General features: G+C 38.4%; 1 protein-coding gene across 1 annotated transcript; it reads right to left on the bottom strand.

Annotated features, from left to right (window-relative positions):
* Window positions 1-1676: 1676 nt before the first annotated feature.
* CPE (carboxypeptidase E) lies at window positions 1677-58544 on the bottom strand. The gene is made up of 9 exons (XM_068187148.1): window positions 58210-58544; window positions 21422-21618; window positions 19444-19611; window positions 18398-18515; window positions 17192-17374; window positions 10311-10450; window positions 8202-8301; window positions 5763-5881; window positions 1677-4383 (listed from the first exon to the last, which is right to left on the bottom strand). Exons 1-9 carry the CDS (start codon window positions 58493-58495, stop codon window positions 4285-4287), a joined length of 1410 nt encoding a protein of 469 aa, XP_068043249.1. The 5' UTR covers window positions 58496-58544; the 3' UTR covers window positions 1677-4284.
* Window positions 58545-60948: the final 2404 nt, after the last annotated feature.

A 60948-nucleotide genomic window follows, 5' to 3' on the forward strand; every position in this document is an offset into this window, starting at 1 on the left:
ACAGGGATGTCTGATTAAAAAAATCTGTAGTGACTTAACTGAATATGAAAGGAGAACCAAGATAAAATAACATGGATTATTAACCATTAATTCAGGGAAAATGTAGCACTGTGATAAATGATGCCTAATCATGGATGTGTTTAAGTCATTGCTGAAATGACTTAAACAGAGCAGAGAGGTAAAATAAGGAGGGATGAAGAAAGATCAGCTTTGCAAGGCTAATTTAACTCAATTAATATACTCCCATTATCACAGTCAATAAAAACAAACAGCAGTTGTTTCTAAGTATCTCATTTTTATGCTGCTGATTCCAGTACTTGTTATACTGCTGAAAGCTTTGGTCTCTGGATGCATAGGATTACATCAACTTCTCAGGTGTCATCCACTTCTCTTGCTAAAGCAGGCTTTAGAAACAAAAATTTGAAGCAAGCTCACTTGAAACCCTCAAAGCCAACAGGCAACACACACACTGTTTTGGGGTTTTTAATGCCATGAATTTCAGAAAATCTCCTGAGTGTTTTCATTTTCTGGGTATAATTATCTAAGTCAGAAATAATGGAAGAGAGGCTGTGTCAATGACCAAACCTATGAGCCAGTTTAACAAGCAGTAAATTATTCATAACAGACATGGCTCTACACAAACAGAAACATACACAGGGAATAAAATACTAGCAAGGAGATGATCAGAACAAGTATTTTGCAAGATTCAGGAAGGTAGAAAGCAAGCACTGCAGTGGCATTTCTCAGTCCTGCATTTCCAGAGCTAACCACAAGCAGGAAACAAGGCACCCCGACAGTGGAGCAGGTTTACTGGGAAGCTCTAGAGAGCTGCTCTAACTCAGAGACGCTGTCATTAAACTGCTGCTGTTCTACAGCCTCCACAAACATGAGTCAAACTAAACACAGATACAGGAGAACATCAGCTCATTGGAACGGCACCTTTTAACATTAAATTCCAGCTCCTCTAAATCTGTCTTCTCTGAAACCTCTTACTTTCATGGCCTAGTATTAAGCATTCCTAAGACACCTGTTATAGTTGGTAAAAAAAAACCTCAGAAAAATCTGGTAGCAATTCTTTCTAACCCATCATCTCAGTTTTAATTTACACTTTAATTATGTTATTAGCAGCTCAGGACTAACTAAGGCTGTATGTGAATTTACACATATGGATGTGAACACCACAACCTAGCTGGAAAACACAATTCAGATGCAGTGATTTTTACTGACTTCTGTTTTTCTATAATCCCGACCCCTGCAGTTATAAGGAATGTGTAGTACCACAGATTTGCAAACACGCTGCACAATGTGCTTTCTAATCCTAAGAATCAACACAGAAAAAGATTTGTAAACACTGTAAGACAGACACACGGAAGTGTATGCCCTGTCTGCACCAACCCTGCACGGAGGCAGAGCATCTTATTAATGTCCCTTATTTGACTTGAAAGTCTCCATGGGAGAAGTGCTCAGAAGGATGTATACTCCAAAAGGAGTAGCTTCTGGCACAAAGTTAAGGAGCTGTGGATGGCTCTCGAGATATCAGCAGTAATTCTGTCCTCCTTTCTCTGTTCAAACAGCGAATTAATTGTCATACACACTCACTAAGGAGGTTTATGGCATACTTTGCAGACATGCACAACCAAAGAGGTCACATTTTGAACCTGCAAATTATTCACACATTTTACATTTTAAATAAAACTGTAGATTTATTGTACAATAGTACAGCATGTGCCTTTTTAACCAAAAGCTCAGCATCACTTAACACTTTAATCTTCCATTAAACATACACAGTCCTACAACACAGCTCAGCTCAGCAAGCTACATAATGAATTAATTTATTGAGAGTCCTGGCTATGCTTTTCTTAAAGATGTTTACCTAGAGCAAGAACAGTGGCAGTGGTTCTGGTGCTGTAACATTTAATCACTTTAATCTTTTCTCAACACAATAATAGCAAGCAGTCATCTAGAGCACAACAAACAGATCACTTAAGGGACACCACATTTAATTGCAAATGCATGAAACAGTAGACCAGAGGATCTCACACACATCACACAGGTGTGGATTAGAAACCTGTTATGAGCTCACCTTGATGTAATGTCTGCACTAACTATGCCACAAGAAGACTGGATGCATGACAGGCATCGTACCATGAAGAAGTGTCATTTGGATTGAAATTCTTAGGATTGAAAGAGGCAGACCAGGTTGTTCTGTACAAATATACACTTGCCTTATTACATTAGTTTACATTCCTGTAGCCATTTGCCATTTGACAGCAACATCTTGTTATAATTAATTTTTATACCATTTACTTCAACTTCACCCGGTTCAATTTAAAAAAAGGATCATTACTCACAGACACAGAATGTGTTCTGTGCCACATCTTGGCCTTTCAAATTGTCATAGACACCCAATTTGGTGTAACCAGGCATCCTTTATGCATGTTCTTGTGCACAGCTAGCCACAAGGTGTTATTAAGACACATTCAGATAAGATTCTTTATTTGCCACTGGGGTTTTTCATTGCAATAGAGATTCAAAGCTCATCACTATATAATGATTTATATTACGTAAATTTCCTCTGAAATTTGGAGTCAAACATCTACAACCCCAATGAGCTGCAGGTTACATCACAAACTCTTCATCAGAGAGAGAAAGTTTATGCTTTTTTATTGCTGTTCAGTTTACCATTGTATGTCAAACCTTAAGCCTGTTCCTTAAAAGGATCAAGTGCTATTTTTATTAAAGAATTTAAAATTCTCAGAAAACAGTATTTGCAGTAAATTTTTAAATACCCAAAGGAGGTAAATTTGGATCCTACCCCTGAATATGTGATTTTTCACTTACAGCAGGAGTGTGATAGTCTGCTCTTGATTGGTTCAGAACGAGCATCAGCTAAAATAATATGCTAATCAAAACACAGAGACTGGTATTAAAGAAACAGAGGAAGGAAATCTATATCAAATATCTGATCTTGAATTAAAATAGACTAGCAATATATGTAAGCTTTCAAACAGATGAAATGCTTAGCTTATCTCAAATAGCATACCAGGAGTCACTTCCGAAGAATTATACCAAACTTGCACCTACTGTGGTCCATGTGTATTCTCTGGCTCTGCAAATTTCACTCATCTTGGCCAAAATACTATAGCATGCTAATCAAAGTATAAAAAACTAAAAAGGGACCAAAAAGAATTGTTTTAAATCAAAATTGCTTTTGTATCACCGTCAACAATTTTCTGAAAATTTCACCACACTGAAAAAAGTTTCACTTATCTGTCTTGTTTCTAGTTTTAGATAACACTAGCCAGCAGCAGAAACAGAGCTTGAAACAAATCCATTCTTGACTTGCAACACTAAAAATACAATCTCAGTAGAATTCCAGTTGTCTAAATGGTAATATTTTGATAGCCTTCAGTGAAAAGATGAACTTTTAGCTGATTATCTAGACATCAATGTTACAAGTAAAGATTGAAAAGGTAATTATTTAATTAAAACAGACTTCACCTGAAATGATTCTTTTCTTGCCGTAAAACAAACACAAGCAGCATATAAATGAGATGCACTAGCTCTTCTTCCACTCAGAATTTCTAATTTGTTTAACAAGTGATGAGAAATAATTAAAACTTGATCTTCAAACATTATCACCTGTTTAAGGAATAAAGCTCGGCTTTTTCCTGAATTCATGCTATGCCATCTTTTATTAAAGAATTTAAGCAGATTCTTTCTTGTTACTAAAATGAAGTCAGTTTGTGTTTCTTACATATTTAAATAGCTCCAACACCAGAGACATACAAAGTATTATACTGAATTTTAATCCTTGTAAAACATTATTTCACCACACACTGTTATTATAAATCTTTTCAATAACATCCATTATAGAACTCAGTAAAGAGCACTGTCTACCACTATGCACTGTCAAATATTTCTGGCAATATCAGTAATCGACTAGAGCATATTTCTTTTTTAAAATCAAGTGTTAACCTACATATTCTGAACTTGCAAATAATACACAACAGATTTTACTGTCATATAGGCTGCATATTCATTCATTTCTTCTGATTTTATAGAAGAGTAAATTTTCTATAATAATATGAAAGAAAATTAATAACTTATTTATCTACCTAGGAGGCTAGTAGTTATTTGTAATCATATTAATCAAAAGATGACTGAAAAATTCAAAGTTAATTATTGTGAAGTGCACAAAATCTAGAATATAGGGAGTTTCCACAGTACATTATACTAAGTCAACATATAATAGATTAAAAGCTGTAAAGCCAGAATCCTTATTTAAAAATTTAGTGTTTCTGACATCATCTTCCACCACTCCATCAACTCTTCTTTTTCCTCTTCTTTTCTTTCAGACAATGACTCCAGTTCAAAATCAACCTGATTAAGAGAAACAATCAAAAACATCAATAAGACTTACAGATAGAGAATAGTTAGGCTTTTAAGAGTCATTTAATGAAAGAAGATGCTTAACACAAACATAGAGCTTAGAGAGGTACCTTCTGGTTCAGGCTGGGTTTATTCGTAAGTGTCTCAAAGCCGATTTAAGTATGTGCAATACTAGTATATCAGCACAATAACTTATCTAAAAATACACACAGGTGAACAAAATTTCCTAAAGAACCAGACATCTGTCCACTTGTATTTGACTTGACTAAAAATTTCAGAAAATATGGGCCAATGAAATTAAAACTGAGTAATAGCCAGCCACATAAATCATAGAGCATATTATAAAAAGTATCAACAGCATATTGCCAACACAAATCACAGAGTATTCTGAGTTGGAAGGGACCCACAAGGGTCATCAAGTCCAACTCTTAAGTGCTCCATTCTCTAACAAGCTAAGCTAATCTCACCTAGCACCTAGAACTGCAGACCCCAGCATATCAAAACATGCATTCCATTTTATGTCATCAAAAAGATCTAGAGAGCTTTTCCTAACACATGGCTCATTAATGTAGATACAATGTGCTAGTTTCACAGAATTCACAGAATTCACAGAATGACTAGGTTGGAAGAGACCTAAAGATCATTGAGTCCAACCCATGCCCTAGGACCTCAACTAAACCATGGCACCAAGTGCCACATCCAGGGATGGTGACTCCAACACCTCCCCGGGCAGACCATTCCAGAACTTTACGACCCCTTCTGTAAAAAACTTCTTCCTTTAATATATCTTAACATGTGATTCACACTAGTGAAATAGCATTTATTTTAAATTCCTCCACATCTGTTCAGAGAGTGAATTAAAAATGCTTCTGAAACCTTAGATGCAGTGTAGGTCTTATTAACCTCACATACTGGATATCTATGCAAAGCAGTGGCCCATTGCTACCCTTGTGCACAAAGCTGGCCACTGGTTTTAACCTGAGCAGGTACTCATTTGACAAATTAAATATAAATATGTCTCAATCAAAACCTCAACAACCCTTAGTTTTTATGTTGTGCTATTAAAAGATATTCTATAATATTCTGATTGGCTATTCAGACATGTACTAATAACATGTTATCTCAATATTACCCTTCTCCGTGTCTTTTTATTATAAATAAGAATGCTAAGAGATTAAATGAGTTTACAGGGACATTACTCTCACTGGCTGGTATATCAAGTGCTGGAAGAGTAATTTCCAGACTTTCTAAATTAACATGTTCTGGAATATTCTGAAAAATCACCTCCTGCTTACATTTACACTGCAAAGGAAAAGGGGACTTTTAAATGTATAATAGGTGATAAACAAACACAAGTGGTGAGCACTTACCACAACAGCAGGGCTGAAGGGCACAGCCACTTTTTTAGTTATTGCTAGATAGCCTGGTGCTGAGGCCGTAACTTTGTAATTTCCAGGCACAAGCAATCTCCAGTAATCACCATCCTTGGCTGAAAAGAAGAAGAAAAGGACCCAAATAAATATGTATAAGATTAATTACACAGCTAAGAAGAAAGGCTCATATGTCAGTCTTTTATATTCCTGTCAGTGCTTTCTTTTTGACTGCCTGAAAGTAGTCTTCCTTCTTTCTTCCTTCTTCTTTCCTTCAGTAAAAGCTGTATATATATATATATATATATATATGTGTGTATTATATATGCTTCCTTTCATGTAATCAAAAAAAATTTAAGTTTTGAAGTTGTGCTGGAGCCCCCATGAAAGATTATGCCTGCTGAGGCTGAAGGCTCTCCATTACACTGAAGAAAAGGACAATATGGGACATTATTCCACTTTAGAAGCACCCCCCAGCCAATGTAAAGTCCCTGCTAAGTGTCAGAGATTCTGTTTGAAATGTGATACAGATTTTTAATGTTCCTCGGTATTCTGATAATCCAAGTGTAAATAAATTTTATTCTCATCAAATTTAAATAAGTGGGACTACCTTTCTCATCTTTCAGAAAAAGCTATAAATCATAATTTCCTAGAATATTGCATGTTTATCACCCTTGAAGCACCATTACCTACATGTTTCAGTATCCAGTCATTGTCAAGGGTTTTTTCTTTGGTTCAGAGAAATAAAGAAATGGAAGCTTGATCCACTCCAGTCAAAGATAGGCTCTTACTACACTGTTACTACAGATTATCTTTTCCAGTCACAGAATCAAAATTCATCATCATCTTCTCTAGAAATGACCCTATTGCATTTTCACAAAGACTCAGATCTTCCCTGCACCAGCAGTAGGCAATTATCTAATCTGTCACAGGCTAATAATTTTATTTGCTCTACCTCCAGAAAACATTGCAGAGCTATTCTCAAGTTCAGCTAGCAGTGCCATTTAGAAGATTTGGCCATGGTCTTTGTACTAGTCCCTTAAATGCTTTTTCACCACATCTGCAGCTACATAGTGTACAAAGGAAAAAATTACTTAAATATCTGCTATTTGCAAGGTCAAAAAAATGTCAGTAGTCAGTCCAGTTGTTCCCAGATTTTTCTCTTCATAAAACAGAATGGGAAAAAAATGCTGTAGAACTACAGTAATGATCTATTCTAATTTCTGTCACTGGAACAAAGCAGAATTTCAACTCTTGAATAAAGAAGCAGGAGAAAAGCCAAAGAATATTTCTCCCTCATTTTGACTGTGCTAATATTCAAGTACTTGTTTTCATCCCTGTTTTGACAATACATGACTTTTAGTCTTATACACACAATGATGTAAAAAGATTTATGATTAGATGCAATTTTTGTATCATAGAAGCATGAGCTCCTCTCTCTCAAATACCTCTTTGCACAGTTTATTCCTTTTTTATTATGCCTAACAATTTATTTCCAATCTCTATACATTTTGCCTCCTTGTTTACAATGACAGAAGGTAACTAATGTTTTCACAGACTGCTGTCCTGCTTGGCAGAAGTGCTGGTGGTCTCTTTGCAGGTGATGTGCAAATGCAAATCAGAGGTGACTGAATATTTTCCCAGTCCTGTTCCATAATATTCTGCATTTCTGTGACAGTATGGTGAGACATATCATCAAGAAAATGACTTATGCATAAAGCAGTGACATTTACTTATTGTTTTTCTAATTGCTATCTTTTGCAAATCAAAAAATGTCATTCAGGATAGGAGAGCGTAGGTGTATAGGGAAGGCTGAAAGTTGGCACACTGTGCAAGCTACCTTCTGAACTCATTCCTAGAACAAAGCATATGATCACTGAAGACGTGACACGTCATTTTCTGTCAACACCAACCAACATAATGCTTTCATCTTTTAGAATCACCCTTCTGAAAAAACATCACGTAATTGTAAACAGCAGAGAGAATTTATCTTTGCTGAAGGAAGTTATGTAAATTGGAAATCTGTCAAGAATTTATGTACCAAAAGGTATGATTGCATTGTAAAAAATATAACACTTTTGGACTAAAATTTAGCCTTCAAACTGAAAGCAGCACTGTTGACAGGGCTTTAAATCCTGTCAGAGCTGTGAAACACTATTTGCTTCACAAATCAGAAGACAGACCTAGAGCATTAATAACCAAGAGCCACCCGAACCAATTTACATCAGAGATCCATGAAGTAAAAAAACCAGTCTCAGCTACTCTGAGAGCAAAACACAAGTGAAAGATTTGTGAAATCCTCAACGCAACAAACTTCTTGAGGTACAAAGTACCGTCCTGTTTTCAAACTTCTGCTCCCTTAAAACTGCAGTTAAAAAGATGTGAAATGGCTGCAGGTTGCCAAGCCAAGGAGAAGCACTGCTGAGGTACCCCACTCACCTGATGTAACATCATGGCTTATTCCCTCCACAGAAATTGTAGCATTTGCTATTGGATTGCCCTGAAGATCTTTAACAAACCCCTTCACTCCTCGATGAATCTAAAATAAATAAGGTCACCAACAAATGGTAAATAAAAACTTCTTAAGAAAAGATGGTGGACTTTGGCAATGGAACACCTATTGATATATCTAACAAAGCATGCTATGAACCCCACAGTCTACAGGCTGACCACTATCAATGATAAATACTAAATATCATAATGGAACAGGGAATGAAGAGGAAAAATAATTCACCAGGTAGTTATAATAATATATCTGTTCAATGCAAGTAATTCTCAGAAATACACAGCAAGTCATAATACCTGTAAACATTCACTTGCAAATCTTTGTCATATTGGGGATTAATGAATGCACAGAAAAGCTCTGAAAGAACGGCCTACAGAAACCTTTTCTTTAAAGTTTTACCAACTGTAAGAATGTAGAGCTAATGAGATAATTCCTTTAAGGTGAAGCATTAGCAAAGTAAATGCAGTCACTTGGACTTCAGTGGGCAATCCCTCTGTGAGATGCTTGAGCTTTCTCTTGTGCACCTCAAACATCCAGTTCTGTGAGCTGGGACCACCGAGAGTCAGAATACTCCCTCCTGGCCTGTGGGAGAAGGGCAGTAGTGGGTCATGTCCTTGCTCCGTCATGCTCCAGGTAACAGTCCCAGCACCTTAACTGTCTGCTCCCAGTATATATGAAATTAAAAGACTGATATGATCTCAGCGTGCGGAGAGACCAGTCCTGGCATTGTATCTTAAGCACAGTCCGAAAGCAAACTCTTCAGAAGAGATAGGATCAACTGCCTTTTCATGTCCAGAAATGGGGAATTCTTGGTGCTGGGGATGAGGGGATGTTGGGAACCTCTGTGGAAATGCACCTCTCTGTGAGCTTGGAAACAAAGCAGCAAAGTACTGTAAAAGTTCAGGCTTCTCCCAGATTCCCTGTCCTTTGAAAAGGCTTGTGGATCCTGAGTTTTATTTTGAGATATTGGCGTTCCCTTTTATGAACCTATATGGTGCATTCGGCTGCTGAATTTTAGTTCAGATTCCTCTAATATACACTGTGGGAGAAGCCTCAGAAAAGCAGAAATTACATATTTGCTCTGTCCTCAGCACTCCCAGGGGAGCTGGAGGATAGACCTGGTCATCTTATCCTGCAAGAAGATGAAAACCAATGCCAAACAGACCATCTGAACTTCAAGGATAAAGCCAGTAGCTCTGCAGGAGCAGAGGAAGTTGGCAAAATAGTATCTTATACATGAGCAATTTTGAAAACGCAGTGACAACATAGCTTTCCATGAGCCAGAGAAAATTAACCCCTGTGCAGAGGAGCTGAAAAATTTGAGGTGGATTCCATAAAGAATGGGTAAAAACCTGCAGGACACGTACAGCTTTTTCCTCAGCCTACAGATAATGTTTTAATGCAACAGGATAACACTTCAAATATTCAAATATTTCAGATTTCTGGGTAACTGAAGCATTTCTGCATAATTAAGTCCTTAAATAAATGAATGTATTAATTGATGGGCTCTGCTAACAAAGTGTGTTTCTCATTTCACAATCTCAGGTGTGCAACCACTAATGATATCAGATTTATTTGTAACTTTTAACTACAATATTCAGATTTCAGAAATTCTCTATGGTCTAATCCAGCTGCCCAGGTCCCTGTACCTCCACAGAATGGTCCATCCCACGTCTGCACACACACTGGAATATCTGCAGAGGGCAATCCATCTCTCTGAGCACACACACCAGCACTGGGGGAGTCAGTCATAGACTATGGAGATTTGTATTTTTTTTCACTGAGGAACTCAACACAAATAATTTAAATTAAATGTCTGTAACAGCTTAAGTAGGCTGAGAAGGATTCTATACTGCAAATGCATCTTTTTCCACTCTTCTTCCACTTATTTAAAAATACCACACAGGAATTACCACCACAGAGACAAATAGAATTAAAGCAACATCTAGATTAATATGATATTTTGAATTAGATGTTCACAAAGCACAAAGTTTAGAAGCTTTATGCACAATAACTGGTTTTGCCATCCTCTTCTCTGTTACCTGCTCAATGTAATTTATAAGAGAGTTCTTGTTGTCCTCCCAGTAGCCCTTCAGAGTTTCTTCAGGTGGGAATTTTTCACAGCTAAGCTCCACTGTGATTTCAAAGCAGTTGCTGCTGAGGTAATTGAAATCCTGCATTCCTGCAATGCCAGAAAAGAGGCAGTGATGCATTTGGCATATTCTGAAGTAAATAAGGGGGGACACATGAAATGCTGGGACTATTAAGAAAAGAACAGTTATAAATACAATTGGTGCAACTCCACTCCATCTGCTTAATTTTGAATTCAGAAGCTTTAAATCAGAGAAACCAATAAGACAAATAATTCCAAAATACATTTTCTTCCCAGGGAAAGTTTAGAAAAGCCTTGATAAACAGGCTGTATACTTCTACTTGGTGCTGCATGTGGCCTGTATACTTTTAGCTCATGCATTTTTGGATAGCTGATATATAAATTATATTTTTCCTCTTTGGAAAATAAAATTATTTTAGATCATGGCTAAAATATTTCCATATTAAAAGGACAACCAAAAAAGATGCTTACCTTGTAAGCCAAGAAGAATGACAATTAATTATAAAGCAAATTAAACATAATAAAGTGACATTGAAAAAAAGATTTATAAAGATGGGTCAAAAATGTGTTGAGGTTTTTTTCTGAAAATATAATGTTTTGTGTTACTAATATTTTACATGGAAAACATTTAACTGTCAAGATTTTCTGCATAGATTTGAAATATTCTCCACCAAAGAAATACAAAATAAAACTTCCTAAAAAATTTATTTTTATAAAATTATTTCTATGAAACAGGTTTCTCCAACTCAACACCCCTGCAAAATCAATATTAGATAGCCTTTGAAAGAGAGGAGAAACATCACTATAAATGCAACTTTAATAATTGAAATTTTAAAACATAAGTAGCACAGTGGCATCATCACTAAGAATAAAAACTTGATGGAGAATATTCATTATTTTACATTCCTGAGCCCCTCCTCGTACTACATGGGTGTGTTGGCTATTTGCTTAAATTGGTCAACCAAAATCGAAGGAGGCTTCCAGTTTTGTAACTGGATCAACCAGCTGGAGAGGAACAGTGGCCATCCCCAGGAGGGTTATAAATATATGTTTTGCAGAAGCTAAGGTAGGACCATCCCTCGCCTTCCCAGTCTGTCTAGCTAGCAGAGTCAGTGGATTCTCAAATGGAGGCCTGAAAAGAAAGCAGCCATCAAGCCTTTTGAGCAGCCCCATGGAAGTCACTGAGGGATTGAGAAGTGTTTCTAGGACAGCCAATTCATGCAGCTCAGTGCTCCCCTTTGCATGCTACACATGATACCCGAGTCAGTCTCTTTACTAAGCACCAGTGCTGTTCACGGGTCCATAACGGCCCAGAGAGCTGGTGTCACATCCCAAAGAGAACCCCGAGGACAGCAAACAGACTGAGTCAGGTGGGATTTTGCCAAAACACTAGGGTGAAGATGCTCTTTTCTGCCAACCAGGCAACAAGACTCCCAATTACTAACAGGCACAGGGATTTTTCTGATTGCTAAAAGAGCCTTTTTGTTTCTAATGCTGATTTTTTTTTTTTTTTTTTTTTTTTTTTGAGAAAAATGAGGACACATAAGGCAAAGGCTTCTGGGAGGGATGGCTCTGCTATTCCAGCAGGCAGAACTCTTAGATGGACCATTTAGCAATACACAGCAAGTCAGCAGTGGAGTCATGAGTAAAATCCTGACAGTGGTGCTGACTAGCATGCATCTATTCTGGACGCTAGATAATTATGTTTTTCTTGATTTTTGTACTTCTTCTAAAAGAAAGAAAGAATGCGTGAAGAGAAAAATGCGAGGGCACAATGTAATTTTACTGTAGTGATCGTAATTCTGGACCATTACTGTTCCAATTGTCAGAAAATTTCTCTTTCCTCCCAAAGTATTACTCAGGGATGCCCCAGTTTCTCAAGAACAGAAAAAAGAAGCAATATTTTTTCCAGTTTTCTGCACAATGTCCATATCCTATAGTTTGTTTCCCAGGGCCTGGCCTTATTCCAGCCATGTATTGCTCCTGAAAAATTTCATCTTTTGTATCTCTGGGACAGAGAATGGGATGAAGTTGGCCAAGATCTAAACTATGGCCTACCACATTTGCAATCCAGAGTGCATTGGGCTGCGCACTCTTGACCTCCCTGTTCACAACGGTGATTAGGTACAATACGCAAGAAACCAAAACATTTCCAAAGATTTATTGAATATTGCAGCAACTTCGCTGCCCCTGGTCAAGTCCTCCAAGTGCCCTATCCATGGCATGTATCCCATGCATGCACATCATCACGCTCCCAAAGCCTCTCACTGTGACAGTGTAGCACTGACTTTCTCACACTTTAACAGGAACTGCCCTCTGAAGAGCAGAAAGGCTTAGATACCTCAGATATAACTGAGATTCAGCAATGAATGCCCTTTATTGCTGACCATGAGTAGGACTTTGAAACTGAGAACACAAAAACTTCTCTGTTGCGCTACTCCAGTGATTGAGGGACTAGAGTGTCTTTATGTTACTGCTTACAAAATTAAGCTTGGAATATGGGAAAAATCCGAATTTCTTCAGGATTTAATAAAGGAACACCAAGCTTCATAAATGAATTGGAATGCAGGGTGTGCCCCTGGCATCCAGGCATCAGAATTACTTAACTTTGAACTGCAAGCTACAGCACTAAGTTAGCTCAGCTTCTTCACATAGAAAAGACAGTAACCTTTAGCTGGACAGGACGTACTTGAACATGAATGCCTCCTACATTAGTATTTCGTGAAATCCTAAAAAAGCCCTAACAATGCTTCCAAAACTCATAATCCAAGTTAGGAATTAGTTGAGTGCCAAGGGTGATATGAGAGTATCTGAAAATTAAAAAAAGACACTTAAACAATAGCCTAAAAGTACAGCAAAGTACAGCAAAGTAAGCTGCTTTGAAAAACTATTTTTGTAATGACATGAATCTGATTAGACTCAGATGACTCTGTCATGACAGAAAAAGCAGAACAGGCATGTGGCTAGGTAGTCATTTATTACTATCTGTTCTTCTCACTTATGGTTCCAGATAGGTACTCCACACAAAAGGTATATTAAAAAATCATTAAGGGTGTTGAAAAGTTATACAGTCAGCAGCTAAGGAAATGCCAAAAATTAAACTGTTTGTGCAAATTTAGTTTGTCCTTCTTGTGCATGAGTGAAATCATTAATTCCATTCTAACAGAGAGAAGGCCTCCGTTAAAAACAACATGGTTTTTGTGTACAAACTTGTTTCTCCCCAGAGTCTGTTAACTAAAAGAGCCATTCTTGAACAAAGAAGAATGATGTCTTTGCCTCTGCTGTCTCTGAAAAACCTACACGGATCAACTGATTACAGATGACAACTACTACAACAGTAACAGCATCATGGCCTCAGACTTGGCACAAAGGTGCTCTTGGGGGGAATTTTTCTCTGTACCCCTGCTCTACAGAAGGAAGTAACTACCAAACAGTAATGCTGAGAAAAACCTCACAGAAAGTGTAATTAAGAGAGAGAAGAAAAAGTCAAATATTCCTCTACATCATCCACTCTCTCCACCCAAAAAGCCAGAAAGGGGAATTGCCACCTTGCATGAGGTTGGTGAGGAAATCCTGAGGTCAGACAAAAGGGAAGGACAGAACATGAATGCAATGGAGGGTTCCTCCTTGCCAGAACCCTAGATGCTGAGAATTTTAAACTTTCTGTGCTTAAAGGCACAGACTCACAAGAGAATGCTGCATTTGACCTGAGGCTGTAGAGAAGACTTCCAAAAGTGATTTGATAGCACTAGGATTATGAGTGTGTAGATGGTTAGAAGTGTGTAATATAGCAAAGTAGAAAAATCAGAGTTTGAGGTTTTAGAATATAGTAATAAACATGAAGCAAAATACAAGTTTTAGAATGGAAACAAGTTGTTCTTCTTTACCTTCTTCTTTCTTCTTCATAAGTTTAAGTAGTATTTTGTAATTAGACAGAAAAGTCCACATTACAAGCTTATTGTGGTCAGTTATTGGGTTTAAAGGGAAAATAATTTAGGTGTCATTTCTTAATTAGATAGTTTAGTCTTAAAAGACCTTATAACAAAAAATAGTTAACCATTTTGTACCTTACTAATAAAAGACTACAAAACTCACAGCTATGAGGCTGTAACATTATTAAGAAACAATAAACACCTGAGTCTAAACGCAAACTATCGTCTCAAATGCCTTCAATCCCAAACCCAATAAAAGTAGAAAAAAAACCCAGAAAACACACACCTCCTTACTTCCAGTCAGAGACAAGGACTATTACCAGATGTCTCTGCCACAGATGTTCAGCCTTCCAACTGAAAGAATCCAGGTATTCAGAAAGCCACGAAAAGCAACAGTCACGTGAGAGCCATCCATACACCACCCCTGCAGACTGAAGAACCAGTGAAGATGGCTGCTGGCCCACTTGTCTTTTACAGACGGTACAAGGCCCTGAGGATCAATTATATGGGCAAAGAATTGATGTTGCACAACTGGGGCACCATAATAAGCTCTGTAGGGCAACAACACCTATAGTAATTAGTTGGAATGAAAAATCATCCTTTCCTACTGTCAAAGGCATAATATAGGAGATGATCAGCAATAGAGACAGAAAATGGGCAGGAGTGGATCCTGGAGCTGTGTTCACTGCAGAAAGGAATCTTTAGTAGAAGAGTGAGAAAGGAAGGGAAAAGGGGAAACTAGGGGACAAAAGCCCAAAGGAGCCCAAGGGTGCCAAGGTAGAGAAGTACCACCTTTGCTCCAACAGGAGCAGATGCTCCTGTTGGATGGAGACAAGGCCTCCAGAGTTTCTTTTGATATATTCCTAACTCTTGTAAGGATGTACAGTGGAATACTTTCCCTAAAGCAACATAAATGGTTTTTTAACAGTTTATGCTGCTGCTAACTTTGAGTTCATTACCATATGGACAGCAAAAGATCACTGATACTATCAATAATTTAATTGCCACATTTTGGTTTTCAGATGGAACTTTTCATATTAAAACTTCCCAGAAAATTTTCACTTGAACTGAGCAGTGTTTAGTTATATTCCTTAGCACTGGACTTAGAGAGAGCAGAAGTGTTCTCGCTGAATTATATTTGGTTTTTTAAGTCAGCAAACACTACCACAGAGGTTTTGTTCAAAAGTCACAGCTTGCCAGCTGATTGCTACACTTGAAAAAAAATCCCAAACCAATAACAGATTCAATCTGTATGGTCCTAAGTATATTGTTGTCTCTCTATTTTTTATTAGCTGCACCATATTAGGATGATAAATCCTGCTTAGCACTAGTATTCCTGCCTTTTAATGTCTATACAAATATGACAAAAAGAAAGGCCTCACTTAGGGAATTAGCAGTCTAACTTAAAATAAGATCCAAAAAGAGGAAATCAAACTTTCCAAAAAACTTTTTCCAATGGAAAAATGTGTCTTTGCCATATGCTGTTTAATCAGAATCAAAGCATTTCATCAAAACAATGGAAAAACTAGTTTTCATAGCATTTTCTTAAGGAAGAATAAGCTGAAGTTAAATATATCTATATATATATAATAGTTTAACTATTAAACTTTTCAATATTTTGTTTATAATATTTTTTTTCAGCTTTTGCAAACTTCAGTTTTCAAGGGTGTTTTAGTGGTTCCAATTCAAAGTCTGAAAACCCTCACACAAAGAGATATTTTGGGGTTTTAATTACATTCAGAAATGTCAGCATTTTACTTCACACTCAGTCCCTGGTGATCACTGGCTGTGTGAGCACTACTAGTCATTGTTCTGTTTCTAATTTCTTCACAGGAGCTTAAATATTTTCTTCTTGTAGTACTGCCTTTACTGCAAGAGAAGCAGTTAGGCTACCACTTAGGCTTTCTAATGCTTTGAGAGATTCCTATTCACTTCAAGTAAAAATTTAAAATTCTTTCAGAGACTGTAATTGAATATCAAGAGAAAAGCAAAGAATAAAACAGTTATGTCTGTTCAAAGTTATCCAGCATAAATCAACAAAGCCAAAGCACAGGCAAATCACTCTAACACAAGCTGGCTCAGAAATCATCCGCTCAGTTTTAATTCCAAGTTTAGCAGAGGCAGAACATTCTAATATTTAGATATCCCAAAACCTGTTTGGCTCAGTTTACAAAGATGTCAAAATTCTTAATAGAAAGGAATGAAATGTCTCATTTGAATTAAATGTCTCATTTTAGACTACTCTTCTGGACTTCTGGAAAATTAGTCTGGACATGCCCATAGTAGCTCTGTTGCTCCTCTTAGCACAGAAGGCTCTAACAAAGTCTAGGGAAACATCACCTGGGCAGGAATCAGGCACTAACCAAGCCACAGAGTATGGAGAGGCATATGCAAGTATCTTCCTGGCAGGTTTTGTTCCCATTAAAACCCAAGGCCAAACTCCCATTTTCTATAACACCACAAAATCAGGCAACCAGGCTTCCTTGTTTCCTTCAGCTTGGATGCCTTTGTTATTGAGGTTCAAATGAGCCATCAGCAGCCTGCTCTATTAAGAGTTTGTCAGGGGATTTTTCACTATTTTCTTAACCACTTCCACCCCCACAAAAAAACTGTCTTAATATTTCATGATAGCAGAGCTATCACTCGCCCACTGTAGAACTATTAGATTTGCAATGACCTGGAGCCTGAAGAAACACTGTAGAAAAAGCAATAAAAAGGAATATTTTAATAGTTATCACAGTGAGCTTTACCAGATTTTCTAGATATACTGTGGTGAGCGATCAGCCTTTGATTTAGCCTCAAGCAGACCAAAAGCTGTGGATAACATAACTCAAGCTCAGAATAGCCAGTGACACGGACTCCCGTGGGGTGGGCTCACCTCCTGGGACACTGTACCATGCACCACCATTAGTTGTTCCATCCACAAAGCTGCTGTCATCATCATTTTTACGACACGGTGGTCTGTTCGGATCAGACATAGCAGGGTTAAAAGAAGAATAACTGCGAGCCAGGCTTTGAAAAATAGCATCATCAGGGCAGGAGCTGTACTCATGAGCACTGCCTAGGGAGGAAAAAAAATTCCAGGAACAAGGATCATTAAAAGGGCAATCATAGTGACTAGGCTCACAACACAATCACTGCACAGCAGAACTGTGCCTGAAAATACTATGTACACAGGTAAGTGTCCTGCAGCATCACAAGTTAATATAGCATTATCTTTTCAACATTAACATTTTCCCATTACTTCACTAATTGTTGCCCTATCATTAAAGTGGCTAATCACAACAGTCTCAATATTTATGAAAATACTACTTTAAAAGTGCACTGCAAGACCTAAGCTATTCTAGGCTTTAGACTTTTTTTAGAAGAACACACAGCTCAAAAACATAGATTTGTCCCTTAGGAGTTTTATAGTCGGATATTAGATGGATTTGCAATTAAACTGTGATAAAGTCAACTGAAAGAAGGGAATCACAAACAATATAATTTCATGAAACTTCAGCCATGTCTTCATCCCATAGTAGCAGAAAAATACAAACATTGCTGTATAGTTTATGGTTACCTCTATGCCACAATGTGATCCTTTTGATAAGGGACCAATACTGAAAACGGCAACAGTGATAGCTGTTTCTGTCAGCACACTGCTGCTTTCAGAAATTCATTTTTCACAGGTGCAAGAAACCTTAACCTAGACACATCTTTCTCACTTCATTTAAACAGGGTACAAACAGCCCCAGCTAATTTAAGAGCTAAGTTGACTTGATTAATATATCTGAGGGACTATGATTCCCTCAGGCATTACATCATTTTTGTCATGTAAATCTACTGAAACAATCATCTTCAAAACTAGAAAATATGGTCATACAGTGACTAGCTTTAATCACATGATTAGCATGATAAAATAATTCATTACAATGCAATGACTATATATAAGTTTTATATATTTTTTTAATTTTTATATGGTTTTGCAGTGTTTTATGGTTTTCTTTGCAAGGTTTATAAAGTGGACCTTAGCTAGTAGTGAAATAAGTATAGAATTAAATGTCTATCTTCTACTATTTCATGTTAACTTCTATTTACATACCAGTCCGAGTCTCATCATAAGGATAGTTTGCAACAAGGTCTCCTCCATGAAGATTGGCAGAGAGCACAAAGGGAATATCCATAATCCAGTGAATGACACCTTTCGTTTCAGGAGCAAGCTACAACAAAATAGCATTACTAGCAGTTAGAAATTGGTTATCCAATGTAGAAAGATTCAATTAAATATAGTGGGCTTAATTATTACCATATACACTGTGCAAGACAGTTAAGTGAACAGCAATTTTATTCTGGCTTTAGTAAAAATTAAATCTGTCCTTACATTAGATTTATAATTATATTAAGTGGATTAATATAAGTCCAAAACTGGTATCAGCTATCTCAGAATAAGACTACAAAAAAGCATTCTCAATCTTTTACTTCTTCCCATTATGGATAAAAAAGCCTGCCCAATTTTAAACAAAGGAAAACAAAATAATTAAAAATAAATGTGGGTGCAGTCTTTTCTCTGCATGGAAGGTAAAATTAGTTTATTAATATTTTCAACTTGAAGACAGGACACAGCTATTAAGGCCACAGTCCTACAGGACTGCAGTCACAACACTCAATTTTGTAGAACTTCCTCTGGGGGTAAACACAAGAAGATAAAAATCCCTCCAGATATACAGCTGCATATTAAAGGCTTACACTTAACAAAAATGCATGTGTTATATGTGAGAATTGCTATCTGGCTAGCAATATAATTAAGCACAATACACAAGTGAATTTCTGGCAATGGTAAAAATGCAGAATATTTGGAAAACCTACTTAAAATCAAGAGAAAAGGCTATACAAAAAAAAATCAAACTATCTTTTGACTGAGGGATTGTCTAAGGATTAAGATGGATCAAGAGAGTTTACTACAGCAATGCATTTTGAGGAAAAAATTCAAGAAGCATCAGATGGATAAATTTAACAAAATGAACAAAATATTCAGAACAACATGAACAATAAAGACCATACACAGAGCTCTTAGGGGTCACTACTGTTTACTTACATAAAAGGAAAGAGATGGGCATGTCAGTGTTCCAGCATTCAGCCCCTACTTACCTTGGGATTCTGGTCCACCGCTTTTTTCATGTTCTTCAGAAGATGGTTGTTTGGGCCACCTTCTTTCTCATTAACGTAAACTATTCTATCAAGATCGGGAAAATTTCGGTTTAGATCTATCCCTTGGGCATTGCTTCGACCAACAAACCAGTCTTTAAGTTCACCAGGCTAAATGAGGAAAGGGAAAACAAAGAGAGGGGAGATGAGTAGCTTCAGGAGATTGCATATCAAGTTTTATGTTTATTTCCCATGTGCTTCCCATGTGTAAACAAGTATGTTTACTTCCCATGTGGGAGAAAAAACTCTTGAGGCACCAAGAGCGGAAGCAATCACCCCTACTCCTTCCTAGAGCTCTGTGGGGACAAACCCAAACCCTATTTCACAGAGGGTCTTGCAGGTCAGGCTTATTGTCTTACGGCACACTTGGACTAAGGACGAGTAAAATTACCAGCAGAACCAGATTTTTCAATGTCAGTGGTGTCTCCCCCCAAGATTTGGCTTTTCCCCATTGCCTCATGCCCTGACTGTGAATTACAGATTTCATTGTAGCGAGAGTCACAGCACCTGTAGGCTTATCTGGAAGCCAAAGGAATGTTTCAAGTTCCTCTAAATAACTTCAGGGTAAAGAAGGACCTTTATCTTTACTTGAATCTCATTGTGTCTGGCAGCCTTGTTCACTGAAATGGTAGCAATGAGAATTTTTGCAAAATTATTTCTTTAAACTGATTCTCTAAAATAAGTTTTGGATTTCATTAAGGAAATGCCTTCAGAATGCATAGTTTTCCCTAGCTTCTCTCTGTAAGTTTTCAGTATTCTTTAATGTAGGTTAAGTTTGGTTACTGGTTTTAATCTTGGGGTATACTGAATCTACTGTCACACTCTGGGTACAGGATCAAGATATCCTAAATTAGAACAGCAGTACTAAATCGAATCTTATTAAAAATCATAATTAAATTTTAAGGTAACCATATAAAAGCAGGTGTACTTTGGCTAAGAAGCTGAAGTTTCAGGTAATATTATGAACATCTACAGAGATGGAGATTTCAAAGTAGTAAAATGCCACACCAATCTACCAATCTGAGGACAGCTTCTGCTTCACTGCCACGAGAGGGAGATGTACCACCAAATATAAAGAGTCTGTGCATATTTTTAAAGACTTCATGAAAATCACTTTAATAAAGATCTTAATAAGGTTTGACTAATTTAATCATAAACAGGGAACTTGAGAACTTTCAACATTTCAATATTAATTTAAAACATAAATATACCTTGTAAGCAAGGAAATTTTTTTTTGTTTATAACAAAATACACACCAGAATCTGTATAACACAGTTAGTATTTGACTTCCATTTGCTAATTATGCATTATTATATGTTTCTTGACTGAGAAAATGCATACTAAATTTTCTTGACTAATACCTTAATTAAAGTACTTCCTGCATGAAATGAAGAATCAAAGTTTAATATTAATATTAATATTAATATTAATATTAATATTAATATTAATATTAATATTAATATTAATATTAATAAGACGGCTCATAATGCTTGTTGTTTTGGGACCAAGCTCTGGTGAATGTGAATAATTTTTTAAGTGTATTCGCATGGGAATATCCTTAAAGAAAACAAACTTTCACTTTTCTAGAACATTTGAAACATCATTTATTACTAGTTTAGGAAGTTACGTCTTTAAGAAGCAGTTTAATCAGTGAACTTAGTGAAAGAATATGCATGAAACATAAACATAATTATATTTTAAAATCACAGGAGAGAAGGCTACTTGTTGAAAAGTTAAGCATAAAATCCTCCTTGCTAAACATAACAAGCCTACTGTACTATTAGGAAATACTTTGGTTTTGTTGTTCCATTCAACAATTGCCACCAGGACTCCATGTATCGGTAAAATTTTTAGTCCAAGAGCCATTATGATAAAGCTGATAGACACTGATAGCTATTCTTATACACACAGCCTTACAAACCTGGGATGCTGCCTTCTCAAAGCCATCTGGGTTCAAAGATGGCATGATATGGATACGTGTGCTATGGATCAAGTTGATAATAGTATCATTTCCTTTCTGGTATTCATTACACAAATATTGCGCCAAGAAGATGAGTAACTCTCTTCCAACAGCTTCATTGCCATGCATATTCCCAACATATTTAAATTCTGGCTCTCCTGCAAGAAAAAGGAAGAACATGTCTTAGAACAACATATAAAAATCACCCATGGACCGGATCACACAGCACACCTGAGATGTGGGTATGACTATTACTACAACAGGCCATGGTATCCCCAGGAAGCTTCAAACCTCCTTCAGAAAAAGGGGTTTAGGGCTTTTTCTAAACTCTGGCTTAACAAATGCTAATTAATATTCAGCTGTTTGCCAAAGGCAGAGTGAGAACAGAGGACAGCACAGTGTGCCAAAATAAATGCTAAGCACCGAATTAACATTACTACTGTCAAGATCTAATGCAGTTGATGCATCAATACCACAAAAGTGTGTCTTGATTACGTAGTTTTAAAATATACAAACTGACACTAACAGAGCTTCTTATCTTAACTCTTCTCTCCAAGATTAGGTTAAGCTTATTCTACTACACATCCATTAAACTGCAATTCTTTCATGAAAGCAAGGGCAGTGAACAGCTGCTGATCACAGCGATCTGAAAAATCTTACACAGAAGGTGCTTTGGATATTCAGCTCAGACTTTATGGGTCAAGTGCAACAGCCTAACTCATAAAATCAACAATTTCCATTTAACATGGAAATAGAATTAACTATATGCTTAAATATTCCATATATATAATCTGTATTTCATGCTTATGTGTATATCTAATGTAAATTTTATACATATTACATAATCATACAATACACATATTAAATGTGCAATATATATTCAATAGATATTCTCTACTGCCTATATAAATATATAAAATACATGCATTATATTTTATACATTATAAAATGTATTAAAAATATATACATATATTTTTATATGTATAAAAAAGCCATCCAATATTCCCAAATGCTAAATAGTCTCATTCTTATGACCACGGACTTTAAAACCACACAACATATGCCTTATGGAGCAGTGAAGGATTTGCCTTTTAAAAGACTACATTTTGGGCTCTCATACTAGAGAGGTTTTAGTGTACATGTAAATAACTAAACGAGATCAAGAGGGATGTCCTGGAACTAAAATGCTATTTTCTATGCTGAAGCTCATTTTCCCTTATGCTTTTCATTTTAAAATATAGTTCTGTTTTAACTGCTTTAATCAAACATTCTATTAATTATAGGCTCTGGATAGTCTTCAACTACACTTTGTGATAGCCTTTAGCACTATTAAAGGGGCAAATTCAAGCCAGGAAAAATGTTACACAAACAAGACCTAAGTAATTGCTAATCAAGCATGCAGCCATATCTACTTACAATCCTTCAGTCTGTGCTTGTTAACCTTAATCCAGTGATAAGATGCTAGCACACACAGTGCTATTAATACCATGGCTTCCTTTCCTTCCAGCTAAGTTGGTTTTATAAATATGGATTCATCTCTGAAATGTTTTGCTAGACAGATTTAAACGTTTCCTAATTTGAGTGAAAGTTTCACTTTATCTGACAGACAGAATGCCCTTACTGTGACTGAACCCCTCCATTTCCTCTTTTGGCATTGAGATCCTATTTACTGTTTCATTCTATCTGCTAATACCAGGGAATGGAAGAGGTTTAATCAACAAGAGTAATCAGACCATGCATTCAACCTGATCCCATGAAAACAGATGGATACTGCATAATGAAATATGCAGCACTGCACATCACATGTACTCAGAATACTCACACACGTACACTGGCATGTTACTTACGGGGAAAATGTTTCACAAGCTAACAGGCAAAATTGTTACTCCTGTAAATAGGAACACAGCTGCATTTTGCACCTGTGCTTTTCCCTAGGACATACCTAAGGAAGACTGAAGGAGAAATATTTTCTTCTGATTCCCAGACCTGTGCATTAATCCTCCACCTTTCTCACCCACTTGAATTTTACAGGCCTGGTTCAAATGAGTAAAGAGAAACATATATTTCCCATAAGGTATTACTTGGCCTTGCCCCCAAGCAATCGTTAACAGTGTTTAGAAGGGATCATGGAAACAGTCACACAGGGTCCACAGTGAGCCAAGAGTACAGCTTTGTATCTTCAGTAGTATTGACCCATCCCAAATAAACGAGGAAGAGGTACCAAGCCACTGGAAATATAGCAAGTGTTTCCTATGAAAAGTGATTAAAAACGTCAGCCCCATCTTCCTTAGGTCAAATATACCGATCATTATGTCACGGAGGGCTTGATCAGGAGAACAATACTTCTCAACACCACAAACAAGGGAGTGATTTTCAGTGAAAGGAAACAATGACAGTTTCTGGAGTGATAGAGAAAAATTACACAACTCATAACACAAAATGTGAAACCAGTATTCAAAGAATTCTCTTAGCACTCAGGTGTCAGCACAACTCCTAAGTTTTGCTAGCAAATCAAGAGTTAAAGATTAGTTAAAGTATCTAAAAGCAAATGGAAGAAGAATGAAAAGGAAAAGATAACAGAAAGCTGAATAACAGCCCTGCGTCAAAATGTAAATTCTGTATTTATGTTTTATCTCCCTTGGACATTTTCTTATCCCTGTCTCTGAAGCAAAGAAACCCATCTCCTATCCATCCTCTGGCTGCAGAGAACAAGGATGCCTAGTCCACACTTGTCCACACCTCTGTCAGCTCCCAGCCCTACCACTTTCTTAATTCCAGGCACAGCAACCTAAGAAATACTGGGTTTCTTCTTAATATAAGTACTGAATGTCATATTGTATCCAAAAATCTTACAAAAACTCATTAATTTCATCAGTGCAATGCAGCCAGTATTCCACGCCCGCTAGTGCTCTGGAAAGAACCACCTGCTGCTGCTACTGCTCCTCCATTGCATGGGCTAACAGAGACCTCAAAAGCCAAGGGTGCCAGCAATCAGGTCATTCAACCTTAGCACTTCATGCTTTCCCTGGTCTAGTCATGGAATATGTCCTGCTACATCATTTCCACAAGTTCCAGCCTTCTCTGGAAAGCAGCCCAGCCCTTGGAGAGAACAGCCTCTGGGTCACCTATTGCCCGCACACTACTTAGCTAGAGGAAGAGCTGCTCTTCCCATTAATCCTTCATGAGCCATTTAATGCAGATCTTAATCACCCTTTGTTAGGTTCCATAACTGCAATTGCCTCACAGAATTTAAATTTTTTTTTAATTAAAAGACTCTGTAAGTGTCAATTTGATGAAGAACTTTTAAACAGTGTCTTCAAAACAGTAGAAAAACTTCTCTTCCATTGCAGAACTGGAAGTGCCTTTAAAGAGGAAAAAGCTTAAAGAAATAATAACTGCCTTTTCTCATTTATTTGACCCCCACAGAAAAAAAGTAAGATTGTTTTCACGGATTCCCAGGGTCTAAGATAAAATAAACACAAAGGAACATTTACACTGTCTGAATATTTTAAATTCTTCTTTCATGAATTTTATTAATTTTCTGACAATATATCTTGACAAACCATAGCCTGTCATTCACAGTAGCAAAAGTATGTCTTGCAAACCATATATGGCATTTATAAATGCTTACATCCTATTTCAGCTCAGATACAGAGGAATAAGTGAATTATAACACAAGAAATGAAATGCAGCAATCAAGTTTGTAAATATCTTGGTAATTCTGGTGAAACCTAAGCCTTCACATCATTATGGCTCTTAGAAGGCTTTTACATCCCCCTTAGAGTATGTGTGGTACATTCATTACAACCTGATGAACGACTGAGGCAAAAAGTATTTTAAAATGTCGTGTTTTTCAGGTGCCTGGCAAACATTGTGAATGTCACTATTAGCTTCTGCAGTTACTGTCAGCAAAGGTCTTCCACATTTTCCTAGGAATAGCTTGTACATCATTAATGCTAGACAGGTCATCCAGTTAACAGTGACTAACCACTGCCATTTTCAGGTCAGGCTGTATTTGTACAGTAAAGACAGTAATTTTCTAAAACATAGGGACAAAAAGTTTACCACCTACTAATTATATGTTCTACACATCAAGGCAACATCATCCCACTAGCCATGGTCTAATGTCAAGTAGTTAGCCTTAAAATGTGCAGTATTTCACTCATGAAACTGAAAGCCATACGGGAGAAAAACAATTAAGTCCCGGGAAGTTTAAGTGCTTAAAGAACTCTTTTGCAAACCAGCCTCAAATATCCTTAAAAAATTTGAGTCCTTCTGCTGTCCTGTTTTTCTTATGGAAAAGCCAACAACATTTCTGAAATAACAAATTTAGTGTTTCTGATTATTTACAGTTGCTTGTCATTTTTAATATGGCAACCAGCAAACTTCTCTTGTAGATAAATGGCAGAAAAAAATCTCATAACCTTGCTGGCAAGAAATTAATTCATTAAATGTTATTGAAGACTTTTTTTACACTCCAAATTTTTATTACCATTTCAATGAGAAAAAAATTATCTGGAGATCAACTACATGGAAAACCAATGATTATAAAATGTGTTTCTCCTTCAAATATGAAAAAGGCAAGTCAAAGAATAAATGAAGATGCAAAATAGAAAAGTGAACAAATTAGAATATTTAGATTTCTAATACCCTGTAAAATAATTGTCTTGAACCTGCCTCATAACAGCGTTTCAATGGAAATGTTGATCTCCACAATTTGTGGAGAAAATGGCATTGAAAGACAGAGCCACAATGCAGTATAAGTTTCTAAATCACAGACTAGGCCTTACATAAAAGTAGGACAACATTTACTAAGATCGGTCTAAGCTTGCTGAACAAGAAACTACTGAAAGTTTCACAGGTGGCTTACATGAAAGCAGAAATAGGTCAACAGTCAACACCAAAGATTTTTGAAAAAACTAGTATTTCCCTTTCTTGACACTAGCTGCTGGAAAATACACTGGAAGAAAACATGATGATAAGAAAATCAAGGATCTTTTGGCAACCTCTTGCTTTAAAAAAACCACATGCACTTTTAATAGCTATGATTTAAAATCAGTTTCAAGGTCTTTCTGGAAACTTTCATAATTACTTGAACACTACTGCTTAAAATCAAAGTTAACAATAAATCCTGTTCAACAGATTAAACTTGGAGTGAAAGCTCACAAGCAGCAGCTGTTTCTGCTGGCCTCGATGTACAAATTAAGATGTGATCTCCATTCTACTGAGTACAAAGCCTGTGAGTTGGGCTTCAAACTAGGATCTTACGTGTCCTTGCATTGGAAATTAAATTCTCCAGACAGATTACCTCATACCCAAGACAGCTATTTCCACCACAAAAGTTCTGGATGACTCAGTGCTTTCTCCAGGTTTCAAACATCCCACTCTCACCCCGGCAGCTACAGGAGTTGGCACAGCCTCCCACAAAAAGTGGGCAAAGCACCTGCTCAGCTCCTACAGTCTCCACCTACAGCTCTTTGCTGGCGCATCCCTGTGATCTTTCCACAATATGATACATTTACACTGAGGTGTTGCACAATGTAGCACTGCATCCAGCATTTTGGGAAAAGCCCACCTGCTTTACCACAGAATACAACAATTTTTGCCTACCAGATTGGTGTTACTCTGCACAAACTGATGGCTCTATGCAATACAGGTGGTGATGATTTTTTAAATCATAACAAACCACGTGTAAAGCAAAACGAGTTTCTTTATTTAATGAAACACTTTTAATTTAGTAAGAAACACTGGAATGTGATATGCAAAACCCCCTCATTTTGTGTAAATGTGTTTAAAAGGCCGCTCAAGTTCAAAGCAGATTTTAAAAATCATCAGAACTTTAGAGGCAACAAATAACCTTCTACATATACATCTGGATTAACCAAATTAGTTTTATAACAGATTGCATTTCTTTTGCCCTAAGAAAACTAAATAGGACTCTGCATTTACAGAATCCCTTAGTGTTGCAGCAGTAAGTATCATTAGGTCAGCACTGAAGATGAGGTTCCTGAGAAACCAAACACAAAACTGGTTTTCACCATTACCAATCTGTGAACCACCCTTACCAGTCTGTGGCAGAGCATAAAGCAGGGGGGTTTTGCCTACCAATTTCTGCTCTCACTGCTAGGATAAAAGACAGACCAAAAACGTACTCTTGCACTCTTTGTAAAGGACATTGGCACTACAAAGATATCATGAGTAACTCTGTCCACTGTGATGCTGGCTCTGGGATGTAATAGATTCATCTCTTCCACTGTGCTCAGTAGGAGAGGAGGATTTTCCATCTATAACAAGTGAATTTTCATTTCAAAAGCACTCACTGTATCCCTTAAGTTTTGGTTGGCAGATAGAGTAGATTTTTTTTATTTTCAATCGATCAATTTATCATCAAAACAAACCAAATTATGAGCAAGTTGACACATAATTTAGACATGTATTCATGATGGTTCCTCATCAAGTTCACTTTAACAAGCTTTCTCTCTTCAGCAAACTCCAGAATCAGCTTTTTCATTTCAGCTACAAAGGTACTTGCCAGTTATCGGAGCACTTCAAAAGGACCGAGCTCAACTATCTCATTCTTTTTGCATGTAACAACTATATGGGGAATTTCAAAGCTAAACTAGTTCAAACGCCTGCTGCCAGCAGGAGACACATTTGGGCTCTGCTTTTCCTCATCCTCATTTCATGAAGAGAAGAAATAAAAATCAGAAAAAAACCCACAGCATTTATATCTAGATTCCAGGCTCTAAAGTCAAAGAACTGGGCAGGAATGCTGGGCAAAAAATTGAAAAAGGGAAAGTAAGGTCTCCCTTATTACTGGAAACAAACAAGGAAAAATGAAAACACATAAATAATTCTTCTTCACTAAATTATACAGGCCAAATTAAACATTGTTATGTAGGTTTAGATTGGAATAAATTCTTTACTGTGACGGTGGAGAGGCATTGGCATGGGTTGCCCAGAGAAGCTGTGGATGCCCAATCCCTGGAAGTGCTCAAGGCCAGGCTGGATGGAGCTTTGAGCAACCTGTCTAGTGTAAGGATCCATGCCCACATCAAGGGAGCTGGAACTAGGTGATCTTTAAGGCTCCTTCAAACCCAAACCATCCTGTGATTCCCCCTGCCATACAGGTGGCCAAAAACACAGAAGTGCAACAAGAGCTTGTGCGGCAGCAACTTCCAAGCTGGAAATGATGGACACTGGGATTTTCCAGAGCATACAGCAAATCTGAAAAGAGCTGAGGGAGTAAAGTCAGGCCAGGGCTCCTCCTCGGTAGCATCATTCCCCAGAACTCACTGCAAGGCCATTTTCCAGGAGGAAAGCAAGCTTGGGCAGCATTCAGGGCTGCACTAGCATGTGAGAGGGAAGCACAGAGGTCATCTTCACCCAGCAAAACTCCTTGCATTGCTCTCTCCATAGAGAGCTCTTTCTGACTGAAAAGTACCCCAATTTCTGTCACAAGGATGTTCCGTGTCCTTGGGAAATATATTTTCTCTGCTTAAGAGGAATAAGAAATAACTAGTGGTAAGCCTCCAGACTTGCTTCCTGGATTTCCAGGAGCCTTCCTGAGGCATCACAGTGGCACTTGTTACTCCACCAAGGCTCCTGGTACTGGATGTTCCTTCTTGATTGGTAACTGGAGCATTCTTTTATTTCACTGCTATTTTGTCACAATCTGACACTGTGTGAAAAAACCTGTGGGCTGCAGATCTGCAGACAGCATGTTACAGAATAATAGCTCATTTTGCACTGGCGTATTTATTCAGCTTCCCTTGCTTAGATGAGCCTGAATATTTACTGATCTTCCCTTTTTTGATTATTGGCCATGGAAGTTTCAGAAAGTGTTATAAAGTGACCTTTTATAAAAATGACAGAAGGACAAAGGAAAAGTGCAGAAGTTAATTATGCTATTAATTCACTCCAATGTGGGAAAAAATATGAAAAATTGACTTGTGATTGACAAACAGGGACACCATTTACACAGAACACGACCAACCTGATTTATGTCAATATTCTCAGAAACCAATAGACACCCAGGTAGCTTCTTTTAGTCTTAAAAATTATTTCATTATCATGTTTTTTATATAAATTTTTAACAGAGTTAAAAATATATTTATACCAATTTTAACAGAGTTCTGTCATTTCAAATGCTGGGGGCACTGGGGGGGGAGGTTTCCAGAAAAAATACATCTGCATTGTAGCCTTAAAAAACCTGGCAAACTCTGTGAAACCCTGATGGCAAAGTGCCTGATTTTAGCAGCTAATGCTCTCTCAAGTTTCTGCATTTAAGGTATGAAGCTTATGTGACAACCAGCAGTAAATCACAATTGTACTTGTGCTTCAGACAGCAAGGGTTAAATCAAGTCAGTATAAAGCAGAAGAAAATAAAGTTTAAATGGGTAGTGATCAACACTGGTAGAGCCACACTACATACTGCAATATTGGCTCCAGAAACTTTCAATGTTATGTAAAAATTTTAAATAAAAATTAGTATTGTACCTTAACAATTTATTCATAGTCAGTCAGTAGAAATACAGACCTGCATGCCTGGAGAAGGTATGTCTCTTCACACTCACACATGTTTTAAATAGACACCCTTTAGAAAATGCCCCTCGTATCATCTTACACAATAAAAAAGCAAAGAAGCGATTATTACTCCTAGCAAGGTTGTATAATAGTTTAAGGAGAGCAAGCTAAACTGGTGCAGAGGCTAATAAAATCAACTTTCATGCGTAAGAGGAAGAAGTGAATCATACAACAGATTTATGACTCAATAGTAATGATGGAGATAACTGAACCAGACAAATCCTTTGTCTCCACAGCAGATGTGAGTGGATCCAGAAGGCTTTCAGGAGATGTTTTGCCTTTAAATAAGGGAGCTCCAGACAAAAGAACCTCATATGGACATTGACCCTGACACTGCAAAGCACAGTACAGCTGTATAGCTGAGACACAGAACAGTGTCTATCTTCATAAGATAGAAATGGTTAACAAAAAAATCTGTAATGGCTTTTAGGTCTGCTCAGAGCACACACTGCAGTGTCCTAAAACCAGGTTTTTTTCCTCATATAGGGAACAAACATAATGCTTTTTATTTTCTCAGTTTTCGTCAGAGCTTCCACTGGGTTTTCCCTCCAAAGAGTAGTAAGATATTTCTGCATGCACCTTTACAATATGCATTGTGCACATGGTCTCAGTCAAGAACAACAGAAATTGCAATCCTGACCTTGAAGAGCACTCTGTAAGTGCAGAAAGTCAACCAGCAGCTGAGCAACCACCTATTTCATAATGAACCCTATGTATGGCCATAGAGCTCTGTGAAATTTGGTATAAAATGAACCTAGCTAGGATTTATTCTAATTACACACAGAAAGGCTACTTCAAAGCAACAAGAGACGTTCCTCACAAAAGGGCAAATAATAGCCATGTTCTACCATTATGCCCACTGTGCCTCCAATATGCCAAGGACATTAAAGGGCAATGACCAGCAGGGTCAGTAACCAAGGAGTAATTCCTAGCACTGTCTAATTACTGTTTCCACTGAGCAATACAAAGCAGCTACAGAAAATCCATCTTTTGTGGTCCCTTTCATCTCACTTGAAACTTCCTTTCTCTTTTATGTTACTAGCAGTACATCAGACAAGCTCTTTTTTGACAATGCAGAGAAAACAGCATGTTAGTGGAAAAGTACATCTTATCCAAGGACAATATTGTTCACTAATAAAAGTCCAAGGGCTTTTATTACTTCTGTCAGTGGTGTCGGACATCAGTCTGAGCATTTTCACCACAGTTCTTGTGTAGTCACTTATATTTTTTTAGTAAGTGTAATAAAATATTGAGAGCTGAGATTTTGCACACTTCTGAAATTCAGACCAATATTAAAGCACTGAAACCAGGAGAAAAACAATGGCCTACTTTTCAGATTTATTGCATTTCATTTCAATTTTATGCAGGTGTAGAAAGCTGGCACAGTATAGCAAAGAGGTATAATTAAATCTGGCATGTTTAAAAGCTGGATTCATACATTTTGTACCTTTATTCAAAATATTCTGAGATTTGTGAAATTACTTTTCTCACACATACTGCCATTATTCATGGCATGGAGTTAGCCATGAAGTAGCTAACTATCCCGCCCACAGAAGAGAGCATAATAGGGCCAAAAAGCATCTCTTGAGAAGCCCTACAGCAATATTCTCACTTGAGGCATTTGGGGCACTTTGAGAAGGAAGACTTCTCTAAATGAAGAAAAAAGGGAACCTAGGAAATAATAATTCCAATCAAATAGGAAGATGATGTGGTGCCTAATCCAAAACACATCTATCAAGCTCTTAATTCAAGAACAGTAACATAACAAACAGGAACACTACTGAGTAGCGTGGCTGCAAAATTTTTTCTAATTATATAAGCACTTCTCTACCTTTGTGTTTGTATGTGGATACATACATCTCATAAAAAGGCAGGAACATCCCTCACTGAGAGACTCAAGCAACAAGGAGGTCACCCCCAGGTCATGAAAATTATTTTCATGTTTCTTTTTGCTAACATCATCTTTGATCTAAAGCACACTTCTAATTTTAATTAAAGAAATTGCATTTACAGATACCCAAAATCTATGAAAAGACAGATTTGGCACAGTTCACAAACTAAATCAAAACCACATGATTACAAGACAGACAGAGAAAAAGCCTTTTGAGAACTGACCCAGTATTCCCTGTTTTTATTAACCCTGTTACACCTTATGATTCAGTAGTTCATTCTTATTTAAACAATCTGAAAGAAAATATTTTTAATGAAACGATTATATTTTTGTCCTAAAAGACAAAGTTGTTTGGATTGTTTCATAAAATATTTGCTTTCCAGTATTTGACACATTTTCTACTTTTTTTTTTTATATGTACATCACCTTTTCTGTCAACCTGGTCTTAACTTTTATGATCACAGTGTGAAGACTGCCAAAAACATGCTTCAGGATATTTTTTCCAGTAGTCTGCTAAACCATAAAGAAAAAATAGTTACAAAACATAACTAATCTAAAAAAGTGCGTTCAGATTTTAGGAACACAGAATCAGGAAGGCAAAGGGACTGAAGATTGCCACATTGAACGCTAAAAACCCAACCTAATAAAAGGCAACAAATTTGGCAAAGAGCAGTCAACACACAAAACTCACCAAGACAACTACTAACCCTACATGAAGGAACTATACTTTTCTTCCCAAACAACCCAGTGATATTTGACCTGATTCTAACCATAGAACCATTCTTCTGTGTGTATACAACAAGGACATTTTCTCTGTTACCTGTAGCAAAAGCTACCACTGAAATTGCAGTGAGAGCTCATTTTATCTTGTCTTCCTTTATGCAGGACTTGAACCATTAAACATATACATCCCTGCAGAATATTAGCACTGGAGGAGTTCATCTGGAATGTCAAGTCAAGCACATACTCAGGAGTTTGGCAGAACAAGGTATTACAGACTCAAGCAAAAGCAACTCTGAGAAAAGATTTTCCACTGACTCCTGTAAATTCTCAATCAAGTTTTTATTTCTGAAAAGTTCCTCTCTGGATGCAGTTTTTCTATCCACATTTGGTTTCTATCCACATTTAACAATTTTTTTTTTTTTTAAGCAAAAGCTTTTCACCTATTTATAAGTCGTCTGAGGGTAAAAAATATAGGCTTTATGCAACAACTCTTTTATTTTCAAAGATGTTTTCTTTCCAGCTGTGTACCTAGAAAAATAAATTTTTTACACTAGAATTCTCCAGGTGGCTTGTTTTCACTGAAGCTTTCTCTTCAAACTAGGTATGAACCAAAAGATTATACAAAGCTTGACAACACCATGTTGAAGATGAGATTTAGAATCCTGGCAATATTTGAAAAACTACTAGAAAAAGTGTGCAGAAGGGCACATAGGTGTAGTGGGGTGTCAATGCCTAACTTCCTTGATTTTGCTTAAAAAGGAAGACAGAAGGTAAAATCACATCTATGTTACACTATTGCTATGCTAAGACAACTATTTCAAACTCTCCCCTGTTAGAGAATTACCCCTTTTTTGCAGAAGGAAACCAAAGCAGCACTTAGCAATAAGGTTATGCTGGGGCTAAATACATTCCAGGATAAGCTTTTGTCCCCCACTGGACCTGGAAGTCTAGTACTGCAACCCCATGAAAGTGACAAATTCAAAACCAAGGTCTGCTCCTAAAAGATTTCACACTGGGAACAATGCTGTTATCACATCTTACACTATTGAGAAGGCCCCATAAGATCTAAATAATCAACTCAACATGTCAAAGGAAGCAGGATATGAGGGCAAACCTAAGTAAAAAAAAAAAAAAAAAAAATCCAGGAGATAATTTCAGGAACTGTGAGTTTCCTGACTAGGAAATGTTGTTCTCTCATGGCTTCATAACTTACAAAGTACCAGGCTAAGAGATAACACTGTAACATAGGAAGCCAGACTCTATCAGACTTTCTGACCGATACACGTCTGCTATGGGCATCTCATGCTTTGGCTTACAGCTTTTTCAAATCGGCAAAAATCGTCCAACCATGATGTTTTTCCCCAGAAAAAGAAAGGTTCCTATTTAAGATTGCTTGTTAATGGAAAGTGGCTTGACTCTGATAAAGAAATACAAAAAATCACTTTACTATACAGATCACTAAACAATAGACATTAAAAAAAAAAAAAGTCTCCCAAAACCACACACCTAAAAACCCAACACGTCAGTGAGAGCTGATAGTCCCTCCTTGCCAACATGCACACAAATATGATTATAAGAGATAGTCAAAGTGCAGAAAGCCGTTCTGGGATTTTAACCATGGTTTACTCGAAGCTGCCGCTCCAGCAGAGCAGGACTTCCCAAACAAGCATTAATGCCATTGTCACATAGCCTGTACCAGCCCCCGGAAAGGACAGGCACCACTGTGCCATCACTGAAGAATGAATGTACCTGCTCTGAGAGCATCTGCTATGTAGGCAAAAAAAAAAAAAAAAAAAAAAAAAAAAAGAAAAAAAGAGAGAATAGAACCATATGGCCAGCACAGGGCAAGCCATGATCTTACAACAGACCTCATTAACCCCTTTTCCTCCCTTACCTTTAAGAACTGCTGTGACAAAAGTAAGTATTAAGGAGAGATCTGAGGAAGGATATCAAGCATGGCCTCTGACACTGCTGCGGGAAATTGGTTTGCTAACTAAGACGTCACAAGAGCAAGTGAAAGAAAGGTGGTTTGAAAATCTGCTCAGTGGACAACAGAAGTGATCATTAACAGATCAGAAGTACAAATTAATATGTTAACACTTAGGTTTTAAGATCTACTAATACTTTGTCTGTTAATGTTTCAACAGCAACAAAATCAAGTACCAATCCTAAATTACACTCCAAGCCTTTGGACTCAGATAAACCTCCAAAAGAGGCAGAAGAAGCAATATTCAGTTCAAATAGACAACTGAATATGAGTGCAATTTTTTTTAAGGAACAGTTCAAAATGAAGAAATAGACAGGATGGTGTAAGAAAAGCAAGACTGAGAAAAATGAAATCACTTCACTGAACAGTTAGTATGAAATGTAAGTGAATAATGGCAGAGAAAAAAATACACACCACTCACTTCTCATTACACTGAATTTTTTCTTGAATATATTGATAATATGGTTCCACTAAAAAAAAAAATTATGAGCCTTATGATATTTTTGAATGTCTGGGCAGCAGTACTGCAGAGCCTTTTCTTCATGGATTTTTGCTACAGAAATATCCTAACAGACGTAATTCTGTTATCACATCAATGCACACAAGGGAAAGCAGGATGACATGTGATGTTCAGCTGCTATTTGCTTATCATTTGGTGATATAGCTAAATGTTTTCTATTTACATGAAGGAAGGAAATGTCCCATCTTATGGTTTTATTTTAGGCTTGCTGAATTGGGATTACAGTCACACAAATACACCTACAAAGGAGAACACAAGTTTTGTGATAACAATATCACAACTGGTGAACATAAAACTTTTCAGGTAAATTACACAAAACTAGAGAAGCATTTTTATTGTGCCCTTCCTGTGCAGGCTCATTTAAATCCCATGAATGTTGTAAATCAACATACAAGAGTGAAAGACAGCTATTTTTTAACCAGTTAAGTGAGAAAGACAGAGAACCTGACAATGTCTGCATGGAAGTTTTGTCTCTTCTTTCTGCCAGAAGATTTTGCTCTGAAGTAGAACTAGACAAAGTTGTGGAGGTTTATTTTTTCCCCACAAGTGAACGATATAAGATACTGCAAGCATCCTGGAGAGCCAGCATCCAAGCACCTGTCAAAGGCTATGGTCCATCACACAATAATTTTATTTTTAAAGTGAATCTAGCAGTTAAATTCATCAGTAAGAGAATAAATGTTGATATTCGAATGTATTGTGACAGTTCGGATTCTCACCTTTGTTGATACAGAGATTAGAGTGTTATGGTTCCTCCGTGAGCATGCAAACTCAAAAAGTACTTCTGGCTTTTGTGAAGGGCTGGAAACATTAATTCATAAAAACACAAAGCTCTACAGAACACAGACATATTTTAGCACTTCTGAGATTTGACAAAACAATGTCAAACCACATTACTCCAAATCCTATGCTGAATTGCCTACCAATTGAAGGAGGATTATTGTCTGAAGTGATCAGACTATAGTACTACATTTAAACAAGTTACTGGTGAGCAGAAAAGTAGCCTGAAGTAAATTTGTAAGTAAGTAAGTTTGAAGAGCTGGCATAAAGGTCACCACACCAATTCATAACATGATCTACTTATTCTAACAGTACCCACATTTTAATAAAAGGTTAAATGCTTGAAAGTGCAAAATCTCCACACTTCAAATGTGTAAGGACATATGAAAGAAACAAGTGTTAAAATCGGGATAAGTAACATTTTCTGGGTTTTATTGTTTCTTTTTTTCCTATATTATTTCATACAGAAAGAGTTTTGCTCTTTAAAATTATTCTGTGCTGGACTTTTTGTTATTGTTTAGTTTAGTGGGTTTACTGATTCAGTTTTGTGGAATGGGATTACTCTCTCTCTCCTAGATTTGACTGTGATTAGTTATAAAGGAGTAACAGATGTAAACAGATGGGCACAGCCAAGTATGGGTGGCAGCAAACCACAGAAGCAGCCCACTAACTGTTCTAATGAGCACCACGTAAAACAGATGTGCATTCCATGAATAATGCACTCTGGAGATGCACAGCTTTCAGTGACACCGTGCATTTCAGAGGTCTAGAAAGCCATGACAGATCCCCCTCAGAGCACATTTTCTGTTAGATGCATTTTTTCTGTCAAATATAGGAAAATGAGATTTTACTTTGGCAATATTCTCTGCCTGGAGATACTGGATACTGAACCTGACACATTTTGCTGGCACACATTCCTAGTGCTACTTTTTTCTTAAAGAAACTTTGATGTAGGTAATTTCAAATAATTATTCTGGAAGCAGAATCCTGGGAAGCAGACCAAGTTAAATCCCACTTCTTTCTAAGTTCAAGTCTCTCCACTGGATCTGTACATTGCAAAAATTATCCAAAAAGCAATAAAGCAAGCTAAACGCATCCCATGTTTACATAGCAGAGCTATAAATCCTACTTTACATCACAGTGCACAAAAACTTCATTTCTCATCATACAGGCTTGAAGAGGGGATAGAAAAACACACTTTTTTCCTTTAAAATTTTTAAGTCTATGGCAATGTAATTATTTTCATAAACCTGTATCCTGTACATAAATTATAACATTAAGACAACATGTCTTTTTTCCAAGAACTTATCTTCATTCAGAAACACTTGTGCATTTTTAATCTACCTTACCATTTACAGAATGTTAGAAATGGGAGAGTGAGAGGCTTATTCAAACTATTTACTCAGAAGAGAAGTTTATTTTTAAAATTAAGAAAATACTTAGCACATGCTAAGATTTCCTCTGGAAATCACTGTGGAAATACAAATGAGGTTGTGCTCCTGTAGTACTTACACATCCTTCATTCTGGGGAACAGGAGGCCAGGATTTCCTGAGGTTGAAATACAATACAGAAGATAATCACTCTTGAATTTTTCCACCAAATCAAAATATTTCAAAAGTTTTTGTGGATTTTAGGGTGAGTTAAGAGCTAAGCTGCCATAAGAGGCCAAACAATAAAGGCAATTATAGAGAAGAATACATGACCAGTGTACTTTAAGCGGACAGTAAGATGAAATATGAAATAACACACCATTTCAGCCTCTGAAAGGAGCAAGCTCAGTTCTGCTGCGAGGCTTGTAAGTGAACAAAGGCAGCAGTCTCACAGCATTGCAGTGACTGGAAAACAGCACTTTGAAATTCAGTCCCTTGCCCAGAAGGCTATTCCATGATTCAAGGTGATGTTTTTGAAAACAGCAGAGAAATACCTTGAAGAAATTGGAGGTCCTCTAAATAAAGGGTGAGGGAGAAGAAATTTTCATTACAAGGGACCCAGAAAGAGAGAGGACAACAGGGAAAAGGTGCAAACCTGGCAGCCTGAGCTCAAACAGTGCTATTCCCTGAAGCCTGAGGAACAGAGGTGCCAGATGTGGAGCCACCCAGCCCACGGCCCTCAGACAGGCAGTGCCTCAGCGCTGCGTGGTCCTGGACATGGAACACGGAGCCGCTCCCCGGTGCTGGGCTCACACTCACGCAGGCAGCACTGGGACACCCCGCTGATGCTCCCATGGCCTTGCTATAAAGCAACAACCAGCTTCTCATCATCATTCATTCATTCATCCTGCAAGACCAAGAGCCCGGACCGATCACCCACACACCCTGCTGTTTTCACATCATCTAAAATTGCAAAGAGTTACCACACTGGCAATAAGAAGGACAAAAAGGAGAGGACGTGGGACATCTTCATTGACTTCTCATGCCACAGACAACACCACCTAGCACTGGACTAAGAATAAGCAGAGAATAAACACTTCTGGGGATTTGTCCATATTTTTTTTTTTCTTAGTTTAATTTTCTAGCTTCAATCCTACTAGATTTTTTCCTGTGGGTTTTTTTTTTAATATGACTGTTTCCTTACTTCATGTCTTCACCTTTTTCTTTTTAAACAGTTAATTACTTTCTCTCTGATTAAGTATTTCACACTGAGTAGTGTTTCCACATGAGACCTCACTACTGCTTAGTCCTTACCCTTTGCTTTCTGTCCATCCATCCTGAAAAATATTCAATTTGGCACAGTAATAGCACCAATTCACTGGAGACCAGTTGGACACCCAAAGCAGCCGCAGCTATGTGTCCTGGGTTACTGCCAAATTCATGTATTTGCATTTATGTTCTTTATGGCCTTGACAAACACTAAAGTAAAACCACTGCTCAGCCTCCTAGAGCCCCCACCATAACACTGGGGTTGTTTATTAAGTGACTGGAACTGATGGAACATCACATGCATTGGAACAGTGCTGGGACATGCATTGTCCCAGTTTATGCGTCAAAAGGTGACATTATTTTAGCTGCTGCCTCTACAGGCTCAGTGCTTCAAAACTTAGTGCTCCCTCTAAGCCATTTTTTAACCTTCCTCTTATATTTTTCCATCATATCCATCTTCACAGTATTCTTACCTCTGGAAAATATCTTGTAACCAATTTCTACTCTCACTTAGATCCGTGAAAAGCAGTGCACTGCATAAATTTTCATAGAAAAGCCAGCTCATTGCTTCCACTGCTGTGTGGATTTTGCTATCCAGGAACAAAGTATTCATCTTTCTCGTAAGTGAAATAAATTTGAATTAAGTAAAAAATATCCTTAACAGTGGTGTTTTGGTCCATGATATGGATCAAAATTACATTTCAACTACAGATTATTCTCAAAAGTCAAATTAATACTAAAATTATATGTACTGTGATTTTACTTTTATACTGTGATTTTACTTTTTTACTTTACTTTATATAAATCTGGCAGATTTATATACTGTGATTTTTACTTACTTTTACTAGAATTATGAAGAGTTTTGCCCAGTCTTTCTCTTCTGATCACTCTAAAAATGGTTAGCACTTGAAAATTAATTAAGGACATTTCTTAATTCATTGTTTTCACTCCATTTATCAGTGAAATGTAATTCCAGAGTCTATCTACAAATATTGTTTATGATTCATGGTTCCTGAGGAAATTTAACAGAGACACAGGTCTGAAACCATAATTATGACATTATGACAACTTTATGAGTTGACATGTCAAACACAGTCCAGCATTTCCATGGGAAAAATTAAAAGGTCAGGAATTTCCCTCCAGAGTTGTGACTTAAAAAAAAAAAAAAACAAACCATAATAACAATGTAAAGAAATAAAGAGCAGAGAAAGAACTTTAAAATTATAATTAGGCTTTACTAATTTCCAAAATGTTCCTTGAAGAAAGAAAAAGTTTTTTTAAGAAATAATAGCTATATTCAATTTGACTACTTTAAAAAAATACTTATTTTGCTAAGGAAATGTGAAGGAAAAAATCCATTTTAAGAAGTTTATTAACACAGTGTTATCAAAAAGAATGAGAACAATCAACTTCATCTTTGTGACATCAGCTAGAGACACTATTTCACACAAAAATATTAAGGAAAACCTAATAACAATAATGTCATTGTCATTTCAACAAAGAATATTTCTTTTCTTGCCTCTTTCCACAGAATACCTGATATTACAATATTTCCAATCCCACTGGGAATGAATATCTCACACTGTTGAAGATCATTTCTTTCCGAGGTTGCCAACCTCCAGATTATTAGGAAATGTTATAAATTCATATCTGTCCTCATTAAAAATCCTGTGATGTTTGCTTTAATGAGTGGGTTGTTTATCCTGGTCCTTTCTTTAGCTTTCAATGTGAAGAGCCCCACTGCACAAGATCATCTTGTCAATGGAGGTGTGAAAGCAGCATGGACAAGTTTAACCTACTTAAGTGGGTGACAACAGTGATGAGGATGCAGGTTTAAGCACAGGCTAGCACTACAAATAAGGACCAAAAAAATCCAGTTACAACACCCTCAGGCTCTTTTAGCAGAGAGGAAAACATCTGGTAACATATTTTCATTTCTACTTTCTGGTACAACTGCAGTTTTAGTTATTTAGTGGATACCCTATGAAGGGATGAGTTTGTGCCTCTCTCTTCTGAATAACTTTGTCCTCCACACATATAATTACCCATACATCAATAATTTAAAAGAACAAAACTTTCCTTGAACGTCTTCTTAACTCTAGTGCAATTTCAGAGTCTGTTTGAGTCCTGGTAAATAGGCTTGCCATGATTCTTCAGAGTAAATACAACTGAAAAGATCTCAAAACAGACAGATCTTTTTAACTGCCATCAAAACACTTCTTTCTCTTTTGATATACCCTACAGAAAATCCTTCCTAGAATATTGGGCACTCAGTAAACATTTTCTGCTACCACACTATAATTGTTCACATAGCAACACATCAGCACTCTTGGGAGAATTCTGTTTCTTTTTATCTAAAGAACTTTCACAGACTTTAACATTAGCTAGATTCTTTCATGTCTTTTCTCTATTTGCAGAGAACTAAATGAAACTGTTATTCAAGATGCACCATATCCCTCTAACCTATCTGCTCTTACTCCTTCAATGCATGAGAAAGTTTTAGAAAGTTACCTTTTGTTCCCATTCTCTAAGACCACTTCCTTTTTAAAGTTATTTATGTTTTTCCCCTTTGAAATTACTGAATTGCAGACAAAGCAAGCTCTTGACTTGAACATAGTTTAAGCGTAGCAGATCTTTGAAGCTTTTGAGCCTAAAGTGAACATTTGCAACACTCTTTTCTGTGATATCTTTCATTTGGCCACCTACCAATGGTACTCTGGTTTGCCTTGATCCTCTGATGAGACAGGATCACTGTGTCCACTGTGTTACAGATACTGACCCCACTCTTGCAAGTCAAGCAAACAGGCTGGCCTGAGAAACCTTCCCTGAGTGCACCATAACTTTCTTACAGTTGATACAAATTTCAAAAGATCTTTTTCTATTGCATGTAATAATGTTTCAAGTTTAGAAAAATGGGTCAATATATGCCAGGAAACCACCTGAAAAGACTTGGTAGACAATTGGTGGATTTCAATGCACCACATCAGAATGGCAAACTGAGACGAATTTCAACTATACCTTCACGTTTCAAACTGATTCATAATTGGGTAATTTTATGAGATTATTCATTTTTGTTAAAACTTATTTAATCAAACTATATTAGGGGGGGGAAAATCGTTATTCAAGTGAAATATTGCCACTGAAGAATTCTGAACATTGCAGGAAAGACCACTCCACAGCATCTTGACTGACCCAGGAAAACAAGGAATACAAACAAAAGGCAGAGCAGACTTTTGATTTTTGACAATTCATAAGTAAAAAAAATTATTATTTTTTTTAACTACCAAGACTGTAATGTTTTTTAGATGGATAATTTTCCTCTTTTCCATTTTGGCAATTTTTCACAGAACAATATCCAAAGAAATTTTAAAAATACATTTTTGCTTTTCAAAGCTTTAAAAATCAAGAGCAGTTTGGAAGGAGTTTCTCGTTTGATTTTGGTGTTTGGTTTTCAGCTGTTGGGAGTTTTTTGACCTCCCCAAGAGCTTAGCAAAAAGGCCTGGTCTTTTGTAGTCTGAAATTGTAATTGCTACTAGGGATAACCAAGCAAATAGGAAAGAAAAACAAAGTATCAATTTTCCACATGCTGAAGATCATTAAAGATTTGCTAATAACATCAGTAAAAGCAAAGTTTCCAATTTATTGTGTATTTCACAATGGTCACAACTGTTCGTGTATTACTACAAATGAGAAAAGCATGGGCTTCACAGACTGTATCTACCATTAAAGCTTTTAGTGTGCACACAATACAAAACAGCTTCCAACACAAGATCAGGTATAAAGATGTGCTAATTTCTATCTGGATATAATATTCGGACGATCTGGGATTCATTTGCTTATCAAACTGAAGGACTGACAAAATCCCATAGCCATTGGTATTGTGCTTTTTTTCAGATTTTCGTACCACTGCTTTATAAAAAGGTATTTGCAGCATGAATACGAAGGGCTGGAAAGTTTACCAGGTATCTGTTTTAATGCAGACTCCTATCTAAGATAAGGACTAGAGTCAAGTCTTTCCTGTCTTTTAATTTTACTTTTTCTTACTGAGTAGTCCAGGAGCTTTAAAGATCAGCTCAGCAATTACCCCACAGATTGGTGTACCTTCACGTCCAGATTGCTAAGTTTCTGCTACAGAGCCCAAAAACCAGATTCTCTACAGCCAATAGTTGAGAGATTGGATTTTCCCTTTCTGTTAGGACCTTTTGGAAGATTCCTGATACAAAATGTGCAACGGCACATGAATACGTACACACAATCACATGATTTTAATTTACAGTGTGTTATTTCATATTATTATTAATGGCTTATGAAGACACATATAGCTCACCCTTGAGTCTTGCTTTTACAGTACTTAATAGTTTAAGCAATATATCGAACTCTGGATCCCTTGATGTCACTGGCAAAGCTTCAGTTGACTTCATTGCATGCAGAACTGAATCCCATATAGATTTTCATGCTTTATAATTTTGACTGCTTTCCTGGAAGATACATTGTGAACCCCTTAATGGGAAAGATGGAAGAAGCAACTCCTAACATACATTTCTTGAAATGCACTTATGCATGTCTTATAAACTGCTTCAAAAATTAAACAAGGGCTACCCAATTTGCCAAGTAAACACAACGAGAAATTATTCTGCATTAACTTCAATGTATTTTTAAACAACAAAGAGTAACAAAGGTAATCAAAGGGAAAATAAAAGAAAAGCAGCATGTCTGAACTGAATTGGACTTATTTCTAACCTAAAGCAATCACAGGGAAGAGTTTGATACGCAGTCCTGTTTTTTGAATGGTGAAATTATTACAATTTTTTTTTTTTGCTTGCTTCTATTCCTAGACACTAGGTACACTTACTGTCCCTGTACACTTGCTATCTCTTGTAATCCCATGCTCTTTTGCTCAGAGGTTTCTATTTGGACAATAACTGCAGTGACAGATCCCAGTTCATAAGGGACTGCAGCAATCATCTCGCCATCTGCTGAACCACTGATGTCATCATTTGTGTATTCCTTTTTTGTATCTAAATGTAAATGTGATTTCTATCTCTGTTCAAAGCATTGCAAGGGACATTTAATGATACAGCTATAAATAGCAGAGGAGGATCTCTATCTGTGGTTTCTCCCTGGCCTTTTTAATGTACGTTTCCTTTAACAGCCGCAGCTGCTTCAATTTTCCTGAGATTCTGCTGGAGAATCTCCTACAGAAAGGGTTTCTGCTCTAAACCACAATGCTATAAACAGATTGCTGACTAATGTGCCATGTTCTTATTGTACATTACAACTACAGCTTCCTTCTAGACAGTACAATCTTGATACACCCTATAATGAAGCCTTTAAGGCTGGAGAAAACAGAACGTCTATAGAATCTGTAGCAAAGCCACATTTTTTTAGTCTTTTCTGTTTCCTTGCCTCTATTTCACCCTTCCTGTATTTTGACAGCCTGCTTTTAAAATACAGCTGCAGTGACTAAAATAAAGGGTAAAAAGGATGGGAATAACAGCAAAAAGAAAGAAAGAAAAAATGTTTTAAATGAATATTTGTATAGAAAAATATACATGCCATTCCTCACTTCCTAGGGTGCAGTGAGTCTAAATGATAACTGGAAGCTTGCAGAGGTTTCGACCTATATTTTTTACACCAGCAATAGAGTACAATCTATCTAGCTCAATGTGCATATATTTAATACAAATAATCTGGGAAGTGCTCCCAGATGCAGGCACTGACAATAAGTACATTTTAATTTGTTCAGCTGGGGATGATCACTTTTCCCTTGCAACATGCAGCTCTCTTCCTGGCTCTAGTTATTAGCATGATGCTCAATGTCCTGCCTCACATCAATCTGTTTTATCCTGGAAAAAAAAAATAAAACCAGCATGAGATCTGTAATTTATATTTAAAGCTACATAAAGTAAATTTTGATACCAAGTGAATAAGGAACTCATAGAGACACTATATTCAGTGCTAGCAAGTCCATACAGAGTGGATGAGTATGAGCAGAAGACAATGCCACTGAGTCATTAGAGAGGACACTAAAGAACCCTTTTTTTCTTGTTTAGGTCATCCTAATCCTTTCAGCTCCAAATAAAGAGAAAATGAAGAATGGACTGGACTGCACCAGACTGTATCTCAGTTTCTGTGGTGTCTGGCCAACTCAGACACCAAATGATTCCCTACAGGTTGCCCCAAACTGTGCAAGCCCTGTTGCCCCAGGGTTCCAGAGGGTGAGCTGAAGTGCAGGCACAACAAATATTCTCTGCAACTCCGAGGGGAAAATCAGAGGTATACACAGGCACTGAATCTTCTTCTAGTCTTCAGATGAAATAACTGAGCACTCCAGACTGATCTCATATTGTGAACTCACTGGGATTACAGGAGCAGCACTGGAATGATATCCAAAGGTACAATCTTCCTGGGACAAACCTTAAGAAGTATAAATCTAATAACAGCTCTGTTTATATTTAAGCTAAGCATTTTTGGAGCCTTTTATTGATTCTTCATACAGGACACAGTCCACCTTCTGATGATTCAGCTGTTTTTAACTACAAGTTTCTGAAATTGCCCCCATCATATGGAATCATATTTTAGTAATCTACTGAATATAGAAAATCTATTGTTAAAATAAATCTATTGTATCTACAGTGCTATTGCAGTGGTATTTTGAGAACAATGTGTCATTAGCCACCTATGGCTGGTCGTTTCAAAAGCACATTTCCATATCATTAGTTTTCAGGACTACTGGTAAAATATATCACAAAACTTACTATACATTCATCTCTGTTCATTCCACTTCACATTAATAGTAAATTTAAATAACTGTGTCTCCAGACAAGAAAGCCTCATTGCAACTATTTCAATTTCAGACTGTCAAGTCACCAGACTTTGCAACTCAGCAGAATGTTATGTAGCACAACTGGTGCTATTTCAGATGCTATTGTTTCTCAATTCTATCACCTTTTCTCACACTGAAATATTCAGTGAATAGCTTAATCAACTGCAGTCAGCTCATTTAAATGCTATGGAAATCCAGCAAGAATTGAAGCAGCATTCCATCCCTGGAAATGAATGGAATGGAGAAAAAACAAAAGTCCATTCCTAGACTATAAATACTGGTATGCCAAATGTCAGTATCTGGAGAACTGAAACAAATGAAATCATGTGAAGAAATGAAGTAGCATCTGGCCAAAATCAGGAGCTTCAGAAATTAAGTTTTTAAGTACGAATAACAAAACTGAAAACCATCAAGCACCCAGAAGACCAAGCAGTGTAGGTGGCTTACATCCTGGCTCCTCAGGCCAGGATCCGTCCTGATCCTCCCCCACAGATGGAAAAGGCTACTCCTGGCCCCACAGGGTCTTTAGGAAATACTTACTTGTGGGTTTATCTAAACCAAAGGGCCCACAATCATGCAGGAGTAGCATCATAGCCTCTCAGGGTGATTTTAATACTTGTGCACACTGTGGAAGTGTGATGTGTTGTGAGAGTAAGAAGATGCATAGGAGGCTACAAGACATGACAAGGTAATGCTGGAAGACTGCTCAGGGGTAACAGCAGCAAACAGCTCGGTGGCAGTAACATCTGTATCACCATGAGGTGGGTCTTGGGGTGAACTGACACCCAAAATTGCACCCAAGCTTTGTTTCAGAGAGAGCTGAATGACAGCATTAAAACAAGCAAACAAAACAGGGAGCAAACCGACTTACAAACTAGGAACTGGGGGTTGGGAGTGGGCTGGGAATACAAGTTATTTGGCTTTCTTCCTGTGCCCTATATTCATTTTGTTAGAACAGAACTAAGCTGTAAAAACTTTAAGCACCAAACATAATCATTCTAAAGCTATTTGAAGCAGTGAGGACATCCACAGCTATGTATTTCTTGGGTCCTGCACTTGAAGCAAAATTATATGAAGAATTTGTTTTGGCACCAAAGTCAGAGCTCCAGAATAAAAGCTTAAAACCTAAAGATTTGTGGAACAGACCCCATGCCCTTGTTTCATTTTATTATTTTACTACCCACTTCACACTAATATCCAAGAAATATCAATCACATTAATACCTGAGGACAAATGTTACACTGATGCAGAACACTGTTAGAAATGCTTTCCATCAGTAGTTTCAGAACATCAGTATGTTCTAAAAATGCAATGTAAATGTAAAAAAGCCTATCAAGCTTAGGGATAATTATCAATACTTGACTTCAAATTCCATCCAGTTTTAAGTCTATCCAGGAGAACAAAGCCTCCAGCTAGTTTTCATTCTAGCCACTTTCCTTACCATGCCCAGCCTGCAGAAAAACCTCCACACTGGAGCTCAAACTCAGACAGGAATATTTTCTGGCTCTTATTTGGTCACTCTAACCATTCTTCTCTGTCTGGGGAAAAAGTCCTAAGAATAACTGAGTATCACAACAATGATTATCAAAGAACAAACCAGTGAAAATATATAAGCATCTGAGGCATGTCAGCACTGTCATATAAGCTCCTTTGGAAGATAACTCCCACTCCAGAGTGGTATTAAGGACAGCAGATGAAGACTCATTGATATAAATAGATCAAAGATAAGGTTTATCTTAGTCTCTACACACTTTCCAATCAAATCCTTTGCTAAAAATCACATTTTTGAAGGTATATAATCAAACTAAAAGAAAATATTTTTTTCTTGAAATCACACAGTCTGAAGAAAGCTAAAGGGACTCTGTTTGGTTAGACCTAAATTTCTTCATTTAACATAGCAACATTACAACATCCTTAATACACAATATGATCTTGTGTTTGTTCAAGCTGGTGGAGCTGTAGTTCCCAAGCAGCTTTGCAGTGAAAAGGTTTATTTTTGAAAAAATGTGGCTGCCTTCACATTCACACCTGAAGAAACAAGCAGAAGTGTGTATTTGTGCAGAGAATATTTCAAATATGTGCTGAGTATAAAGCAAACTTTTGAAATTCCTTGTGCTGCTTCCCAAAGCCCCACTTCATTTCTGTACGAGCTGTGATTTCTCAGAACATTTTTGTGCACAAGACACAAAGGCCCTGTAACTCTTTTAGCTTGTCTTACAAACATTAGCTTGTCTTACAAACCATGTTGGCCAACTCTTTCCGTAACAGAACTGCGCCTTTAAATACCACTAATGCCAGATGGTCTCAGCATATAAAGCAGCATGAGACAACATATTAATGCTACTCAAACAAGCAACTTGTGCTAGCAGCAGACCAATGAAATCAGTCTCAGGCTGCTAATCCTATCTGTCTCCATGGCAACATCTATTTCAGACAATTCTTCAATTTTCAAGTCAGATGAGCTTCTTGGCTCCTAAACTTCTCTATTCAGGAGGTGTTCCATTGTCAGGTACTTTTTCATCTTGTATTGGCTACTGTTATAATATAGATTTTATTTTTATCAGCTACTTCATGGAGTATCAAGGAACAGATGTTCCTCTGTTTCTGTTTATTTATAGGTTTTTCCACTGAAGATTTGTACTGAAAGATTTTCACTGAAGGTTAGCAAGATTTATTTTGACTATAGATTTGTTGCCTTATCTGCAACACGTGGAAACCTTGCAAATATTGATGTCTCTGTTGTGACTCTCCCTATCAGCACCAGAAAAAATGAATTGGTTCCTTCTTTATATTTATCTGCTATGAAGGCAGATTTTTAAACAAAACAAAACACTGTGGATCGGCAGCAGGCAAACAGGGAGAGAAACTCTTGACAGCTCCTCACCATATGTCCATTACAATAGCTAAGTCAACACAAATATTGGGGCTACTTGCTCCTAGGAAAAATCTGACAGGAAGCAGGTAGGAACTGCCTGTTAAAGGCAGATCAAATGCTGAACCACATGCTATCTCTCAAGTACCTCTACACCAGGTACATGGCACAGCCACACGTAAACCTAGCATGGAAGCTGAAAACCTAGGCATGGAGAGGAGAACCTGAGTCACAGGGAGAGGGTGCTCTTACCCAAAACCACAAAAAATTCCCATCAGAGCCAGGAAAGCAGCCAGCCATTCTTTACCACAAAATAGATTTTCATGTCTGTGGAACAACTTCTTACCATGGCAATGTTTAAAATTTAAGCATGTAAAAGACCAGCTCCCAACCCCACAGCTTTTTTCCCTCTCCATCCCTCTATGTACTGATGCCACCAAAGAGAAGGAAGACATTTCATCAAGAGCAGCATAAACTTGGACCACTCATTCCTTAAGTGCAGGCTATTATAAAATTAGAGTCATATTTAGCTTTCTTTTTTTTAGGGTACACATGCAAGTTGGCTTAAACATTTAGGATTCATTAGTATCAGGATTTATAAGCCTCCTGCTTAAATTCAGATTAATAGCTCCCAGTGGCTTCAGTTTGATTTGTGGATGCTCAGCAGCTGGGTGGGAGGAAAAATTTAAGCATGGTCTAGTCTTATCAGGTGCAGATCTGACATGGAAAGTCAGCTTATCATAGTCACAAGGCTTCCTTTAAAGTATCATTTTTCAGGTGTGTAAAAAGTGTCTATTTATGTCTTAGACTCACCCCAATTTTGCTTATAGTTCTAGAACTGTGCTTTTGTGCAATAAGCCAAAATGCTGCCAAAACAGCAAAACATTTGGTTTAGCACAGGAAAAAAAGTTTCATTTTGAATGATCAATGTGCAAGGAGTGCACCACTCATAACACTGAAGGACAACAACACGCAACTGAAGGACAGTGATGCTGAGTTTGAGGGACCCAAAAATAAAATTCAAATGAATGTTTTGCAGCCAAAAATGTCAGGAGACAAGCATGTGGTAATTCACACCTGTTTTATCCAGATATCTCCAATGTGATGGTATGGAAACACAACTATGCAAAAAGTTTTAACCTTTGAAATGTCTCACTGTCCTTCCACTTTCTATCTTTGAACTCTTAATTGTATTTCTCATAGCACAGTACTGTATGATTTCTCTTTTGCTTGGAGAACTAATATGGTAAAAGTCTGGGCCATACTTTCTAGACACCTATCAGATCAGTAGACTAGCAAGGATGCCAAGAGAACAGTTCAATAAACTTTGGCCAGTCTGATGTCTCCCCGATCAAACAACTCTTTTCATTTGGCTTTAAGGCAAATCCATACCTAAGCAAAAGTACTCAAAATGGCATTCGGGTTGTTCTTGCTTTGGGCAGGCTCTGCAGCCACAACAGTACCTTTGATCATAAATCAGGCAGCTCACACTCCAAGGCCATGTGCAGCTCTATGCAAAGAACAGCTGTCTCCATGGGACTTTATTTGCAAGCAAACAAGGATGTGAGGTTTTGCTCATAATTCAGTATGAATAACTCCCAGGAAGCAGCTACTACCTTATGCAGTTATAAATGCCTCTCTTTGGAAATTAATTAAAAACAAATATTTACTGCCTTTGAACTGCCAGCCACAGGTTTATGATTCAAGATTCTCTCTTACCTGGCCATTGTAGGTACATAGACACATCTCTAACATATGGCTTCATATTGACCCAACCCTCATAGCCCTTTGACAATACCTGCTACTGTGACAGGAAGATGTGACCGATGCCAATTCAGCTAGCACAGCACTTGACACTCTGCAGGAAACCTCCATTTCAAAGGGAAAGGCACCACGGACCAAGACCTCACTTTTAGTCTAGTGTCCTTTTCCCCAGCAGTGCCCCTGAAAGCAGCAAGAGGCAACAATTTCATTGCCGGGGCAGCTACTGAGCCTTGCCACATACAGCCATTTCTTCATAGTATGGCAGAACTTCTGTTCCAAAATCCAAAACCCCAGCATGTGAAGCTGGGACTAGCTCAGTTTCAGCACTGTTATTCTGCAGAGCCCCTAGCCCACTCCCAGAATACCACCAGCTTTCACCCTTACGCTGAGATGATACCAGCTGATGTATGGCAGACAAAAGAGCCCCATTTCCTATCCCACAGCAGATCAAACCTGCCTACTCTGCCACCATTTTACCAATAAGGATTTTTTTTTCAACCTTTTTACTACATAGACCCTTGATGTCTTCATTTAGCCCCAGCACACTAGAAAATAATCTTCATCTATAACATCCCATTCCCACTGAATTCATTGAATGCTGACTTTTGATGTGCACCTCACTCCAAAATGAAGTTCACACCCTTTACTCTGCTCCTTGTAACCCTAGCAATCATTTCAATTACCTTACCCAGAAGCCTTGAAGTACATACTGTGGCTTTCACTTTTTTTGATTCCACAAAATTTTAAGACAATCGAGTTACTAGTCTTCTTTACAGTTTAATTCCCAACCCAATTGGAGGGAAAAAAAAAACCCAAGAAAACAAACAGCAAGGCTCTATGGTAATACATGCATGAGCCTTTTGTTTAAAGAGAAAATGTAGACCAAAAAAAGACGTGACATGATTTTTTTTTTCTTCCGCAGGAGGAACATGAATTAAAATAGGTATGAGGGCTTAACAAAATAAATTAATCTGCTGAAAAAAGCTCGGACAGGGTTCATAAACTATGTTTTGCAAAAATGGCACATAAAGCACAACAAGGTACATTAGATGATGATACATGAAGGCTGGGATTCACCTATAACTATAAGCTCTTGCACACATTCCTAAGTCAGAAACCTACCCAATGTTAGCTCCTCTTACAGTCAGCAGATAAAACTGCTGCTTTCAGAGAGCACTGCAGCCTAGCCAAGAGGTGTTCCTGCCGACCAGGAAAAGGGAGATTACAGCATGAATATGCATGCCCAGTATGTAGGCTTCTAAATCACATGCCATCTTTGAAAAGAGAAATTAGATGTAATGAACACAGAACTAATTCCAAACAAGTTACAATACTAAATGATCTGCTGAGTCTAGCAGCAACTCCACTGTTACAACCAAAAATTTGTGATTATTCTGAAATCTGAACACCTCTCTTGTGTTTTTCACCCTCCATGTAATTTAAAGGTTTGAGATATTGATTACTAAATTAAAAAATAAAAAACAGTTTTTCCTCAATAAAATCTTAAAATATTTTTAACATTAGGTCACTTTTGATAAATCACACAACTCCAACTTAATAGCTTTGGCAATACAAGTCACAAAATCTTGGGAAATACCCATGCTTTATAGACTTCTCACAAATTCTCTGGAGTTTGCATTATTGTTAGCCTAATAAAACATCGCTTTAAGCCAAGACAACAACAAAACAGGCCCCCCTTCTGTTTTCTTTGGGAACTTTAAGGCATTCTGAAGGTGTGGGAGGTGATGACAACTCTTCTTTTTGAAAGAAATTAAAGTAATCAACTCTTTCAAAAGGAGTGGGATGGTCAAAAGCAGTCGGGGTCAGATCAACAAATCCTGAATAGTCTGCATACTCAGACTCATTTTAAGCCTGAAAAGTAAAACAACTGCCTTCTGTAGAGTCATGTTTATTCTTAATGATTACAGACCTTTTTACCCCGGCTTGTTTACCATTTATGTTATTCCAGTAAATAAAAGATAAACTGCTGAGATGCAGTAGCTGGGATACACTGTGTTCCTGCAGGTAGCACACAGCCTCTATTAACCCTTTTTTAAATGTTCTAACGAAAAGCGATGTTTTTTAAATACCTGAAGTGAAGCGATTTGGAGTGAGAGCATTGTATTTGTCGTGAACACTGCAGCCTGCCTAGCGCAGCTGCATAACCACACTTACTGGCAATTTCCATTGATTTCAATGGGAACGTGAATGGCATTAACAACTAGCTGCCAACGTGATCTGGAAACGCGTCTGCCTCTCCTTGACTTGCACCAGTTCTGTGAGACATTTTTCGCTTTGTATTCTACACCTCTATTTTTAGCTGAACATGAGAACTGAGATAGGATGAAATCAGAATTATTGAGGAAATATTATCTAAGAAAAATAAAATTAAGGAAGAAGAATCTAAAAGTCTAAAACATTCACTCAGCACGTACATGCAGCCATCATCATGCTGCTCTACAGCCCTTCTGAGACCTGCACAACCTACGCAGTCTGTGAAGAACACTGAGCATCCCACCCTGAATGCAGGCAGCATTAAGATCGTCCTGCCAGAAACTACCCCAGGCCAAATCCTGCCTGGGTGACTTCAAGGGGATACCCTAACTGGCACAAAAACCCATAAGGGATTTTGCTGGAAAGGTAATTACAGCTTCTCAGCCTTGTGTAGAATGCAGGAGGTACAGCCCGCCCCAGATCTGCACTCCCAGCAGGCGAGTCGGTAGCATATCCCTGACAGTTTTTGATGAGAAAGCCAGAACATCCTCACAAGCTCTGAAAGAAGATCTGTTCCCGGAGGCATAAAGGAAAGAAAAAATCCAAATGCAGAAGGGTACACGAGGAGTAAGTTCAACCATGTTTTACTCTGCATTTCTATCCATCCCTATAGAGACATGAGCAGCTGCCCTGCCCCTGCTCCTCTGGTGCTGTAGGTGCCCAGGCAGCAGCTCACCTTTAAAGAGGATTGCAAACCTAAGCCAGGAGAGCAGCTGAACCACAGCTGACATAAGGGATGAAAACACAGCACAGCATCTCCTGTATTCCTGATACAAAGTGCTCTGCTGACACCGACCTATTTACAGCCTCTACCTTTATGCAGTGCAGCTGGGTGAGTATGAATGAAGTGCACACACATTTACCAGCAACCAGCCCTGTACCCTTCAACATCTCCCTTCAAAAAGGGAACATCTGATAGAGTGGCCCTTGATAAAAACTGGTGTTTGCTTAAACCTTGAGCACACAAATTGGGCTTGCTCTCTAATATCTAGATTTAATAACAAGCTCTTGCCATGTGCAATTTGTAGTAATGCTTTTCAAATATGGGAGACATCAACAGGTCCAATCAAAGAACTCATAAGATTTTTATGTGCTGATTTTGGGCACAAGGAAAAGAAAGATTCAGAAAATCAAGTGCAATTAACTGTAGATGATAAGGTTAGAACAGCTGTGTCTGATGACATCTCCATAACCAAGAGACGAGCTGCGTGCTTTCTGACATCACCAGGGATACAACACCCTGCCACCAGCCCCAGCACTGCACCCACTCATCTAAAGCAGGGCAACCCATAAGACCCACAGGTGACATCCAATGGTGACATCCCACTCTGGCTGCCACCTACAGTGGCACAGCTGATTCCTGCCCATGCTGGCCTGAAACTTCAGCAGCCTCCTACACGTTTGCTCATTCTTCTTCCTGCTCTCTCTTTTGAAAAAGAGCAGCACTTGCTCAAGATTCTCTTAAACGGCTGCAGAGTCATTTAGATTACAATAAATCAAGAAATATTTTGAAATGGGTTTTGTGCAACAGTGACAAAGACATTCTGAGAATCAATTTTTCTCCCTGTAAATTCATCAGCTTTACTTATTGCAACTTCTTACCACTGAAAGCACTAGTTTGCATGGCTGGTGCCACAGCTGATTACAGGAGCACTTCACTGACAGAATAAAAACCTGTTTGTATTAGCAGTCAGATCTTGGATTTCTCCATTCATCAATACAGAGCCATGATTTTCACTTCTCTCTTAGATGCCCTCTAATTTTTTTTTTTTTTTGCAGGAGGAAATGGTTCTAGCGCTGCATGCTTGGGGTATGAGAAAACTGAGAGCCTTACATCTGGGGGCTTTGGAGGGGCTAGTACAGGAGCTGCAACTTGGGAAGCCTAGAAGCTTATTTAGGCTCAGTGCCAGCAGTGACTGACCCAGCTCATTTCCTCACCCTGCCAAGTGGAGTCTTTGATAAAGTGATGGGTCCAAGGATTATTGTAGCTGAGTTGCACCTCATAAAATTGACTGAAGTCACACCCACAGGGCCCTGTGAATGTTTCAAGTCACAGCTGCACTGTTCAATTCACACACAGTGTGCTCCTGCCTCACCACTTCATGATGCCTTGTTGTTTGACATGGCAAACTATGTCATTTTATAGAAAACAGTTGTCTTGCTCTACTACAAATTATTCGTAGTTTCCTTCTATTTGAAGTATTTTTAAAGATGCTTGTGGGGAAAAGGATGAACAATAAAATCATTAACATTCTGTTCAACAGAACATCAGACATCCACAGCAAGAGCCTATTTCCTCTCTCAGGAGTAGTCAGTATTCTCCTGCACGTGAACTAAGGCAAAGTATTGTCCCAGAAAAAACAAAAATAAATCAGTGCTTTACCATCAAATGTCCTGTTTTTCCCTGGTCCACCATCAACTTCCCACAACTTCTTTCTCCTCATTTTATCTGACATTGCCATCCACAGGCTTTTGTCAACTTTGCCAATTTTTGGTGAGCACAGGGAAAAAAAGTGTATTTTCTCATGTAATCGAAGCTACTCCAAAATATTTTGATTGCTTCCAGTCTATGTTCATACAACATCTTCTACACATAACCACTGACACAGTCTCATTCAAGTCTTCTCTGCCTTCACTGCCTTGTTCTCAGTGACTCAAAGTGATGTCTTCTGCCTTGGTATAAAACTTAATAAAGTTCAAATACCTTCATCTCCGGGTTGTGCTTTTCCTTATACAAGAGCTTCTTTGCCATCAGTGATTGCAAGCTCTAATCTCCCATACAAATGCGGTATCAGCCTAAAGAAAATGTTGCTACAATAAATGCCCAAACAAGCTTTAAAAAACCAAACAAACAAACAAAAAGAACACCACAAAATGCACAAAATTACAGATACTAGTCCACACGCTGTTTGGCATGAAGCACAGTTGAAGCACAGGTAGTGTGGTGTTCAAGTTTGCAGAAAGGCAGCACCTTCTCTAAGTGTTTAATGTAGCATCAGAAACTTCAGGCAGTCTCACGCTTCTGGCATTTATCGTGTCCCCAGGAAGAGCTCAGTGAAGGCACAGCTCATGGTGCGCAAGTGACTAATTCAGGCTTCCAAGATTCACAAAGACAAGTGGTATGACTGTGCAAGAAACCAGACTGGCTCATATGCAGTCATTCTGACTTCCAATGCAGTATCAGGACTTTAAAAAAACCGTCATAATGAATATTTACCCCAGGAAAAAACAAGGCCTTTATGATTTGTTCCAGTTTCTTCATTCACTGAGGATTTTTTCCAGTTGCCTTGGAGGTCTAAAGCACATTTCTGAAGTTTTCCTATTTCTCTCAAATAATTTTTTTCAAACACTGCACATATATTACAAATTTATTTTCAAAAATAGCTGATACTCAAAAATTGAAGTTGATTTATATGCTTGCATACGATCAAATGCATTCACACAAGACTACCAGCCATGCAATGCATGTGATTATGCAATGGTTGCATGTATATGCAGTATTTGATTTACTCCGTACAAAGCCTCTTTACTGAGTACAAAGAGTCTTTACTGATGCTCTGCTGACACTTTCCTAATCTATTTTGTCATCAACTTGCTCACTGAGTGAACACAAACATTTTTTTTTGTTTCACAGCTGTTCACTAGATGATTCAGGTATCATCCCTGTGTACTCATCAGCCTTCTAGAAGCATGAGCTCTCTATAGATATCTATGAACCACAGCATATATTTTGTTCATACTTCCCTATATATAAAAATTAAATCCTGTGACACTCGGGATGTCCTGCAGGAGGAGATTATGTTCAGAACTTACAACTTTTTGGCTGTCTGGGAAAAATGAAAAGTAACTGTGTATGTATAGGTGTGTCTATCATTCCATCTTTTTAAAATAATAATAGATGATGATAAATCAGATCCTGATCCTGCAAGCTTTACCACAAAATATCCCTAGTCTGTTTTTTGCCCTGGGAATCAAGCATAGATGCTCAGAGTGAGCAGGGTTCCCCCTTCAGGTATGAGCAGAATCAGTCTCACATTTCCTGCCAAGGCTATACAAGGCTCCACTTCTTTTACTGCACAGCTAAAAAAGCTCCCATGGAAAAATAAACAGTGCTGCCTTTTACTACACAGTAGAAGAAAGGGCACATTTTTAAGAAGAAAACACCTCTAATGCAACCATTGGTACAATATATAGGTGCTTAGGCTCTGTAATGAAGAAGCAGGAGTGGTACCAATGCTTTTACAATTATTTCTAAGGAGTGCAAGGGTAACTATGCATGAGGTCTGTGTTGCTGCCCTTCCCAAGAGGATCCCGAGTTTCTCCCATGCACCACTACAGAGAGGAGTAGTGCTCCACTTTTTGAGAAAGGTTCAGAACCTCATAGAATGAAAGTGAGGATTGAAATAAAACAATGAATTTGCTGTAGTTCAAACCCTGGTTAATCCCCTTCAAAAACCAGCATTTTCAGCATCCACCGCTAAAGACTGCCAGGCCTCATCACATTCCCTGACATGTGATTTGGACATTGCAACATGTGGCATTTTTGTCTATAGGGCTCCCTTAGTAAGGTGCCGAGCATGTTCCAGGAAATGTTTGACACTGTCTATAGCTTGTATGTGGACACAATCCATAGGAATTTTTCTTTTTTGCAGTTTGTTATTCATATACTGCTGGATTCCCTTTAGCTCGGGTTCAATGAGAGGCCCTTTCTCACATCACTGACACCAAGAGAAGTGAGTCACCAGGAAGAGGTATAGCCCCATCTCAGCTGTAGCGTGTGCTGCTCTTTTTGTCCTTTTCAGCTGGCTTGACACAACAGTCACATAAATGAGCTATAGCGGCTATTCCCTGGCAGAATCCAAAATCCCAGAATTACTGTTATTACTCTAGTGTGCAAATTACACAGCGGCAATAGATTCATTCTTAGCTTCAGGATCCTCATGCCCTCTTATCAAGTTAGCTACACACCACAAAGAAATTTTTCAAATTTCACTGCATTCCCTACATTTTTCATTCCAAGACAATGCTTTCCTACCCTGCCTTCCTCTTACATCCCCCTTATGTCCAGTATCCTATAACCTCTAAGTTCTATCTATAGCCCCAAAATTAAGTCTTTTGATGACACAAAGCAAGGTTCTATTCAGGCCATAAAGTAGAATATTAAGCACTAATTGTATTTGCCAGATCCCCGGGGAGCCACAGAAGCCATACCTCCACCTAAAAGTCACGGACTTCCAGACCCGTGCTGTAACCCAGAGAGGGAAATGTGAGGACATGACTGCAGAAGGCTGATGGCTGGGCCAAAGGTACCGAGCAGCTCTCACGGATAAGCCCTTTCACATACTGACGTTAGCGACACTACCGATTCCAAAAGCGGAAACATGAAATTGAGACAATCCGAGGTGTAATAAAGGCGCACGGCATCAATCACATTCCCTTTGATAAAGGCGTCCCAAACTCTTAAGTACGCGCAACCACGTAGCCCGAGGCACCCGTGCCGGCGCCCGCGGCGTGCCGCGGTGGGTGACACGTCCCCGGGGACAGCCCGGCCGGGACACGCCGCTCCCACGGGCGCGCTCCTGCCTCACGCCGTTCCCCGGGCGCTGCGGTTCGTGCGGGGAAGGGCGGCCAGCGCCTGCCCTGCCGGCGAACCCGCGCCGGGCGCCCGCTCCGGACATTTTATGGGGAATCCAGGCGTTTCTTGCTGCAACGGGCGCTAAACGCAGCGGCACAAAGCCTCTCCGCGCCGGCTGCGGACGGTCGCTGACAGCCGGCGCCGGTGCCGCAGCGAGTGCTCCGGGGACAGCGCCCGCGGCGGCCGCGCCCGCCGCCGCTACCTGCGCGCAGGTGCGGGCGGCGCCGGCCGCGGGCAGCGCCCTCCCTTACCGGGCTCGTGCTCGCCGGGGCGGTCCGAGATCTCGATGACCAGGAGCTCCCGGCCCTCGGCGCTGCGCCCCACCGTGTAGATCCTGCTGATGGCGGGGCACTGCAGCCACACGGCCACCAGCGCCTCCCGCAGCTCGGCGTAGCGGTGGTACTCGAAGGAGATGCCCTCCTCGGCGCTCAGCCGCCGCCGCCGGCTGGCGGCCGCCGCCGCCGGCTCTGCCGCGGCCCGGCAGGCAGCGAGCACCGCGCACAGCGCCAGCAGCAACACCCGCACTCGCGCCGCCATCCCGCCCGCCTGCTGCTCCGCCAGCGCCGGCGGCACCAGCGAGGGACGGAGGGAGGGAGGGAGGGAGGGAAGCAGGGAGCAGGAGAGAGCCGGGGGGCGGCGGGCGGGGCGGGGCGGGGCGGGGCGGGGCGGGGCCGGCCGCTCCGCCCCGATCCGATCCGATGCGATCCGCGTCCCGAGCGCTCCCGCGGAGGGCGGGCGCCGCGGCCGCACGATGCGGGCGTAAACCGCTCAAGCTGCTGTAATCAACCAGCTGCGATAAAAACGCTGCGATAAGCCGGGTTCGCGTTTTCCGCACCGCCTCATCAGTTTGTGCGGTCCCAGCGGGTTAACCCACTGCCAGAAATGTAAAGTAACGGAGTGCTCCATGAATGATTCAGTGCTATTGCAGGGCAACACAAATGCGTTTGATTGATAGGGAAAACTATAAACAGTCATCTGCAGGGTCGCTTTGCTCCTCATTTATAAGGCGTCTTTGCTGCATTACACAAAGGAGAGGATAAAGCAAGACTTATTTTCTGATACTGACAGTACTCAGAGAGCATGCTCCAGTCTGTTCAAAGCAAATGCTCATGTGAAGAACCATTCACCATGTATTAATAAATCAGTTTCTTCCAGACTGCAGATACTACAGCCTTCTGAAGTTCTTTTCAACTTGTCTTCATAGGCACAGCTCTTTAGATTACGTTGAAACAGCCTGCAGAGGACGAGTTCTGAAAGCAAAAGGCTAAATGCTAAAGCTAAAGAGCAACTTTCATAATGGGTTGTTAATTTGGGCTTTGGTGGTTGTTTTTTTGTTATGTTTTTTTGTTTGTTTGTTTGTTTTCTTGATTTATTTTTTTTTTAAGGACACAAAGACTTGCTGGAAAATTTTGACGTCCAAAATTTTGGAAAGTACACATCCAATTCATCCTTCTACAAACAGAATTTTGTCCACAATAATAGAAAGCATGTTTATTCTGATCTTCCAATTTATAAGGGTGAGCCTGTATAACACCTCCTTCTACCACCAATTAATACTGAACAAATTGTCAGGAAGATTGTTTTTAATAATCTTTGGTGATATTATGGATATTTTTGTAAATTGTGGGTATCTACTTCAAATAAGGTGATAATGGACACAATCTCTTCTAGGAGAATGTTTTCACTGACCTTTGGTGATGTACCAGCTCAGAAAGTGATCCAGCATCTGAAACATAGACCTGAATGTAAAACTACTACACATAAATACTTGAATATCTGTCTCTATTTACCTATACTCGTTACCAATACTTGTTACCTTCCGGGGCCCTGAATGTCAGTCCTGAATTATTTGATGTGTTTCTTCATAGCAAGAACCACAGTTCAGCCCTTCCAATCTTCACCATCTTTCAAAGCCAACTGGATTCAGAAGCTGCACTGCCCAGTTAAATTCCAGGCTTACAAGTAGGCAACCACATACAAAGGCACCTTCAGAGGACTTTTCAGAGCCTTCAACTCTTCAACTCTTACTGCTAAAACAACTTTTGGAAATGCTTGTCATAGCATGTCCCATTAGCTCTGAAATTATCACAACACTAATTTGCACTAGCTGTTCTGCAGGACTAGAATGTAGAGAAACTCCTTGATATGGTGTTTTCTCTGACCATGATCACTGAATTTAGGATCACAAAAGGGCTCTCTCTCTGACTTCTCCCCTTCCTAACAGCATGAATTGGACTACATTAAAAAAATTGTTTATGACATCACACTGCTTTAGAACTGTGTGCAATGTGCAGCCTTCACAGTAGCTGACCTAACGCTCAAAAGATTCACCTTCTTTAGCAGTATTGGCTACACTCATCACAGGCTAAATATGCCTTGTTTTCTTCATCACTTTTCCTTGCACTCAATATACAAAGTAAACAAACTGCTGATGCTGGTTACGTTATCATTTTCTGGGAGAACTGTCTGATCCAAAAAGCCTCCCTTTTGTTCTTTGTAGCAACCATCATTGGCTTCTCTTCTAATTTAATTGACCAAAATAAATCACTAAAAGATACAAGTAGGCTGGGAAATCATCTATTTATTTTCATCTCCTCAAGCAGTGAATTATTATTTCACTACATAAAAGTAGTCTCACACCTAGATCTGAATGGATTTACCACTGGTTTCATATTTATTCACCCTCACTCTTAAAAAAACTTAAGACAATGTGTACATACAAAAACACATGCACATCTTGTGTAAAGCAGGGTGGTTTATATACTATCAAATATTTGACCTCACACATACTAACTTATTTTAATAAGGGATTAAAAAACAATGTTTAAAATCTCAGACAGCATAGGAGCATATGCAGAACAGAGTAGGAGGAATAAATTGATGTTTTCCTTTGTATCTAATCCTTCCTCCTATTTTCCATAGTTCAGGGATGATTATCTTCAAAGGCCAAATTTCTTTGTAATATGTCAAAAGTTTTGGCACTTGCCTCA

This window comes from Anomalospiza imberbis, chromosome 4 (assembly GCF_031753505.1).
Source record: "Anomalospiza imberbis isolate Cuckoo-Finch-1a 21T00152 chromosome 4, ASM3175350v1, whole genome shotgun sequence".
In the NCBI taxonomy this organism is placed as follows: domain Eukaryota; kingdom Metazoa; phylum Chordata; class Aves; order Passeriformes; family Viduidae; genus Anomalospiza; species Anomalospiza imberbis.

Excerpts from the sequence above, each read along its gene's own strand:
- CPE (XM_068187148.1), bottom strand. The coding sequence starts at position 58,495 with ATGGCGGCGCGAGTGCGGGTGTTGCTGCTGGCGCTGTGCGCGGTGCTC. Across the intron at positions 21,619-58,209 it reads CCCCGGCGAGCACGAGCCCG|GAGAGCCAGAATTTAAATAT; the intron begins GTAAGGGAGGGC and ends TTTTTCTTGCAG. Across the intron at positions 4,384-5,762 it reads CCTTCAGCCCTGCTGTTGTG|GTTGATTTTGAACTGGAGTC; the intron begins GTAAGTGCTCAC and ends TCTCTTAATCAG.